Here is a 72089-nt window from a genome sequence, read left to right as displayed (position 1 = left end):
CCCGCAGTAGCGTTTTAAGCTGTTGACGCTCTGAATGTGACAGGTCCGTCGATCCCGCACAAAGCGCCTCGAGCCACCCTTCATCGCTGTCCGAATGTGGTCGCGGTGCAGGGACAGCACTCACGTGATTCGCGACGGGTTCCTCACAGGGCACCGGCGTCGCGTGAGCAAGCACGGTCCCCTGCGGGACCACCACCGTCTGCGAGCCCACATTGAGGACCGCGATGAAGGGGTCTCCGTCCCCTCTTACTATGGTCTGGGCTGGAAGTAAATGAGGTCCACTAACCCCGGCCCTAGATGGCCCCAGCAGAACCCCTTGGGCCCCAATGCCCTTAGCGAAGGGCCGCCGAAGTTTCAAAGGAACCAACATTTGTGCCCCCGGAGGAACGCGCACCGTTCTATCTACAAATGCCGGCACCGTTGCGAACGCCGTCCGACTCGTACCGGGGGATGGCAGAAACGCCATGCGTCGGCCCGACGGGAGCTCAATGCATCCCTGGTCGATTAATATCCTAATCGGCATTTTGGCCAGGAAGTCCGTCCCCAGCAGGCACGGAACCGCCAGCGAGGAGGAAACAAAAATCGGCCCAGACAATTTAATATCCCCGATACAAATTAGGGCTCGAATCTGTCCGATGATGCCAAGTGAGCCCCCGTTAGCAGCAAAGAATGGCACGTTAACAGGCATCAAAGGACGGCTCTGGGCAGGGAGAATATTGTAAATTAACTCCGAAATAATGGTCGCCGATGCTCCCGTATCGACCAGGATGCGCACCTCGACCCCGTCGATGTGCCCCACAACGGCCGACGACCCCGACGACGCGGCTACAACACGATGGGCCAACACGGACCACTGGCTGGGTTCAATCTGAGTACCCAGAGCGGTGCGTGTTGGTGCGATGGTGCGCGATATTGGCCCCCCAATCGGTGCGGTGTATGAGTGTGTGGCGGGTGTGTGCGTGGGCCAAACATGTGAGGTGCCGCGACTCGCCGGGTTATGATGATGGAGCTTGGGAAGAGGGCTGGCGTCCCGTCGAGGTGTCGTCCCCTGCTGCCGAGGAGAGCGGCACCCCGAGGCAACATGGCCCCGGATGCCGCAGTTGTAGCAGCGCGGGAGCGCTGGTGACGACGACGGATGATCGGGATGGCTCGAGCCGCCCCGGTCCGCCCGTACTCCCGCTCCCTGCCGCCGTTGATGGTCGATGGCGCAGATCTCCTCCGCCGGGAGGGTGGCTGCGGCCACGGTACGCCCGCTCGCCGCCTTGCTGGCCTTGCTTTGTTGCGCGAGCAGGTTTGCATGGAGGAGTCGTGCTGCTTGGAGGGAGCACATCTCCGCGTCGTCCTGTGCGACGATGACGATCTCCAAGTCGTCCGCCAGCAGGAGTATCTTCTCTGTAACCATGGCGTCGACACCTTCGTTGTCCATCCGTGGAAAGGCCGCCTTTGCCAGTGCCAGGAGGCTTATGCGGTACGCCAGAGGCGACTCCTTTGCCCCCCGCTGGCGATCGTAGAAGAGTTGGCGACAGTCTGACGGCGGACCGTAAACTGCAGCCAGCACCTGCATCGCCATCTGCAGCGTAGAGCGCCTCTCCTTCGGTGCCGATGTTAAAGTGGCGAGGGCGTCGCTGTCGAGGAGTGCTGGCAGCGCGCGGAGAGCCTCGGCGTCCGTCCACTTCGCCATCTCCTGGTGAGCGAGGAAGCGCCGCTGGAAGCCGCCCCAGTCGCCTTCCTCGCCCACAAATTCTTTGAGTGGAGGCAGTCGCTGATGTAGCGCAGCGGCTGCCGCAGAAGGTCGCCCTTCCTCGTCCCCCTCACCCGGCTCTGCTTCGGCGCGCACGACCGATGGCATCGCCGGTCGCACCCGTGGTGACGTCCCGTCTGTTGGCGATGACGAGGCAGGTACTGTATGCCCGCCGTTGGACGCGATGCTCAGGCCGGCCACGCCCTCAACTGCAGCTGCGGTGATGGCGGGATTTTCAAATTGGTGTTCCGCCGAAATGGCGGGAAGACGCTGTGGTCGTCGGCTTTCGTCGCCCCGTGGCGGTCCAGCAGCCCCCAGCTGAGTGATGTGGTCCAGCATGCTGGCAGCGGCGTGCAGCAGCTCCATCAGCTTGGCGTGCGCCTGCCTCAGCCCCTCTGCCGACACCTCTCCACCCTCCTGTTGCTGCGGCGTAGCCGTATCTGGCCCCGACTGCTCCGTGCTCTCTTCACCCATCCCGGGCTCTCCGACTGCAGCGGTGTCCTCCGCCCCCGGTATCCTGACCCGAGCTGACCGGCGCGTGTCCATGTTCATAGATTTTTACTTCTGACACCAGATGTAATACCGTTGAGGACTCTTGGACGCCGGGGTTGAGGCACACGTATTTATTCCGCAACAGTTGTCACAACCGTGGACATACAACACTGGAGGGGGTATCGGCCCCCTCACCCGGCTAGCTGGGAATACACTGCTAGCTATCTCTGACCTACCTCCTAGTCCTCCACTAACGGGCTAGGGGAGGCTGTCTGGCCCGACACTGGTAAGTCGGGCTACGGTACCCGGAGTCCCAGAACACTAGCTCTGGTTCTCGGGACCACGCCGCTGGCTCGGTCCTGCGCGGCCCTGACAAGGGCGGCGACCCAGGGGAGTCCAGGGCTCTAGCTAGACGATCTTCGGTCTTCACTGGTTTAGCTTTAACATTCTGCCCCGAGCCCTCTGACACATCCCCCTTTATACTCAACCCCCGCTGAGGGGTGGGGCGCACCCGTGGTGACGTCCCGTCTGTTGGCGATGACGAGGCAGGTACTGTATGCCCGCCGTTGGACGCGATGCTCAGGCCGGCCACGCCCTCAACTGCAGCTGCGGTGATGGCGGGATTTTCAAATTGGTGTTCCGCCGAAATGGCGGGAAGACGCTGTGGTCGTCGGCTTTCGTCGCCCCGTGGCGGTCCAGCAGCCCCCAGCTGAGTGATGTGGTCCAGCATGCTGGCAGCGGCGTGCAGCAGCTCCATCAGCTTGGCGTGCGCCTGCCTCAGCCCCTCTGCCGACACCTCTCCACCCTCCTGTTGCTGCGGCGTAGCCGTATCTGGCCCCGACTGCTCCGTGCTCTCTTCACCCATCCCGGGCTCTCCGACTGCAGCGGTGTCCTCCGCCCCCGGTATCCTGACCCGAGCTGACCGGCGCGTGTCCATGTTCATAGATTTTTACTTCTGACACCAGATGTAATACCGTTGAGGACTCTTGGACGCCGGGGTTGAGGCACACGTATTTATTCCGCAACAGTTGTCACAACCGCGGACATACAACACTGGAGGGGGTATCGGCCCCCTCACCCGGCTAGCTGGGAATACACTGCTAGCTATCTCTGACCTACCTCCTAGTCCTCCACTAACGGGCTAGGGGAGGCTGTCTGGCCCGACACTGGTAAGTCGGGCTACGGTACCCGGAGTCCCAGAGCACTAGCTCTGGTTCTCGGGACCACGCCGCTGGCTCGGTCCTGCGCGGCCCTGACAAGGGCGGCGACCCAGGGGAGTCCAGGGCTCTAGCTAGACGATCTTCGGTCTTCACTGGTTTAGCTTTAACATTCTGCCCCGAGCCCTCTGACACATCCCCCTTTATACTCAACCCCCGCTGAGGGGTGGGGCCCCGGGCTGCCTGGTGCGGACGTCGTTGAGAGCACCCCCCCCCGTGCACTCACGTAGCCCCGCCCACTGTGTTTGTTTCCCATAAGCTGCCATGCATAACGGCTCTCTCTCTAACACCCCTACACATGCTCAGGACTGATGGAGACAGCGGGAAGAAGAGTGAGCAGCCTCATGGTGGAAACCATAGATAGCACCATGAAGCTAGCCCTTCCTACGGTGACAGAGTGCAATGAGATACCGGACGACAGGAGTGAGATTCCCACGCCCGAAGTTGCACGTCACCACCCACACCTGAAACCCATAGCAGAGTTCATCCCGCCATTGGATCACGCGGCACAGATTTTACTTCGGCTCGGCAGGGACATGCTGAGAGTCCACAAGGTTCGTAATCAACGCAATGGACCTCACGACGCTCCCTATGCCCAGAGACTCGACCTAGGATGGGTCATCGTAGGTGACGTTTGTCTCAAGGGAATACACAAACCAGACCACATTAACACATTCAGAACGAGTGTGCTCACGAATGGACGCACGTCGCTTTTCAAACCGTGCCCCAACTACTTCACGCTGAAAGAGAAACTTGGCGAGAGAAGTCAAGGCTGTACCGTGCAGACTTACAAAGAAACCACCATGCTGACCACAACTTCGCACGTACATCCACCATCTTCGCTGGATTTTGTTCCTCCACGTTTCTCCAATCCAGTCCTCACTGACAAGAGGAAGCCAAAGACGAAGCTACTGCTCGTCGCTCTGCTGGTGGTCGTGGCGGTGGTCGCTGTGACCGTGGCCTCTCCGTTCCTCGACTCGGAGCTGTCGTCCGAGTGGGAATCCTGGAAGGAGTTCCACGGCAAGGCCCCACAACCGGAACATACCATCCCAAGGCTTGAGCTGTGTGGAGCGGTTCTTGCTACAGAGGTGGCGGAACTGATCTTAGACGAATTGGACGTCAAACTGGATGCGGTCAAGTTCTACACGGACAGTAAGGTCGTACTAGGCTACATAAACAACCAAACCAGAAGGTTCTACAGCTACATCAGCAACCGGGTGGAACACATCAGGAGATCGACGCAGCCGGAGCAATGGAATTACGTTCCAACTGACCAGAATCCAGCAGATTTCGCAACTAGGTCCGTCCCTGCATCTCTGCTGAATCAAACCATCTGGCTGACGGGTCCAGCGTTCCTGTTACGACGTGACGGTGGCCCATGTACTACCAAAGAGACCTTTGGACTCATAGAGCCCGAGTCAGACAAGGAGATTCGTCCTCAAGTGACAACTTTCGTAACAAATGTGCAACCAAGAAGTCCACTGAGTCCACACCATTTTGAACATTTCTCGAAATGGACGACGCTCGTGCGAGCAATAGCACATTTGACGCATATCGCAGACTGCTTCCATCGCCCGATGAAAGGCACCACTGGTAGCTGCAATGGATGGCATCACTGCACAGTGCCACGCACTGAAGACGAGCTTTCCAGAGCAAGGAAATCAATCTTCCGCTGTGTGCAACAGGCAGCGTATGCAAGTGAGATCAAGGCCATCAACAAGGAAGAAGACCTTCCTAGGGTCAGCACCCTCAGGAAGCTAAACTCCAGGATGGACAAAGACGACTTGCTCAGGATCGGTGGTCGGCTAGGGAATGCAAAATTACATGAGAATGAACAAAACCCCCTCATAATCCCAAGCCAGAGCCACATCGCAATCTTACTTGTGCGCCACTACCACAAGAAGGTCAAGCACCAAGGTCGGCACTTCACAGAAGGAGCAATCCGATCTGCAGGGCTGTGGATCGTTGGAGCAAAGAGGTGCATCGCCAGCACAATCCACAAGTGTATCCGGTGTCGTAAGCGTGAAAAACAGGAAGAACAGAAAATGGCAGACCTCCCAGCCGATCGACTCAATGTGGAACCTCCCTTCACCTCTGTAGGGATCGACGTGTTCGGACCATGGACAGTCATCTCCCGCCGCACCAGAGGAGGGCTCGCGAACAGCAAACGTTGGGCAGTGCTGTTCACCTGTATGAGTACACGAGCAGTGCACATCGAAGTCATCGAGTCCATGGACTCTTCGAGCTTTATAAATGCACTCCGGAGATTCTTCGCCATCAGAGGGCCAGCCAAGCAACTCCGTTCTGATTGTGGAACCAATTTCATAGGAGCATGTAAAGAGCTTAAGATCAATACGGAGAATGTCGAAGATGATTCTGTCAGGAAATACCTTAGTGACCAAGGCAGCACATGGGTCTTCAATCCTCCCCACTCTTCACATATGGGTGGAGCCTGGGAACGCATGATCGGGATTGCTCGACGCATTCTCGACTCCATGCTATGTGATGTCGGGTCCACACGGCTCTCTCACGAGGTCTTAACCACTATCATGGCCGAGGTCTCATCCATAATTAATTCAAGACCCCTGATCCCCGTCTCAACCGACCCGGAGTCACCATTCATCTTGACTCCTGCTACACTTCTTACCCAGAAGACAGATGTGCTCACGGCACCTACCGAGGAGGCCAGCACTGCAGACCTCTACAGACGTCAATGGAGACAAGTGCAGAGCTTCGCGAACACGTTCTGGCATCGCTGGAAAAACGAGTACCTTACGACACTCCAAGTGCGCAACAAGTGGCAGTCTAACAGACCAGACATCCAAGAAGGCGACCTCGTCCTACTGAAGGACAACCAAGCCAAACGGAATGAGTGGCAAATGGGCCGCATCCTCAAGTCGATTCCAAGTGCCGATGGAAAAGTTCGAGGTTATGATTGCGAAGCAAGGTGTCGCAAGAACTTTCATCAGGCCCAAAGTCGAGATAGTACTACTTCTCTCTCGCAAAGATATGGACAAATAAGTCGACCCGTTGAAGTTGTTATACCCTTGTTTATGAGATAGGAAATAAATGGTGGTATCTCCTAGATACCAGACGGGGAGTGTCTTGCCTCACGGCAGATATGGAGCGTACGGTCAAAGGAAGTTCCTGTTTTTTTATGCTAATGTTGGTCACATGACCAGGAAGTGACGATGTTAGATTTCCACTGTACCACGCGGACGTCAGCCATTACACAGATAAGTCAAGATGGCGGCACGCATCGCATCTCAGTGAGACCACAGCCGCACTTGTCCATTGTGGGAGCTTAAGAAGCATTATCTGTAAGTTGTTTATATTCCTATAATATTGGCAATGCTGTTGTAATGTTGGAATGGCCGTTATAGTGATGTAAATGCCTTTATGGTGCCGTTAAGTTGTTGTAGTAAATACGAGGCCTAGTTAATAACGAAGCCTGCGACTTTCCTTATTGTGGATGTTACTTGTGATTTAGTAGGTCGAGTCAGACTTGTGCCTATGTTGCGATCCTGAGAGTAAAGATGACAAAGTATCTCATCCACAGTTTAGTGTTAAGTGTAATGCTGTACATTTGGGGTGCAGTGGGATGAATACACGATGTGCCTGTATGCAACGCACCAGCTTGTGCCTTTGTCTAGTTGTTCAGAGGTAATGTGGGGGCCTGGTCCTTCCAGGATCTATTGTTATCTAAGACAATGTTCTGATGCTGTGGTGTTCATTGTGTGGGTGTTTACGGATTATAACAGATGCTGTATCTGTGTTTTCTCACCAGTTTTACCTTGTTGAAATCAATAAATGACGATTGGAGTCGGACGTTCATCCTGGCTCCGAGGGTTTATTGAACGCAAGGTTATCTACTCGACTAGCGGTGCAATGCAGCGCACAGCGAGGCCGAGATACATGTTCTCTCTCTGTGTATCTTTGTGATATCTGTCTGCTTATATGTCTGTCTATAGTTTTCTGGTTAGATTGTTGCTATTTCTTTAATACCTGATGATGATTGCTTGTGTTGCAATCGAAACGTCGTAGTATGCTATTATTTAATTCATTATTTTATCTTTATACGTGACTTTACCGAAAGAACCAAAGAATGGTGTTTGTTATTGACATTCCGTGCTTAGCGCAGCATTCCAATAACATCGCTCCTTTCGAGTTCAGATCAGGGGGTCCATTCCTCCCAAACACGCCTCTCCAGGTATCTCCATTGTTTCCCACGTGAGCATAGAAGTTGCCCAGTAAGACTATATAGTCGGTAGATGGCACTCTTTCGAGCACTGCACCCACTGTCTCCAAGAAGGCCGAATACTCTGAACTGCTGTTTGGTGCATAAGCACAGACAACAGTCAGAGTTGTCCTCTCTGAGACCCGAAGTCTAATTGAGCTGACCCTCTCATCCATTTCGACAAATTCCAACTGAACAGAACTCACCTGGGGACTTGTGAGAATCCCCACACCTGCCCGGGGCCTCTCACCAGGGGTTACTCTAGAATAGGAGAGAGACCACTCCTGATCGAGAATTTTGGTTAAAGTGCCAATGCTGTATGTGGAGGTGAGGCCGACTTTGTCTAGTCGATACCTTTCCACTTCCTCTGTCAGCTCGGGCTCCTTCCCCACCAGTGACGTCACATTACACATCCTAATAGTGTCCATTGCCAAGGTCTAGTCCATTCAAAATCATTCCTCTCCCTGCCATATTGGTATCGCACCCACCCCTCACCCTTTGTCCTGCAGATGGTGGGTCCGCAAGACAGCGCGACGTAGTCATTTCGGGCTGGGCCCGCCCGGGTTACGTGGGTCATTAGGCCACCAGGCGCTCGCTGGCGAACACTGCCCCCAGGCCTGGCTCCAGGGGGGTGTCCCGGTATACCGTTATTTGTCTTGAACCTCCCCCCAGACCTGTTCGCCAAGGGAAACCCTAGCAGGAGTACAAGACTCCAGGCGACATACCTCTGAGGCTCATTGAAACACACAAACCCCACTACCACGATAAGGTTACGATCCTTCGGAGGAGATCTTCCTTCTGTTTTGAGCGGATAAATGTCGTCTTCACTTGTGAGTCAATTAGGTGAAAAGAGCAGGGGGGGATGGTTGGTGTATGCATATAAATTACAATGGATACCTCTTACCAGTTGGCTGAATCATAGGATAATCAACATACCTTATGCATGCACAGTTTGCATGCACACCATGCATGCACAGTATACATGTACAGTTTGCATGCCCATCCAGCGATGGGTGGTTTTTCATCCCGTATACAATAATATGTTAGGTAATAACTATATTTTGTTGTTGCTGCAACGTATATTGGGGTTTGATAACAAGACAGTCTTATATTGACAGTTATTAATTAAAACAAATATATGAAGGTTACAAAACTCACAATTAAGTTATTGTGCCGTCTTGATTGCATGCAGAATGTCAATTATCAAAAATAAAAGCCTTCTTCTGTTCAGTAACAAACACCGGCAGTAGCGCTTCTATATTGTTTACGCCGTGTGTAATTTTTCAGAAAAATCATTTCTTTTCGCATTTCTAACAATGTTTTTTGTTGTTAGTATTCGTGGTTAATTGTTCTACTTAATCATATTTTTTTTTATACAATAACCAGCAGATACGGTTATTCGGGGGACTTGGTCCATGCTTGACGCGGGTACGTTTTGATGAATGCATTCTTTGTTGGAATAATTTTAATTAACATTGATTCGGAGCCCCATCCCCCCCCACATTATGGACGACTGGGCCCCCTATGCATCGCATAACAAAATACAAATATCCCCCGTACAGCTTGTCACAGACTGTCGGAGCAAGTTGCTGTTAGCAAGCACCTATGAAGGCCGACACAAGCAGGTGGGTGGCCAGTACCACACCCGGCCGATATTATCATCCTTGTGACAATGTTTACACACCGCACCAGGTACTCATTTGAGTCCACCTAGGGAAGGCCCAGGACCAGTTCGGATAATTTTCACTGATGTCGGTGGAAGGTGAGTTGCAATCGAACTCGGGTCGCCGGGATCCTCGTGAAGCATAGTAACCACTATACTAGATTTGAAGCTTTCGTGACTGCAAGGATTCATATTCTTAGGTTTTTTCGGTAAAGTCACGTAGGTAAAAAAATAAAATTAATAAAAGTAAAATAAAATAAAAATCACGACGTTTCGGAGGCAACACAAGTTTCCGTCTTCAGGTGGAACCGTCACAGCCCGACAGCTGTATCAAGTAAATGAGAGATTACAGGAGATACCACTCCGTATATATAATGGTTGAGGGGGGGGGGGCCAGGAATGGCCCACTTTTTATTATTATGGTAAGGTGCGGCTTGAGACTATGAATAGACTGCATAACAGAAGACCGAGCCTTTATTATGGAGAGGTTCGGTTTGTGACTACGCCTAGCCTACATAACAAACAAATTTTACCTACGTGACTTTACCGAAAAAAAACCTAAGAATATGACCCACTATACTCCCGCTCCCCAGCGTCGCATAACGCGGCCACACACACCCCACACCCACCCATAGTCGCGCCCCTGATTATTGGCTAATTGATCCGTATGTTATAACATTGTGTTCCTAGGTTTTTTCACGTGGTGTCTTTTTTTCTTCGTCTAACCTTTTTGGCCACGTCTGGTGCGAGCTGAGTCGTGGCCATCTACTACAGCCTGACACGTCTACAGACGTAGTGAATACAGACAATCATCAATTACATTATGTAACACAATTTTTGTCCCTGGGTAGAAAGTTTTATTTCGTAATTACTTATGCCTAAAAAGTATAGAAAATGGCTATTATTCCTCACAAACTTTGCTTTTGTGACCAGAACAGGGATATTTTGAAATGTACATATTTTCAATCAGAAAACTGGCGAATTTTTGTCTTTTCGTTCACATAAAGTCAGAAAAAAAACATGAATAAAAATTAACACGATTTATACTAAAGTAATAAAAAAAATTAGTACAAAAGATTTAGGAGTAGTTTATCGAGATTTACGGTTATACTGTAAATCCCTTTCACGAATCATGTTCTCGTTATACTGTCCTTGGTAGCGGCGTTCAAAGTCCAGTATATCCTGGTGGAAGCGCTCACCTTACAACTCCGCATACGCTCCCATGTTCTCCTTGAATTTATCAAGATGAGCATCAAGGATATGGACTTTTAGGGACATCCTACAGCCCATTGTGCCGTAGTTCTTCACCAGTCTCAACCAGCTCGACGTAGTTGTTGACCTTGTTATTGCCCATGAAGCCACGAACCACTGCAACAAAGCTGCTCCAAGCCGCTTTCTGCTTACTAGTGAGCTTCTTGGGGAATTCGTTGCACTCCAGGATCTTCTTTTTCTGTGGCCCAATGAAGACACCGGCTTTGACCTTTGCCTCAGACAGCTTAGGGAAGAAGTCTTGAAGGTACTTTAAGGCTGCCGACTCCTTATCTACAGCTCTGACAAATTGTTTCATAAGGCCCAATTTGATGTGCAGTGGTAGCATCAGCACCTTCCGGGGGTCAACCAGTGGCTCCCACTTGATGTTATTCCTCCCCACAGAAAACTCGGTTCGCTGTGGCCAGTCCCGTCTGTGGTCGTGCGCCTTGGTGTCCCTGCTTTTAACAAATTTCATAACATTAAATTCCGAGCAACAATTGTCCATCTTACCTTCCAGAGTTTTTTTTGCAGAGCTCGCAGGTGAAATGAAGTGCCCAGGTTTTGACTTGATCCCCGACAGGTATGCCAAAATATGCCTTGTAGGCCTCACACATCTTAGCAGATGCTTCCACAGAGTACTTTTTCGCTCTTGTCTTGATAATTGGCCGCAGACATAGCAAAATGTGTCTGCCGGATGCTTGTAGCCTCTTAATTCCATCTCAGAAAAATGCAGATATGTATCCACTTAGGCAGCTGGAACGAAACTGAACTGGTGGGCTTAAAGCCCCTGTATTTACACTACTATCTATAGTATTTGAAAGTTCTAGAATGCTCTAGAAGTTACTCCAAGTTTGCTGAGCACTGAATATATCTGGAAAGTTCTTGAAAATAGGTAAATTTCAAAATATCATTGTCCTGTTCACAAAAGCACAGTTTGTGGGGAATAATAGCCATTTTCTGTACTTTTGAGGCATAAGCAATTTGGAAAAAACACTACCCAAGGACAAAAAAATGGTTACAGTGTTATCTGTGTAGAGTATTGTATAGTGTATAGTAGTGTATGTATAGTGTATAATATTGTATATTTATATATAAAAGGAAAATTTGTTAATATGTGTGTCTGTTCGAAATGTTTAGCATACTTCCCGACATGCAACAAACTTGAAATTTGGCATGTGGGTAACTTCCAGACTGTCCACAATGCAAAAAGTATAAAACATGACTTTTGTATTTTGGGGGGGGGGCACAATAATGGATATATTTTGCACGGCAAGTGAGTGGTGACGTCACATCTGTGATGTCACCCGTATGCGGCAGCGTTATGCAGGGTGCCTGCTGACGTCACACATCCCCCCCACCATACGCATAGGCCGTGCATTAATCCAAGACAAGAATCCAAGTCTCGGGCGAAGCCGGGTAGTTAAGCTAGTTCTAGTTTTTAGTGTAGTGTATAATAGTGTATAGTGTAGTGTCTAGATCATGAACATGATCGACTGTAATAAGGAACGAAACAGACTTCTCCACAAATCTGGCTATTGCCTGATGAAGCAAGTTGTAATTACTGGCGAAACGTCGTACTCAGATTGTAAATGTTGTGGCTTGGCTCTCCATCACTCCGGTGTGCTGTACTCGTGAGGAATTGGCATGTTCTGTTCACGTGACAACCCTTACTAATTGGCTGTGTCAGGTGGGGGCAGGTTTTAACAACACATTTATATATTTACGCGATCTAACCAAAAAATCCTCGATTATGGATGATATTGGTCGCGAAAGCCTACGTGTTAAACTATTATACATAATGCATGTGTAATATCGTTGAGGACTCTTGGACGCCGGGGTTGAGGCACACGTATTTATTCCGCAATAGTTGTCACAACCGCGGACATACAACACTGGAGGGGGTATCGGCCCCCTCACCCGGCTAGCTGGGAATACACTGCTAGCTATCTCTGACCTACCTCCTAGTCCTCCACTAACGGGCTAGGGGAGGCTGTCTGGCCCGACACTGGTAAGTCGGGCTACGGTACCCGGAGTCCCAGAGCACTAGCTCTGGTTCTCGGGACCACGCCGCTGGCTCGGTCCTGCGCGGCCCTGACAAGGGCGGCGACCCAGGGGAGTCCAGGGCTCTAGCTAGACGATCTTCGGTCTTCACTGGTTTAGCTTTAACATTGTACATAAGGTGGTGACCACCTTCCTCAACTCACTAACACTCTGGAACACGACACAGACTGGACCAGGCAGGCAACGGCCTGCCTGGCCCAGGACGACGACTCGGGACTTGACGACCGATGATGTCTTCACTTTGGAGTACAGTACAACAGCCTCGCTCTGCGTTCACACCACGCTTATATCTGGTTTGGCGTGGCTGGCTCTCTTCAGGCCACGCCTCCCTTCCCAGGACACGCCTCACTTCCCCCACCTCTGGGAAGGTCCGGATCCCTCCAGCACGTGACCCCCCAGGCACCCCCTTGGGGCCCCCAGCCCTCGTACAGGCCGACACAGTAGTGACCATTCTATGTCACTACACATGCACATTGTTCTTGTACATTTGCAATAGCAGTACCTGTTATTGTCTACTCAAAGGTTATCACCATCCACGTATGGTGACCTGTATAGGCATGCAGTTAAACAATATTACTTGCTAATTCGCTTACAAACAGCACTAAACCTTCAGCTATCCGAACGGTTATAATAATTATTTCTCTCAATTTCGATAGATTATATAACTAGTTTTGCACAAAACTTCAACATTATCAAAATCAATTGAGTATCTTTGTTGGTACGCATGTTCTGCCATTGCCGACATTTGTATTTGGGAGTAATTTATATTCCTTTGGTGTTAATTTAGTCTCATGCTGATGATTCGTCTTGTATTATGGATATTTGTCGCGAAAGTCTGTGTTATAGCTATATATAACTGTTTAATAATTACTGTTATTGTTATTCTAATATTAATTAACTGATATACCTTAAGTTATGTGAATTAGCTGCTGATTGTTTAATGATAGTAAATATATTCACAGTTAAGATCTTTATTATTAAAGAGGATTTTTATTATTTAATACTGTTATTCGGGCGTGGGTGCACAATATTAACACTCGATCACAACTACACGGATTGAGCAGTGCGGTGTGCAATGTGGGGTCGATTGGTGTGCATCTGGTCATAATTACAGGTATGATACGTTAATTTCTTTTTGAGTTTTATTTAGTTTATTTAGCCGTTTTTGCGCAGGAAAGTTGAAAGACAAGATGGCATCATTAACACCGTTGTATTTATTTAATTATATATACTAGTGCTCATGTGTCTAGTTTGATCAATTCAAGTTAATTTAATGGATATACAGTAATGGGAAGGTGATTCGAATGTTATAGTGATACAATAATGAGTTCATTTTGTAATAGTTGATTAAATATAGTGATATTAAGTTATGTTAGGAAAAGAAACCAGCACAAAATGGCTGCCCTGCAGCTCTAAATTGAACAGTGCTGATGGAGTTAGCAGAATTATCTACGTTATTTGGTAGAGGTTTTTCTGATTCAGATATAAGAAAGAATAGTTGCTTCATAGATTTCTGGTAATTAAAATGAATTGCCAAATTTACATTTCAGTAGTATAATTGAATTATAAAATGTTTTGTTATACAAATATATTTTATTTGTGCAGTATTATCACAGTAGCTGTGACGAGGATAGAGTATTTAGACGGCATTCTAGATGTTTCTTTAAGATATTTTTGTAAAAAAAAAATATTTAAGATCTTTTTTTAATGTTACATTTATCAGATGTTTGATGTTAAATGTGTATTATAAGCAGGTGTTATCATTATTGAGATTTGGATGGATACTGTTCAGGGATTAAGCAGTGACGTGTTGTGTAACGTGGGGTTGATTGCTGTGCATCTGGTCATAATTACAGATCCACGAATGCTCCTCCTCAGAAGAAATAGAAATAACAAGTTGCCGTCCCATAACCCTCTGGTGTCCCTCGGTGGTGGTCACTCAATCCTCAAGAGGGCAGACCACAACGCAGATTGTCCACTCATCGCCTCCGAACTCATCTATTATTGTTGTCTTTATTCAATGGCCTATCCCCTCGTTACGATCATACTTGGTGCCGTGACTCTTTTCCTGTAAAAGGCATTGTCATTTGGCTGCCAAGAGCTTGCTGTGCGTGTGTGGGCAGCTGAGTGTCATCATTTACTTTTTATATTTTATTTGCGTCAGTACATCAGGAATTATTCAACACGCACATTTGTTTTTGTTCCCATTGTGTGTGTCCAATGGCAGATAAAATGGAACGAAACACACCTGTAACACCTATAGGGTACACAGATGTGCCACAGCCCGGAAACTTGGGCTCAGGTTTTTTAGGGTGGGTCTAAGGATGATGGTAATGGTGAGGGCATAGCAGTGGCATGCCGGTTTTACAACCAACAAGATGCAAATGTCCTAGGAGTAGGTACTAAACAATGATCCGAGGCCCGGAGAGGACCCAACAATTCTTTGGTTCTTTTCGGTTAAGTCACGTCTAAAAATAGAATAATAAATTAAAATAAAATAACATATTACGACGTTTCGATTGCAACACAAGCAATCATCATCAGGCATAAAAGAAATAGCAACAAAAATCTAACTAGAAAAAACTATAGACAGACATACAAGCAGACAGACATCACAACGGCACACAGAGAGAGGAGCAAGCTGACAACGCGGCACGGGCACGCAAGCCTGAAAATTAATTTTCAGGCTTGCGTGTTTTAGATTTTTGTTGCTATTTCTTTTATGCCTGATGATGATTGCTTGTGTTGCAATCGAAACGTCGTAATATGTTATTTTATTTTAATTTATTATTCTATTTTTAGACGTGACTTAACCGAAAAGAACCAAAGAATAATTCCTGCAGTCACGAAAGCTCCTAAATTAAGATAGGACCCAACAAGGTCACACTGTGAGGGTCAGGTTCGGAATGAGCTTGGCGACCTAATTACTCAGTTCGCACACCGAATTGGCCAATCGGTAAGCATACAAGCTGCAGTCACATGCCAAGACTCATAATACAAGTGTGCTGGGTAATCTTAAAAAATCGGTGGGTGACCAGTCATTAACTTTTAATTTATTTGGGATTCGTTTGGTTGTGCAATCTGATGGCAATGAACCTACATTCTTCCGGGGTGATGGACTTTTTAATAAATGTTTTCTCCTACAACATCAGAGTGCAGCGCCACATTAAAAACGCACTACAATGACAATAGTTTAAAGCGATTTGATGCATGTTTTATTTTGGGGGAGGGCAGAGCTTTGTGACGTCATATTTGAGGGGGGGGGTCTGACTTTTTGTGACGTCGTGTGACGAGGGGGGGGGGTCAAAAATAGTCCAAAATTGCGTGACATCATTTTCATTTTGTATTCGATTGCGGCGGGGGGGGGGAATGCGTGCTATGACGTGGGCCAGCCTGCGTTTCCTCCTCATTATCCTCCTCCCGTGTCATGTACAACCCGCTACTGTACGTGCATCGCAGAGTTCCTCGCCGTGACTCGTCCGCACGCGTGGCGCTCACGAACCGGTCTGTACACATCTCGAGGGGGGTGGTGCAAGGAAGGCGACCCAGTTCACGCTGCCTCCACGCGAGCCCCCTGCACTGTCTCTAAAACTCCTCTCGCTCTCCCCTCCCTCTCGCCCCTCTCTCTATCTTATCTAACCACACGCACACAAACAGACGCTTGCACGCGTCTAGCGAGTGTGGCAGGCACTCGTGACGGGTCGGTGCGAAGAAACATTTGGCAACTGGACGAGACGGTCACAACCAGGTATGTGACACGACCATGATGATGATTGGTGGTGGTGATGGTGATGGCCGAGGCTTAATTTTCTCACCGGATATGCACGGTGAACGATGGTAAGCTGTACTCTTTGGTTCTTTCGGTAAAGTCACGTAGGTATAAAATAAAATAAATCACGACGTTTCGGGCGCTACACAAGCGTCCATCATCAGGTGGGAAAGCCCCTGGTGATGGAATGAGGAGGAAACGCATGCTCCCGAAACGTCGTGATTTATTTTATACCCACGTGAGTTTACCGAAAGAACCAAAGAGTATAGATTCCTGCAGTCACGAAAGCTTCAAATCAAGATGGTAAGCTGGCTTGGAGTAAGGAGTATCGGCGTTACGGCACTGTCACTAAGAGCACACGGTACGCTTATCCTTACGAATCCCGTGTCACATTGTTCCTACCTTATTTAGACGTGTAGTTTTTGTGAAATGAACCTTATGGCTGTACCTCGGGGTACCATAGAACCCCGGCTCTCGCATAATATCCGTGATGCAGTCATGTTGATGGTCGGCTATGCGACAATCGACTCATCTCGACGAGCTGTACACGATGCACTTATTAAAAGTATTATTTTTCGATAACCGTTTTTTTTTACGCTAATGTTTGGCGTTTCGACATCGCGGAGTTAAGTACACTCCAGGGAAAAGTAGTGTCCCAGAAATAAAATATTTCATTGCCTCGGCAATTTAGTATTATTTGGTCGCCCTGGGTAACCCCATAAGTAAAACATTAAAATTATTATAAGTTTTAATTTTAATTTTTTTACCTACGTGACTTTACCGAAAAAACCTAAGAATATGAATCCTTGCAGTCACGAAAGCTTCAAATCTAGAATTAACCCCATAAGGTTCATATGTGCCTAACGCCTGCCATTGTCCGCTCCGTGTAACGCTGGCTAGGATACGTGAATTTTCAGCGCAATTAAACAAAAAAATAATTAAAGTCTTATTATTATTATTATTAAAATTGTAACTAATCATTGCTTTATTGCTTTGTAAAGATGCAAAAATCCGACCAACATCAAAAGTGCCAATTCAACAACAAAAAATCATCGAAAGGAAAACTTTATGGCAATAAAACAGGTGTTAAGATGTTTAAACACCAAATAGATCCTTTCTTGAAAGGAATCTAGTACTGCATTAACCGCACTTGTGGCAAAATATGCGATCAAACATGCTCTGATAATAATGCACACATTGCCTTTGAAACTGATTGGCCTACACCAGACGGCCTCCTTTTTTAGGCCTTGTCTCACTGCCTGTGATAGACCAGAGAACAGTGCCACAAGGCAAACAGTACAAAGGCAACGCAAGCATCAGAGTATTTATAGCTTGGGTTGAGTAGTGAAGAGAGATGCTTGGTCATCTTTATGATCCGGGTCACCTTTATTGCAGCGGAGATTATGGTCATGAAGTTGATGGTGGTAATGATAGCAATGATAGTGGCGATGATGATATAATGGATGGCGAGGATGCTGGTGCTGATTTTACGGAAGCGATGACAATGGTCGTGGTAATGATGATTCCGAATCGTGATCGAGATGCTTGCTTCTGTTCGTGATAACGATGGTGCTGGTATTGGTCGTGACGGAAACAGCAATTTACGATGATGCTAATAGTGATCGTCATTATGATGATCACTATTAGCCCTCCGTACCTCTAGTACAGGGGTGGGGAACGTCCGGCCCGCGGGCCGGGTAAGGCCCGCGAAATCATTTGGTCTGGCCCTGCCAAGGCCACCGCAGGCGGGACTAGAAATTCAATAAATCTAGGAGCAAACCTGGAAAAGCAGTTGCGAGTAGCAACATCATCAATACCAGCTAACATCACACGCCTCACCAAAGAGAAGCAGTTACAGCCATCACATTAGGGGTGAGTTAATTAAATGTTTGACCAAATATAACAGGCTAATTTTTAAGTTCAGAATTTTGTATTGCCCGCGAATGATGTTATAAATATCCAGATGGCCCTTGGCAGAAAAAAAGGTTCCCCACCCCTGCTCTAGGATCTCCTGACGCCCTGCTCCCAAACCACCACCAGAACTCTCCCGCAGCTCTACTCAGGACTTCCTCTCGACACCGAGTTCAGGACCCTTGTGGCACTGTTCTTCCTTGTTGGCCCCTCCTCCTCCACCTGGAACGCCGCCGCCGCCACCCCCCTCCACATTCGCAACACTGACCCTTTACCAGAGGTCGCAAATGGGTTTTGATTCCTTACCCGCACCCGTACCCGGCCGCACCAGGGTCGCAAACGGGTACCCGATACCCGGCCGGGTACGGGTAGCCGGGTATCGGGTAGGGTACGGGTATCGGGTACCCGATTGCGACCTCTGCCCTTTACTCGCCTTTAAGCGCCTTATCAAAAAAACATTCATTTGGCTCTTACTGAGCGGGTCTCTCAGCTGGGCTATGCTGCCGTCGGACAAGTGAAAAATGTGCGCCTTACGAATTAGTTATTATTATATGTACGTATGTATGTTGAACTTCTTTCGCACCGTGTGGAGCCCACATTAACCAGGTAAAGTGTTAACTGTTGTGTTAGCCGACTCTCTGTGTTGCATTGCATTACATTTCTACTATGTTTGTTTTCTCAAACTTCCAATTTCTCTCTCCCTCCCGCTCTCATTGACATGTTAATTTATCTGCCCACCCCCCTCTTTCTCTATATAATATCCCGTCACAGAGGCATTGTTTCTCTGTCTCTGTGTGTGTCTTTCTGCGTGTGTGTCTCTCTGCGTGTGTGTCTCTCTGCGTCTGTCTCTCTATGTGTCTCTCCTCTTTGTGTGTCTCTCTCTGTGTGTCTCTCTTTGTGTGTTTGTCTCTCTCTCTCTGTGTCTCTCTCTGTGTATGTGTCTCTCTCCGTGTCTGTGTTTCTCTCTCTCTCTGTATGTGTGTCTCTCTCCGAGCTTGCATTCACACCTGATGACGGTTACTTGTATTGCAATCGAAACGTCGTATTCTATGATTTTTTTTTCTTTCTACGTGACTTTACCGAAAGAACCAAAGAGTAATTCCTACAGTCACGAAAGCTTCAAATCACAGTTTAGTTAATTTATAGTTATATAACTCAGGTGACGATGGAATACTGAGTACCGAACAAACTTACGTCTGGAAATGGCGTAAGTTGGTTAAACATTAGGATATGCACATACATACAAGCCAAACTTTGAACCATATAGTACTAAAAACTATAACAGCATTTTTTTTTATTTTGCCAGGTAAGGTCCACCGAGCTGCGTCGAGCGCTTTACCAGAAGCGACCTGGCCATCACAAATGATAGCTCAACGCTACAGATCATCATCACGTGGAAATTACAGCAGCCAACTACTCCTAAATGTGTGATGTTGATTCTAAATGGGGAGGGGGGGGGGTGAAACCCAGAGTACCTGAAGAAAAATCCACGTAACCACGGGGAGAGAGAGGCGTCCACTCCAAATAAACAGCAGTCGTCAGGATCGGGATCGAATCCACTACCTGTGTACCCCGTGAGGTAGTTAAATCTCCTAGCCCCCGTAACTTCAGGAATGCATGGAACCAATGGTGCACATCATCATGGTGACCAACACAATCACCTCGAGTTGTTGTTATCTAAACAGTTCAAACAATATAAAAAGCAAGTTAAATGAAAGGAAGCAGAATGTAAATAAGAGGAAGAGATGTACGCGATCTAACCCAAAAAAACTCTATTATGGAAGTTAAAGGACAGAGTGAAGGGTGGAAAGTAAAGGATGGAGTAAGAGGGGGGATTCAAGACCATAACAAATTGACAAGCTATGGGTGGATCGTGAAACAGCTATAAGGAAAACCAATTTCTGCAATTGTTTGAGGGCAACAAAGCCACCAGTGTGAGACGTCGATTTGGGTGTTTTTCCCACTTTATGAAATTTGTTGCGTGCCTTTTTTCCAGCACAGGGATTATTTAGAAACTCCAAAAACTAGAAACAATTTGTATTTTTTTTTACCAGGTAAGGCCCACTTAGCTATATAGTATTTCTTTTTCAGAAGCGACCTGGCCACAAATGATAGCTCAACGAAGTGGCTTAACATGTGGAAATGTATAGCAGCCAAAACTCTAAACGTGTGATGTTGATTCTAAATGTGGAGGGAAAAACCGGAGGACCCCGAGAAAAATCTACATGACCCTGGGAAGCAAGACACACAAACCCCAAATGTACAGCAGCCGTCAGGGTCAGGATCAAATCCACGACCTCCTGCGTACCAGGCGAGGGAGTTAACATATCGCCACCATGGCACCCCTAACTGGATGCAGGAGAACGTGGTCTCTCCGTGCCTAACCTCGCACTCGGGTCATTAACCCGTTATCTGACTCATCTCATAACACCAACATTCTCACAGTCCACTCTCACACAAGCATCTATGCAAGACTGACCCTGCACACCTTCGGGACCACTGTGGGCCATTTGGTTAGGACATTCCATTTCTCAATCTGCCTGTTTCTGACCTTGCTCAGTCACTTTGTTAAACATTCATTCATTAAAGAGTGAGGCACTACTCGTAAATTATTTCAATCTTGATTTGAAGCTTTCGTGACTGTAGGAATCCATACTCTTTGGTTCTTTCGGTAAAGTCGCGCAGACTTAGTCTGCCTCAGCAGCAGACCATGCTTTCCCACCTGATGAAACGTCGTGATATATTTTAATGTATACCCACGTGACTTTACCGAAAGAACCAAAGAGTATAATTATTTCATTCTAGAAAATTCCCTGGACCTCACATGTTTCAGTGAGACCTGGCATAGACCTTCCGACCATTTGTCACTAATTGAAGCAACGCCTTCAGGTTTTTCTTTTCATGATAGACCCTGATCTTCTGGTCCCGGTAGAGCCTTGTATTCATCCGCAGTATAACAAATATCCAGTCAACTTTGTTACCTATGTTCCATTCCTTTGAACACGTGGCTCTGCGTTGAAAAAACATTGCAACCTCTACTATCATGCTTGCGTTACCGTCCACCTGGTCCAACAACTACCTTCCTTGCTGACTTCCCTGAGCTCCTGTCAATGAATTCAACCGGATTCTACTATGTGGGGATTTTAGCATGTATATAGACTCCTCATCTACCACCCGAGTTAGAGATTTCTTAGCCATCTCAGACTCATTTGGTGTTTACAACATGTTCAGGGCCCTACGCAGGTGGCCATACCTTATACTCAGTGTGCTCTATTGGGTGCTCCGCTTCAAACCTTTTTGTTGTTGATATAGGCCTTTTCAGATCACTGCAATAATCTTTGAGTTACCCTCACCATCACCATCTGGTTCCCATAAATATCTAATCACATCGCAGCATGAACTCTATCCCCCCTAATTGTATTGCCCAGTCTATTTCCCTTTCTCCTGTCTCTCAGCCTAGTTCGCTGCTGGTGGACAAGGTAGCTTTGGCCTATAAATCCATCCCTCACCAAATATTGGAATCCCTGACCCCTCTTAAAACCAGCCACATCTCACCCATCAAACCCTCACCTTGGTTCTCACCTCATATTCGTGTACTTAAAACTGTGGTTCGCGAATCTAAACTAGCCTGGAGAAAATCAGATTTGACCATAAACCAGCTCTGGTTTATGGTGTCATGCATTTGACACCATAAACCAGCTCTTAAAACCACCTAAGGTACTCGACCAGCCACTCTGATGTTCTCTGTAATTGACTCCAACATTTCTTTCTCGAAAAAATAGCTCCATCCGGTCTCAATTACTTATCTGCCCAGTCATCCCTCTTCTTCTTCTTTAGTGCTGCCTAACGGCGTGTGCGACTTCACGATGATATTGGTCCCGGTCTAGCACGGCGTGTAGAGTTTGTGCTGTTGTTAATTGTAGCCATGTTTTGATGTTACTGAGCCATGCCGTTTTTGGCCGTCCTGGTCGTTTTTTCCCTTCGATTTTTCCTTCAAGGATTTGCTTTAATAGCTGGTATTTGTGGTCGTTTCGGGCAATGTGGCCTAGGTAGTAACACTTCCTGCTAATGATGGTCTTCAGCAGTTGCCTGTCAGTGCCCATATCTTGCAGAACTTGTGTATTGGTGGTTTTGGCTGTCCATGGGATTTTCAGCATTCTTCGATACAGCCACATCTCGAAAGCTTCAAGCCTTTTTGTTGCTGTTGTTGTCAATGTCCACGTCTCTACTCCGTACAGCAAAATTGACCAGATGTAGCATTTCAGTGTGCGCAGTTTCAGTGATGTACTCAAGTTGTGGTCTGCAAGGAGTGTTTTCCATTTAATAAATGCTTGCCTTGCTTGTTCAATTCTGCTCTTGATTTCGACTTCATGGTTCAACTGATCGTCAATGATTACACCAAGGTATTTAAATCGGTGTACTTGTTCCAATTTTTCGCTGCCAAGCTTGATTGTTATTTCGCTTGTAGTTCGGCTTACCTTCATAACCTTTGTTTTCTTTTTATTAATTCGTAAGCCCCATATTTGACTCTCTGTGTCAACCTCGTCCAAGATTTGTTGTAGGTCTTGTTCCGAATCGGCCAGCAGTGCAGTGTCGTCAGCATACCTGATGTTGTTGATGTATTGTCCATTGACTTTAATACCAATGTTTTTATCTGCTAGTGTTCGATCAAAAATCTGCTCCGAGTAGATGTTGAAAAGACTGGGTGAAAGTGGGCAGCCTTGTCGTACACCTTTTTGTATTGGTGTTGGATCTGTCAATTCGTTGTCATATCGGAGTTGGGCTGTTTGCTTCCAATAAAGAGCAATGATGAAGTTGATGTCGTTTTTAGCTAGTCCCAGTTGTTTTAATAGAGCAGCTAGTCGGTCGTGGTCGACTGAGTCAAAGGCTTTCTCGTAATCTATGAAGCAGATGTACACTTTTTTCTGATGTTCGTAGCATCGCTGTAGTAGTATCTGTAGACAGAAGATTGCTTCTCTACCTTCTGACTTCCCTTCTCCATCTTTTAATGACACAGTATTAGCTGGGTTCTCTGAAATTTCAGTCTCTGAACTGATTTAATTAATTAACAAACCTTATCCCACGTTTTCTCCTCTTGGTCCTTTTCTGACTCCTGTCCTTAGGTAGAATTTTTATTTTATTTTCCTATTCTTTAAAAATCTTCTTAACAGGTCACTAAAAACTGGAATTGTCCCTTCTGCATTTAAGATGGCTTCAGTAACACTGCTTCTCAAGAAAGCTGGTCTCGATTCAACCGTCCTTAGCAACTTCTGCACAATCTCAAATCTTCCTTTTCTATCTAAGATTATTGAATAGACTGTCACATCACAGTTTCATCTACACCTGCTTTCAAATAACTCGATCCATTTCAGTCTAGATTATACATCTGGTTATAGCACTGAAACAGCCTCAGTAAGGATAATTAATGATCTCCTAATTGCTGCTAATAAATATTATCCAAGCGCTCTCCTTGTCCTTGGCCTAAATGCAGCCTTAGACACAATTTATCACAATATCTTATTCAACCAATTGGAGGTCTTGATAGGGATCTCAGGCACCACGTTGAAATGGTTCAACTATTATCTCTAATACTGCAAGCAATTTGTCAGAATGGGCACTTATAAATCCATAATTAACTTAGTTCCTTACTGTGTCCCTCAGAGATCAGTATTAGGCTCCATCCTGTTCTGTCTATTTGGCCCCACTTGGAGCTTCATTACAACACCAAGGGCTCAGCTATATCACTGTTATGCAGATGACTCTCGGATCTACCTACAGTTGGGATTGCATGTTATATCTGCAGTTTCATTATTAGTACAGTCAATGTCTCATGTCAAAGCATGGATGTCTCAAATCTTCCTTAAAATGAATGATAAAACACAGTTTATTTTAATCAGTACCTCCAACAAGTATCCAAATCGATCTCTCTTAACTTATTTATTGATGGTTGGAATGTCTATCATATACACGAGGTCAATAATTTTGGTATGTTCAAAATGCGGCCGCCAGGTTGCTAACTGGTACACCTTTATTAGTTACAGCTCACACTTGTGCCCCTGTGCATTCACTGGCTCCCTGTCCATACCTGTATTGATTTTAAGATTATCTTGCTGGTATTCGAGGCTTTAAATGGACTTGCTCCTCCTTCGATCCATGACCTTCAGTCATATAGTCCATCAAGATCATTAAGATCCTTTGATTGTGCATTGCTCACAAGTCCGACGTTCTAGGCTTCACACTTGGGGATGACGGTGCCTTTGCAATTGCGGCACCTAAACTATTCAACTCCTTGCCCCTTCGAGGTCCGGACTTTCAAAACATTTCAAATCTCGACTCGAAACATATCGGTTCAAATGGCTTCCTCTCTTTAGTTATTTTTTAACGTCCTCTCCTTCTTTCCTTGGTCGATGTTAACTCTATTTTCCACCTTTCCATGCATAGCGCCCTGAGAACGATTGTTTCAGGGTGCTTTATACATTTTAATTATTATTATGAATATATTTCAGACTTTCAATGCCGGCTTGGGGCCATTCGTAGAAAAGAGGCGTTGCCCGATGTTTCTCTGAGCAGAGACTTTGCTGCTATACATTTCCACACAATGATGATAAGCCACTTTGTTGAGCTACTATTTTGATTGCCAGGTTGATTCTGAAAAATAAGTTAATATCTCAGTGGTAGGATGGGACGGTTTAGTTTTATTTGTTTGTTTTTTGGTGATTTGTTTGCCTGTCTTGTACTCTGCACTCCTATCGTGTTTTGTGTAGTGTTTGTTATTGTAACGTTCTGACCCTGTGCCCCTACTGGACGACTGTGCAAAAATAGCTTTATAGCTCATCGGATTCCTTAAGGAATAAATATTCTCGATTTCAGTTGTTTTTGGGAGTATTTCATATTTATTTGGTGTTCTTTAAGTATCGTGCTGATCATTAATACATTAACTCCCCTCTTATCTTGGCACCTGATTGCCTCACCAGTGACAACATCACATTTATCCCCACCTGTATTTAAGAACGAAACAGCAGGAGGATTTCTCCACAAATCTGGCTGTTGCCTGATGAGGCAGGTTGTTGTTGTAATCACACCGGCGAAAAGTAACAGTACTCGAATGGTAAATGTGTGTTGTGGGTTTACTCTCCAATACACAATAACCGGTTTAGTGCTGAACTAGCAACGAATTGACCACTTTTTTTACGTGACAACACCCTGACTGATTGGCCGTATCGGGTCGTGGCAGGTTTAATGACATGCATTTATATGCATGCGATCTAGCCAAAAAAACACGACCATCGACTACATATGGATAAACGGTGGAGGCTCACGATCCTTTCTCCACTCCCCCCCTTTCTCACCTCGCAGTCCTGAGTGGTCATCAAGCAATGGGCATCCCACGCCTCACCGCGTGCCGCCTCCAGCAGCAGCAGCACCATCGTGGCTACGAGGCCACAGTCCTCACCTCTGCCAGCTCCAGCCACGAGGGCGGTCAGTGGATTCCCCTCGTGCCGTGGCTCCTGCTTGCCGCCACCCTGCTGTGGCTGCCCACGGTGCAGGGCTATAGCCTACGGAAGTGCATAGAGAAGCCCCCCGGCACTGTGGAATGTGTGAACGGTGGCATAAAAGATGTTCTGGAGGCTGTATTGGACATCCACAATACACCGCAGGTGCTGAACCTGTCCAAAAACTCCATATCGGAGCTCCGACCAGGCCTCTTCCAGAACATGAGCAGCGCTCTCTTGTTCCTGCGGCTGGACCGCAACCGCATCGCCACCATCCGGGCAGGCAGTTTCCAGGACCTCTCCATTCGAACGCTGAACCTGTCCATAAATCGTATCGGGGCCCTGGACCGGGATGCCTTCAGCGGCCTCTCCGAGCTCAGGTATCTGCTGCTCGACCACAATTTCCTGAAACGCCTCTCGCCTGAGCTGTTTGCGCCCCTCAGGAGCATCCTCAACATTAGCCTAATGCACAACGCGCTGCGCAACTTCCCATCGATTGTGCAGGCTGTCGCCAACCTGTCAAGCCTCCACTCCCTCGACCTCAGCAGAAATTCTATCCAAACGCTCAACATGAGCAGTGGCGAAGGCCCCGTGCTGCCACGGAACCTCAGCTGGCTTCACCTGGCCAACAACTCCATCAGCGCGGTGTTGGTGCCAGCCGATTTCTTCACCACCATAACCTTCCTCGACCTCTCCCGCAATTGGCTGAAGGATGTCAGGGGGCTGCAGAGCCTCAATATCAGCGGTGTGTCCTACCTGCTGCTGGGGGACAACCGCCTCGATGTCCGCGAGCTGCAGCACCTCGACAATGCCCAGCCACAGACCCTAGAACTGCAGAAGTCGGGCTTCAGCAGGCATGGCAGCCTCGAGATGCTATGCAGCTCCCAGCTCATGGAAAGGGTTCAATCCCTGTTCCTCATGAGGAATGGCATCACCAACCTGACTGCGGACGCACTCAGGAACTGCACCGCTCTCCGCCACCTGGACCTGTCACGCAACCACATCCGCTCCATGCAGGGCTACTCCCTGGTGGGACCCAACCATGGCCTGCGCTCCCTGATGCTGGACTACAACCACCTGAACGTGCTGGAGCCGTGCGACACGTGCATGCGGCTGCCCCATCTGGAGGCGCTCTCCCTCGCCTGGAACAAGATCACGCTGGTGCAAAACTCGGCATTTGTGCACGTGCCCAGCTTGCGCTCGCTCATCCTCAAGGGCAACCTGATCTTCAGCATCAGCCAAAATCCCTTCTGTGGCTTGAGAGAGCTGACCGAACTGCGCCTGGACAACAACCTCATCCACGAGTTCCATGCGTCATCACCCTTCGCGGCCCTCGAGAACCTGCAGACGCTTAACCTGAGGCGCAACCGCATCAATAGCCTGCACCGGCAGGTGTTTGGCAATCTGACCCAGCTGAAGATCCTGGACCTGGGTAGCAACATGATCTCGTCCCTGAAGGAGCACACCTTCGTGGGACTGGTGGGCCTGCGGAACCTCTACCTAGATGAAAATTCCATAGGCTGGGTGATGCCGTCTATGTTTGCGGGGCTGGAGTCGCTCCGCATTTTGGACCTGGTGAAGAACATGATCTCGTACAGCACCAGGCTGCTGGACAACCCGCCTTTTGTCAACCTCAGCAACCTCATCACGCTCAAGCTGAGTGCCCAACAGCCGTACGGCATCCAGAGGATTCCGGAGAACCTGTTTGCGGGCCTCCGCCTCCTGGAGAACCTCCACCTGGCCGGGAACCAGATCTCAGACCATGCATCGCACCCGTTCGACGACCTGGTGAGCCTGCGCCTGCTAGAGATGCAGCACATGGGGAGCGGTCTGCAGACCATGAATCGCAGCGTCTTCCACAGGCTCACCAACCTCTCCATCCTGGACCTGCGCAATGTGGGCCTGAGTGCCGTGGATGATGCCCAGTTCCTGACACTGGGTCACCTCAAGACACTCTACCTGGTAGACAATGCCATCGAGAGCATCACCGAGGAGGCCCTCATGCCCTTGGGTGACCTGAACTACCTGGATATGAGCGGCAACCCTGTGGTGTGCACCTGCGACAACTCGTGGTTCCAGAACTGGTCATTAAATAGCCAAGTGCAGGTGGTGGGCCTCTACTCGCTCAGCTGCTCGTCGGGCGAGTCGCAGGGCTCCGCCGCACCCTTTGCAGACTTTGACATGGCCGTGTGCCGCGAGAAGGAGGAGAAGATCCTGTTCTTCACGGTGACGCCGAGCGTGGCGCTCTTCGTGGCGCTCACACTGGTGCACGTGAAGGCGCGCTGGCACATCCGCTACGGCTTCCATGTCTTCCTCGCCTGGTTCCGTGAGCAGCGGCGCCGTGCCGCCGATGGGTTGGCACATGACTATGACGCCTTCATCTCGTACAACTCGCGCGACGAGGCCTGGGTCATGTCAGAGCTCGTGCCACGCCTGGAGCAGGATGGGGGCCCCCTGCCGCCCTACAGGCTGTGCCTGCATCACCGCGACTTCGTGCCGGGCCGCTACATCGTGGACAACATTGTCGATGCCATCTACAAGAGCCGCAGGACCGTGTGCGTGGTGAGCCGTGGCTTCCTGCGCAGTGAGTGGTGCTCTATGGAGATCCAGATGGCATCGTACCGCCTCTTCAGCGAGCACCGCGACGTTCTCGTCACGCTCATCATCGAAGACATCGCCGACCGCGAGCTGTCCGCCCACCATCGCATGCGCCGCCTACTCTACACTAAGACCCATGTGGTGTGGCCCCGGGACGAGGCAGCGAGGCCACTCTTCTGGGCCAAGCTGCGAACAGCGCTTGGGGAGCCCTCCGCCGCCGCCTGCAGGAGGGAGGCAGAGCCCGAGGGCCTACATCCTCGGGCCCGCGTGGCCAGGCCACAGACCTTAACGTAGCGGCCTATTAACGTCTTACTATTTTACTCTTTTTTTATTTTACCAGGTGTAAGGCCCCACTGAGCTATGTGGCTCTTTTATCAGAAGCGACCAGGCTATCACATATGATCACTCAACATAGTTGCTGATATCGTCGTGTGGAAATGTATAGAAGTAGCCAAATACCTTAAACGTGTGGTGTGTCAGGGTCAGGATTGAACCCACGAACTCCTGCATACCAGGCAAGGTACTCAACATCTCCTAGCCATCGCGGCGCCAAAACAAAATAATATGGTGGCTGAAATCAGATTAAAAGTTAAATGCTGTGCTACACATTCACCTCGCAGATCGCAGCTACCCAGTTACAGGTCACCGTGTGCCATCATTACGGATGCCAAATTCAACCTCCACGTGCCAACTAAGCTTGGTAGACTAATGTGAAGCAGCACCCCTCATCCCTTCCCTCCAATGTGCAATTTACATCGGATATGGGGCTCGGTCCTGTAAATGGAAGGTATGAGGGCTTTTGGTTTCACATCGAGGTTGTGAGTTAGTTTTATTTGAGAGCATGGGCGAGTGCTGTGGCTGTGGGGTTTTGCATTGAGGCTGTTGTCAGTGATCGATCTCACTTGACAGAGGTCAACTAACAATGCCGCTGCGGTGGTACTCTTGACGGACGTGTAATTAGGGAACACACTTTTTTTATGATGCGGATGCGAATCGGATATATATTGCAATCGAGCAAACAGAACTACATCGCACGAAGAGGAAAAAGTGGTTTGTAACGGTGGCTGCCTCGGCATAGCACCATCATCATCACCACACAACAAGGCAAGGGAATGCTGCTGGATGATGCTTATAAACGCTACCCACCACGCACCTCTCAGGCTGTGTCCGGCCCTGCATTATGCATCATCTTGCGCGTTATCATGGCCTGTGCTTTACCCCCTGTACTATATATTATTATATCGCGATTTCTCCATAACATGGTGTTCTTCTACTACCGCCACATTATAGGAGAACCAGACTGTACTGTGATTGAAAAGGCAAATGAGGACAGACAGCTGTTGGTAGTCCAGTATCAGTAGTGACAATTCCACGTTATTATGTTCACGGGAAAGGAATATTTCTGTACTTTGTTTGACATTCACAATAGCGAACATGATGCTCCAAGTACTATCTGCACTCATAAGTGGCAAGTAACAAATTGCCAGGCAATGACCATCTCCAATAAGAGAGAGAGCCTAACCACCTCCCCAATAGCATTCTATAAACTAAACTTTTTATTTTTTATTTTACCAGGTAAGACCCACTGAGCTATGGCCACAATTATCACCAAATAAATATCCACATCATGTGGAGATTTATAGCATCCAAAAACTCTAAAACGCATGATGATGATTCAAAATTGTAAGGTAAAAGCGAAAGACCTGGAGAAAAATCCACACAACCACGGGGAGAGAGACGCGCAAACGCCAAATATACAGCAGGTGTCAAGTTCGTGATTGAACCCACGAGCTCCTATATACCAGGTGAGGTAGTTAACATTTGCTAGCCACCACGGCGCCTTGTATTACCATCACCAAGTATCCCACTAACAACATTGTGGTGAAGTCACGTGACTTTACCGAAAGAACCAAGAATATGAATCCCTGCAGTCATGAAAGCTTTAAATAAAAATGTAATATTGTGGTGGTCACCATTGACAAAAAAATCAACTGGACCAGCCATACAAACACCATGGTCACAAGAGCAGATTGTAGGCTCGACATCTTGCGGAAAGTGGCACAACTCCCCTTTGATTACCAAAAGCCTCCGCACCATCGACAAGCTAAATAGTGTAGAGTGGCAATGGAGTACTCAATACTTGCCTAGGTAAGTGCAGATTCCACGACACTGAAGAAGCTTTGTCGAGAGTAGTCGACTCACGAAAAAAAATTACTTGGCACCTCGTCAAACTAAGGGAGTAAATCAACTTCCTTCATCGTCTGCGATGTTGCACAGTCGAGAACGGCTCGCCAAGGCAGCTCCGTAAGCACCTTCCAAAACTTACGACCTTCACCACTCAGAAAGACCAAGGGTAGCAGCAGGAGCAGCTCGTGTGGAAATGCCACCACCTCTACGATTCCCCTCCCAAGTAATTTCTTAGAAAATTTTCAACTTTTTTTAAACAGCTTTTTGTCTTTAGTTTGTCTTCCCCCCACCTCCGATTAGCACAGTTGCCTCCGTCTGGTGGTGCGAAAGAAGTTCAACAGACATACATACGTACAAGTTGCACGTCGTCCGGACCTGGACATATGGTGCCACGGAGGTGAGATGTTTAACTACCTCTCCTGGTATGCAGGAGGTCATGGGTTCTATCCCGACCCTGACGCCTATATATTTTGAGTTTGTGGTGTCTTTCTCCCCATGGTCGCGTGGATTTTTCTCCGGGTCCTCCGGCTTTCCACATTCAGAAACAACAGCACCACGTGTTCAGAATATTTGGCTGCTATAAATTGCCACATGACAAGCCACTTCGCTGAGCTATTATTTGTGATAGCCAGGTCGCTTCTGACAAAAGAGCTACATAGTTCAGTGGGTCTTACCTGGTACAATAAAAATAATAGTTAACACTTCAATAGTTTAGTTTATGTATCACCACAGCTCCATTGTCGCATAGGACAGTCCTCGAACTTCCTTGCTAAACAGCGTTGTGGTAGCAGGCACACCACAAAACAAATTTTGAGGCAATGCGCATACCCGTTTTAGGTGACGCACGTTTTGTACACACCCGTCACCGTAAACTAAACCGGTTATGAAAAGCAAGGACATATAGAAAGATGTCGAGCAGATCTGCTGACCACAAGAAAATGTTGAGGAGGGGAGGGAACCCAACACTGCACTCCCCTTCTAAGGGCAACCACTGAATGACATTAAAGCGATTTATTTACTTCCTCTTTTACCAGGTAAGGCCTATTGAGCTGTGTAGGTATTTTTCAGATGATAGCTCCACGAAGTGACTCATCATCACGTGGAAATTTATAGCAGCTAAATACTCTAAACGGATGTTTCTAAATCTGGAGGGAAAAAAACGTAGTCAATTAGTTTACTAGTTCACCATTAATCGGTTGTGTTGGAGATTAAAACCCATAACACACATTTACAATCTTCATTTGAAGCTTTCGTGACTGCAGGAATCCATACTCTTTGAGTATTTCGGTAAAGTCACGTAGGTAGAAAAAAAACATCACCTTGCCATGCATAGCATGTGTTACCAAAAAGATTTCCAAAATTTTGGACAAACACAAGATCCAGATTCGATTCAACACAGTACCCAAAATCTGTGATTTGATCCCATCTGTGAAGGATGGGATTCCTGACATGCAATACCCTGGTATCTACAAACTAAGTTGTGTCTGCGGCAGCAGTTACATTGGGGAAACGAAACGACATGTCTCGGACCGTGTTCGCGAACACAAGGCAGATTTGAAACACGGCAGAACCAACACCTCTGCCGTGGCAGACCACTGTTTTAACGCGGTGGGCTCACATGATAGTTTTTTTCCGAGACCAAGGTACTCTGCAAACCTTCGGGCTACCATCAAAGATTTGTCCATGAAGCCATACAGATATATAAACACGGACACAATTTCAACCGAGAAGATGGGTACAAACTGAGCAATCATTTGAAGGACGTTATTAACCAGTTTAGGTCATAACTGGCTGTGATGTCCCCTTCCTGCCCGCCTATGTTAGCAGCTTCTCTCGGCTCTCTGAGTCACATTCACTAACACAGCTTTTCTATCTCCCTGCCACCGTTTATCTATGCCCACCCCCTCTCTCTCTTCCTGCGCCCCCCCTCTCTCTCCCCCTGGCACTCGCGCAGCTCCCTTCCCTATCTCTGCCCCACCCCCTCTCTCTCCTCCTGCCGCCGATCCCTCTGTAAATTGCATCCCCACCCGCTCTCTCGTTATGGCAGCCCCTCAATCCCCCTCTAGGATTATCTGACGCTTGCTAGTCTTCTGTTTGCTAGCCTCACACTTATGTAACCCCTTGCTTGTAGCATCTTTCTCACCATTCTTCGCCTGATGACGGATGCTTGTATTGCGTCCGAAACGTCGTGATCTATTTTTTTTCTACCTACGTGACTTTACCGAAAGACCCAAAGAGTTCACATTTACAATTCAACTACCATAATATTTCACTGATGTGGGTTTACGCTCCAGCACAACAGCTAATTTAGTGCTGAGCTAGTAACGAATTGGCTACGTTTGTTTATGTGATAAACCCCCTTACTCAATGGCTGTGTCGGGCAGTGGCCGGTTTAACGAGACATATTTACACCACTTAACCCCCAAAAATAAACTTTTTTACTGCATAACCTGGTTAAACACTTTGAAAGGCTTATGCATGAGCTCTGTGTGCCTGTCTGTCCGTCGATATATTTTGACTATGTTAAGGTAAACTTGAGTAAATCTGTTTCGTTGTTATCAGGGACTAACCTCTGGCCAAATTGATTCAAAAGGTATTTCTCAAAACGTGAAGACAAACCAGAGCAAAAGGTACTACTTACAAATGGGAAAATTTATTTTGCCCTGAACAGACAAACATGTCTGGTTTCACTTACAGCTACACAGTGACCATCGCAGACAACAAATACATCGGTTTGTAAAGCATTATATAATCCACTAGCAGGAAGTGCCCGGCATTTCCCTAGCGAAAAATGCAGACACACATCGACTCGCACACACATCGACTTATACACACAAGCACACGGACGTAGACAGACACACATGGTGGCAGACACGGACAGGGACTCACATGCACACCTTGACCTAGAGGCAATTTAGAATATATAAATATAGATGAAGGTAAATGGTAGTAGTCAGCACACAAACATTTTAATTGTAATATTTGCGAGGTGATTCGTTAAAATTAATGGTTCTATCAACGTTAGTTGACACAAAAAAATAGTAGACATGTCCAAGGGTAGTGTAAAATATTAGGTGTGAGTACACAAAAATAAGTTTGAATATTTGCAAGGTGCTTTTTTAAATGGCAGCTTTCTATGTACGTGAGTTTAGCGAAAGAAGCAATGAATGGAAAGAATAGTGTTCTGCACAATAACATTATGAATTTAATAAAAGGAAGATGAGTATGTGTAGTGGAGACGGTGAGGTAGAGGCAACACGGTATATTTATTTTTAACTAACAGCAACTCCCTTAACACCCACTAGCTAGGGAGGTATGGCCTCCGGGCTAGTGTGACCTAAACACTGCCCTGTTCACTCCCAGCCCTCCGGCTCGCCATGTCCTAGGGGAGGCTATCTGACCCGACCCAGCTAAGGTACGGGTCCTGGCCACTGGTCCCAGCTCGGCCCGGCCCTGAGAAGGACGTCGGGCTCGAGGTCCCAGGGTCCTGACTGGGGAGGCTATCCTGACCCGACCCAGCCAAGGTACGGGTCCGACCACTGGTCGAAGCTCGACCCGGCCCTTACAAGGGCAGCGGGCTCGAGGTCCCAGGGTCCTAGTCTAACTGGTCTTCAGTCTTCGTAACTCTGCCCTCAACCTGTGGAGAGGCCTGGCTTTTATACACCTCCCCAGTGTGTCAGCTTCTGGCCACGCCCCCTTAGGAGTTCCAGAAGGGTGGGGGTCCCAGGGATCCCAGAACACCCCGCAGCCCCCTCCCTCCTGGGCTGGGGATTGTAACGATCTCCCCGCCGGTATGAGGTACCGCCCCTGATGGGCACTGTCCGCCATTGCAGGTCAGCGCTACAAATGTGCGTACGCGATCTGACGCTACATATGTAAAGAAGAGGTTTCTGTCCACGTGGTTTTGCAACTGAAATACATCTCTTAATAATGGCGAAGGTAAGTAAGCAATATTATATGCGCCCAAACTAAAACAAACATTGTAATATTATAAAGTAATCAAGGTGAATATGAAATTAGCAGGTTTATATGTACATGAGTTTAGCGAAAGAAGCTAGGAGGAGAAATTATAATTTTCTGCACGTAAACTTTTGTAATGTAATGTTTGGAAGGTGATAATTTAAATCATAAGTTGCAATGTACTTGAGTTTAGCAAAAGACGCAAGGAATAGAAATGTCATTTGTCTGCACACAAACAGTATTAATGTTATATTTGCAAGGTGGTGATACAAAACGTATATTTCCATGAAGGCGAGTTGACAAATTAAAAAAAAACGACCAAGTGATTTTCTAAATATTAGTTGTGAGCAGTCAAACAAAAAATGTCTGCACACAAACGTAGGTAATGTAATATTCGGAAGGTTATTAAAAAAAAACGGGGTTGCTATCAAGGTAAGGTTAGGGAAAGAAGAAAAGGATATTGTGGCTAACATTGGCATGGTGAGGTCTAGTCCCATGCAGAGCCCTCGGCCTCGCCTAGATTTCCCAGCCGGCCGAGGTGTGAATTTGGCAGGCTGGGGGCTGGGCCGCTCCCCCGTCCGTGCTACAATAATACAATTTAAGCACTATAATAATAATATCTAGGGGCTCTATAGTAGTTTGATGACGCATTGGGTTAGACATAACGTGTTGTGTGCTTTTGCTGCATGTGTAACGTGAATGAAAATCTGTGCCGATCGTGTGTGTGTTGCTACCTGCGGCGATGGCGCGTGTGGATTGCTAGGGGCTAACCTAGTGGATGTTGTGCGCAAGTGCAGCCTGCTGCGTTAGCACTCCCCGAGCGGCGAAGGGAAGTAAATAAATAATTTGACAACTAAATATTTAAATAAAAATAAATCGCAAAAAAACACTGTTCTTTAAAGGTAACGGACAGGAAAACGGAATAGCGCTTGTCCACCGTGGGGCTTACGGCGTGGTCGCTGGCAAAGGTTTTTTTTACGTAAACCCCACCGTTTGAGAGCAAAATCCCTTGCAAGTGCATGTGCGCAGACAGACAGACGGACAGACAGACAAAAATGCCTTTTATCGGTAAGATATGCATAATTGTTTTTATACTTTATTTGCAATAAAGTCGAGAAATTATCAAAGCCCCTTCCAGCAATGCCATCGGTGCTAAATTGCCTTATGCAATGTATGTTACGTTGAAGTTTTTTCACACCATACATTGCCAACCATGCTCGTCGAAATACAGTGGTACCTCGGTAAACGTCGTTAATTCGTTCCAGAAGGTAGGACTTATACCGAAAATGACGTAAACTAAACTAATTTTTCCCATAAGAAATAAAGGGAAAGGAAAAAATCCGTTCCAGAGTATAAAAAATTATATTTTATATGTCATATTATACATTAATGGGGTTGTATAAAATAATTTAGACACTACTTATTACTAAAATGCATACATAAATTAAAATAAATGCATAAATAAATTAAAATAAAAAAAAATTACGTCACTTTACCTTGCTGAGAGAAGTTAAAATGACAAAAAAACACGTGGAAATTCACAGAGAGTTATAGCAAGAGTTGTGCACTGAACGAGATCTACAGACAGACTGAGGAGCGGCGCTTTCTTTCAGTCGTGAACGGGGCATACGCAGGTACGCGGTGACTCATCCTGGCCCATACAAGTTCTAGCAAGCGCGTCATATCCCATGCAAGACATCGTATCCCAAGACATTTTTTTCTCGTCAAAACACGACGTATACCAAATTCGACGTATTCCAAAGTGGTCGTATACCGAGGTATGACTGTATATGTTGAACTTCTTTTGCACCATACATAGCGAACCGTGCTAATCGGAGGTATGTATGTAGACTTTTTTTCGCACCGAACGTAGCCAACCTAATCGCCTGTAGCCCACGTGGCTCGTAAATACAGTTGCGAAATGTTTATATAATTTTTTTCATATCTACATTTGGCCGCGTGATCGAGGTCCAAGGTGCTGCTCGCTCTTATCCGTGGCTTGTTTGCCAACCCCACAGGGGCTCTATAGCCGTTCTATTCACCCAAGTGAACCTGCTGATAGCGGCGAGGTGCCTGTAATCTCGCATCACCAAAGGCAACGACCCCCCGTGTAGTCTTAACAGACTGTTGGGGAAAGTTATGTTAGCAAGCACCAATGAAGGCCAAAACTGTGGCACAAGACGGGGCAGTTTGGACAGCACCACGCCTTTTGTCCCCCGAGTGGTGATGATTTTTTACACACCACACCAGGTACTTATTTGAGGCCTAGTCGACCTAGTGCAGGCCCATGTCCGGTTCAGATAAAGACTATCACTGGTGTTGGTCGCCGGGTTCGTAGTGCAGCGCACTAACCGCTACTACCCGACCACTCCCCACACACACACAGACAGATGTGCACACACACACATGGAAAGAGCCACAGATAACTACACACACATGTACTTTCACCCAAGTGCACACGTACACAGATTATATCCATACTAGCGGTAAGTACCCGGCGTTGCCCGGGGGAAAAAGACAGACACACACATCGACCTACACACACAGACATTGACCCACACACACAAAGACATCGACTTACACTTGGATATACACGGACGCGCATACACACACTAAATATACAACAGTTATGTGTCTGCAGGTATAGCCAGAACGTTCAGGAGGTGTATAACCTAAGCAGCATCACCACCACTATCACCAAAAAAACTAATATCCCCCGTATAGTCTAAACAGACTCATCTTCTTGGTTCTTTCGGTAAAGTCACGTAGAAGGGAAGTAATAAAATAATAAAAATAAAACATAATAAAATGAAATAATTCTCACGACGTTTCGGCTACAACGCAAGCAGCCGTCTTCAGGTGAAGAATGAGAATGAGACACTACCAAGCTAGGAGCTTATATATAAACTGGGTTGGAGGTGGAAGAGCGCCTTAACAAAAAGAATGTGCATATGAAGAGGAATTTAGCATATTCATGGGAAATGCGTAGGAGGTGGGCGGGGGGGGGTTTCAAAGTCATATTATGCCCATGCATTATGCAGGATCAGCAGCACCAAGGGGGGGTGCAGGGAGTAGCATTAACAAAGGAAAGGAATGTTAATGATATGTAGCTGCAGTTACTAAACAACCACGTAGAAAACTAAAGTATAAACTACATAAAAAACTAAAGTATAAACTGCATAGCACCATCAGTATACTTACTATACTCTACAATAAACTGAGTTACTAACAGCAAGTAATACATTACAATTCTACGTCGTAAAAATTATATAATATGCTTCCATCTAAACTTTATTCTCTTACATCACACGAGCATATACCGTACTATATACTGCCATAGATAAACCCAACATTAAATTATATACTGTATTACTATAAACCACCCTATACCTTATACATTTCAAATTAACACTATGTATTATTCTACCCACCCTAATGTGTATCGAAATGGTTTATTACGTCCTTCCAATGATTGCTAAGCCAGAATCCATCTTCTCGGTTAAAATTGTCTCTGTGTTTGTATATGTGGATCGCCTCATGAACGAATCTTTCATGATAGCCAGATGGCTTGCAGAGAACCTCTGTCTTGGAGAAGTCAAATCTAAACAGACTGTTGAGGCAAGTACTGTTAGCGAGCACCATTGAAGGCCGGCGCTGTGGCACACAAGGGAGTGATTTGGCCATTACCACGCCAGACCGCCTTTGTCTCCCCGGTGGCAATGATTTATTTTTCACACTGCACCAGGTACTCATTTGAGGCCGAGTCGACCTAGGGGAGGCCCAAGGACAGGTTTATACAGTCTCTACCACCGGTGTGTTTTTGTCCGTGAGCTCGCCGGGTTGTTGGTCGTAGATCAAGTGCCAAGACACCTCTACCTCAGTTTAACACGTCGTAGTAGGCTTTCGTGACCAATAATATCCGTAATAAAGTTTGTATTTTTATATGTGGGGTTAGATCACTTAAATATACCTCTACCTTAATAGACATTGGACTGGCGGTGGGGGGTGATTTGTCGCATTTATAGTGGGAGGCTTAACATAGAACAAAGTCTCTCTATCACCAACAACCTGCATTTGACCAGCATGGTGAAGTATGGTAAAACAATTCCTGGCGACTGACGCGGCGTGAGGGAGGTATTCATCAAATAATAATTAAAGGTTAACGCGGTCGCTTAGAATACGATTCGCACTGGATCGCATATAGTCGGCTACAGAGAGCACACTTTAAATACTGTACAAAAGACAAGGCAAACACACAAGACGACATCCTGCGAAAGCTCACAAATTAAAAGTGGGGGGAGGCGGACACATTAATCCGCTCTGTGGCTGAGTGTGCACGCTCTAACTGGGGATGCTCAACCCACAGTAAACATGTCGACAACACAATTTTAAATGATACGTGCAGAATCGTAACGGGGTGTGCCTAAGTGCCACCCCATGTTCCCTGCCTATATTGCACTGTGGCATATAGCTCCTTAACATGAGGAGTAGAGGAGACCGGATAGTCCTAGAGTGGGATGTCCGCCATCCGTTACGTGACCATCGGCGAGCACCACCACCCTTCTCTCATCGAGTAAACAGCGCCTTGTGCTCCACTGTAACCACCCTGACACCACGTCACCGGAAGGATGCCAGAACAACTTCCCCCGTGGAAAAAAAGAATGGGGGGAAAAAATCAAGTGTCTGGTTCCAATTCCAAATGGCTCGCACATGGTGGAGGCTAAACAGACTGAAGACGGTGGGTTCTGGGTTTCGGCAGAGATGCAACTCTTCCCATGGAAATCGTGGGGCTTCTTACAAACCACACGGATCATCTCCTAAAATTTCCCCTGCAACAAACACAATGTACTGCGTCATCAAGATTTGGCAAAAAAATAAAAATGGCAACATCCAGAAGCCGGTGGTCTGTGCAAGAATATTGGGGGGAAAGACCCATGGTAGAGGTTGAACAGGAGACACCGACGATTAAGAAGAGTGAATGGGTTGCTTTTGCACCACCCTAGTGGCCAAAGCTACGAACTGGTGGTACCCCCTTAATAACTACCACGATGAGATGTTCCCGAAAAGAACAGTGTGCCAAAGAACAACAACACATTTAAAACACGGTTAGATTTTTTTTATGAAAAGATTTCATTTTACGTTCCGCATTTTATTTTTTATTTAATCAAGAGCACAGTAACGTAATATTTGCAAAAGAAGTTCGTAGCTACTGAGAGGAGCTGTTGTTTTCGTGGCTGTATTTTTTGCGAAAAGACAGGAGCGACCCCCTACAGCGTTAAATGTTCGAGACCGTGTGAGCGTAAGGGGCGTCCATAAATGACGTCACGCACCTAGGGGGGGGGGGTCAGACATTTGTGACGATGTGTGACGAGGGGGGGGGTTTGAGAAATGTGACGTCACATCAAAATGTGCAACTTTAAATAAATATAGAATTGTTATATGTACTGTACGTAATATTTAACACTGAAATCAAGCATAGCTATATTCCTTTGGTATTTCAGTAAAGTCACGTAGATAGGTTCAAAGAAGATAACAAAAATAACAAGAACTACAACGTTTCGATCACAACACAAGCGATCGTCATCAGGAGGAAAGAGGAGGAAAGCTGCTCAATGCAGACTCTTTTGTTATCTTATTTGAACCTATCTACGTGACTTTACCAAAAGACCCGAATAATATTAATTCCTGCAGTCACGAAAGCTTTAAGTCAAGATTCAAGCGTAGCTACTTTTTTTTGTCACACGCACGCGGTCCCGATCGCTGGACTAGTTACAGGTTTTTGGAGCGGGTTTTGCCGGATTGGGCTGGGACCGCCGGATAATGTTGGAAATCGGATAATCGAATGCCGGCAAATCGATGATCAACTGTATTGGGAAACTCCACCTGACCGTTTTCCGCAACACCCCCCCCCCCCCTCCCATGAGCTGATAATGATGTCGTTACGCCGTCGCTTAGAATGATACAACGGTTGAACACGCAACTGGTTCGAGTTTCAACTCCATGTTGTTTTAAACCATACAGATGTGATCTCCAGAGAGCCAGGATGATGGGTCTCATTGTCCAGTCTCGCCCATTTTGGGCTCTCCACCCGTTCAAAGCTTAATATCAGGTGAGCGGCTCCGCGCATCGGCGCTCTAGATCGAATGCTGCGTCTGATTGGGAATAACCCCGGGATCATCGAGGTGTGATGGTGATGATGATCATTTTTTTTCAATAAATAATCGGCGTTACACCCTTTCTCGCAGTAGCACAGGAGTGGTGTTCAGCTGTTCAAACGCCAAATGGACACCTATTATTGCAAGGCATTGAGTCTGTGTAGCCCTGCTCTCCCCCTCGCAAGGATTAATGACGGGAGGGGAGAGACGGGGCAGACCGGCCACATCTACATCAAGCACACTTCATGCCGTGGCAAAATATGGCAACAAACGTTCTAACCACCGAGTGACACTGATATTTGCATTGTTTTTGTACCGTTTACATTTTGGCGTTTTCTTGTCTCAGACTGGTAGTGAGACAAGGCCATAACAGAAAGTGTATCTATCTGGTGTAGGCCAATCTGTTTCAAAGGCAATGCATACGTAATTAGCAGAGCATGTTTCATTGCATGTTATGCAAAGACTATTGTCATCATACATTGCCATCATCATCGCTATCACACCGCCATCAACTTCACCATAATCTACGCTGCAACAAACACGACAAGGATCATATCTATTGAACCTTTTTTTTACTGCCGAGCTATAAGTGCCCTGATATTTGCATTTCCTTTGCGCTGTTCGCCCTTTGGCGTTATTCTCTGGTCTGACACCGGTAGGGTGAGAATGCCATAAAGAACGCCGTCTCTGGTGGAGGCCAAACGGGTTCAAAGAGAATGCGTGCATTATCAGAGCAAGTTTGGTTGCACGTTTTGCAACAAGTCCTGTGCGTGGTTAATGCAGACTTGATTTCTTGCAAAAGGTGTGTTGTTTGAACATCTTAACACCTGTTTTAATGCCAGAAAGTGTATAGCCTATTATTATTCCAAATAGGATGTTTTGTTGTTGGACAGCCTGCCTCGAAAGCGTGCACTCGTAAGAATGTGTTTGTAGAATTCCATATTGTCGTAAACTGACATTGTGGTTTTGGTGTATATGTATAATAATAGGCACATTAACTCTGGATGTTCGATTAGTTGCATTTACCAGTGTTGTAAAGAAGATGCGTGTTGTTGATACGGTAAAAGTGCAATACAACCTGACCGTCGTGCGCATTTTAAGTCAATGGCATGCGTGTACAGTACGTAGAGATTGCATCGCTTACCGACGATGCTCACCTGACGTGGTGGACACTCAGGTGGCACGGATAGAGTCGGGGGTGGGGGGGGACATTTGAACCTTATGGCGGGACCCCGGGTTCCAGAATAAACGGAAATCTAAATCGTAATTAATACAAGATTTTGACGACTCCATCCCACCGCGCACATAAACACCGCGACCCACCTGGTGCGGATCATTCACCGAGCACCCGTCGTTGCCAAAATTTGCCGTCGTCGAGAGGAATAGATTGCCGTATCGTTCCCCTTCAACAGACATAAAATGACGTTGCAACGCAGTTTATGTGAGAACTGGGGCTTATGGGGACCCCGAGGGTCCCGCCATAAGGTTCATTTAAGGGATTGGAGGGAGACATACAAAATGGAAAAGGGGCGTGGTAACGGAGGTCGGTTGGGGGGGGGGGATCCGTTAAGAGAAAGTGAGAATGTGATTGGCTGTAGAGGAAACGTGGGTCAAGGAACCTTCAAGAAAGGGGGCTTGGGGGATATATATGTGGTGGTGGGTTGGGAGGGAAGAACGAGAGAGCTCAACAGGCTTGGAGTGAAGTGAGAAGACGCGTGCGTGCGTGCGTCTCGTGCCTCAGGAAATAAAGACTGGCTTTGTTGAAGACTGTTGTGTCGGGTGTGTGTGCCACCAGCCATGGTGCAAGTTGAACATCGTCCGCGCCGCACGTTTCCACCCGTTCTAATCGAAGCCCTCGCGGAGAAGGACAAAAGTGTTGGGGTTTCTGGTTGAGCCGTGTAGGGGTAGGAGGAACACGCATTGATCAACAGGACACAAAGAGACGATGATAGTAAAACACTGACAGACAAGCACTCGGGGACACACGTCGACGTGAAACAAATAGGCAGGCGGACACACATACATCGAAGTTAATATAATAACAAAGATTCCCCTTATAACCTGTCCAGGCTGTTGGGGCGAGTGCCGTTAGCAAGCACCTATGAAGGCCGGTACAGCACACGAGGGGGTGGGTGGCCAACACCACGCCACGACACCTTTGTCTCTCCAGTGGTGATGTTTACGACCGCTCCCCCACATACCAATTAAACACACAGAAGCACACGCACACACAGAGACAGGCACACACAAACATTAAGACATATGAATACAGACACGTACAGGAACACAAATACACAGAAACATAAGGTCAGAAACACACATAAACACAATGACAGAAACACAAAGACAGAAATACTCACAGAAACATGCACACATAAATATAAAGACACAGAAACACGGAACACACGCACAGGAACACAAATACACAGAAATATGAAGACAGAAACACAGAGAAACACAAAGGCACAGAAACACACGCACATAGAGAACCATAAATACACAGAAACATAGAGAAGCACAGACAAAAACACACATAGAGAAACACAAACACAAAGACAGAGAAACACACAGAAACACAAAGACACAGAAACACGCAGAGAAACACAGACACAGAAACACAAAGACACATAAACACACACACGCACTAACCACAACAACTCCCCTCTTCGTACATTGGCTCTCAGTGATTCGTGACGAGGCCTGGGGGAGGGTAGAGGAGGAGGTGGCGGGGGGTGGAGAAGGGGGCATGGGGGGTGGAGGAGGGGGCATGGGGGGGGGTGGAGGAGGCGGGGTGGAGGAGGGGAGGGAGGAGGGGAGGGAGGAGGGGGAGTGGAGGAGGGGGGGGACATCACGTGGCCATCGAGGAAGGTGCAGGCGGGGCTGGGGGGGTAGAACATCACACGAAGGGATTGTGTAAATTCCACATTTGAAAGACGACAGCGAGCCCATACGGGGCGGCGTCTGACCTGCGATGCAGACGCACGCGCATAGTGAAGATCAACAGACATCCATTGCTGAATGTAGGATACATTTTATTTTTGTTATCTTCGGTTCTGTCGATCTGCAGTGACGGTACAGAGAACAACAAGGTTGAGGAGGAACATAGACGCGCTACCTCAAAACAAAATTAAATACTTTAACACACTTTACAAATATAACTTGTGTTTCCAGGTATAAGGCCCCACTGTGGGCTATATAGCTTTTTTACACGCTTTTATTTGACTCTGTTGTTCTTGTCGTATCCTCAAATCTTGTAACTCAATTTTAACCCACTTCCCAATGTGGTATCGACTGCAAACTTGGTATACTTATGTCATACTGATGACAATACTATATTATATCATACAATATATATTATTAAACATTATTTTTTATATGTTATGTTTCGCCTTGGCTCTAATTGTCCACGCTCAAATCACGCTGGCTATTAATCACCACGGTCCGTCGGTCCCTTACGTTGTGGCAAGTTTCGGGGCCACTTCCTGGAGTCGTGGAGTCCTGCCATTACTAGTACGGTACATTTCATTAAAGCGTGTTTTAATAAAAGTATTTTAAAATATTACTTATTTTAGAAGCCAATAGGTCATCACAAACGATAGCCCAACGAAGTGTGGCTGATATCATCGTGTGGAAAGCACAGCAGCCCAAAGATTCGCAACGCGTGGTTGATGTCGATTCTAAGTGTGGAGGGGGAAAAACCGGACGACCTGGAGAAAAAAAAATCCACGCGACCACGGAGAAAGAGAGACGCAAACTCCAAATATACAGCATGGATCGTACCCACGACCTCCTGTATACAAGGCGAGGCACCCCAACCAAGCCACCTACAGCATTATTACTATTTCGTGTAGTGTATAATGTAGTGTAAAGTTACGTGATATATCGTGTAGTGTATAGTGCATTATATCGTGTAGTGTATTGTGGTGTACTATATCATGTAGTCTATAGTGGTGTACTATAGTGTGTAGTGTATACTATATAGTGTGGTGGATAGTGGTGTACTACATCGTGTAGTGTATACTATCTCGTGAAGTGTAGTGTATAGTGTAGTGTATAGTGGTGTACTATATCTTGTAGTGTATAGTGTAGTGTAGAGTGGTGTACTATATCATATAGTGTATATTGTAGTGTAGAGTGGTGTACTATATCATGTAGTGTATATAGCATTCCGAATGCGCCGCGCGATGCCGGCGTGCACAAGGCTGATCACCCCCCCCGCCACACTAATCTCAAATAGCCACTGCGCACAATGAACTTCTGATTGTGATGTTCAGCAGGTGTCTGTCACCACACATTGACAGGAGGGTGTTGAATTTTGTGCGGCTGTTGACAGTGAATGTGAGCCCCACCGAGCTACGTAGCTCTTTTGTCAGAAGCGACCTGGCCATCACAAGTGATAGCTCAATGGATTGGGTCTTTTCATCATCACGTGGAAATGTAGAGCAGCCAAATACTCGAAGCTCAAGTTTTAAACTGCGGTGCTCAAACACCAAATAGATACGTGTTGGAAGGCATCAAGTTCTGCATTAACCACACGTACTTGTGTCAAAACATGCAAGTGTAGTGACATATGGATTCACTATGGTGTTTAGCGCCAGCTACTGTCAAAAGAGTGGAACTGTACGTCTTGAGTCTCTTTCCTGCACCAGTGGATATGGCATGGAAGCGGGCCCTAGGGGGCATAGTTCTGGTGAGGGTCGGAGAGAGAGAAATTGAGGACGTGATACTCTGCGTGAACCCGAGAGGGCACGTGACCGGGGCATGGTAGCAAGGGGCCCCAAAAGGGTGCTCGAGGGACACGTGATATAGGCCAGAGCCTTCTAGTAGGATCTAGAAGGGGGCATGGCTGAGGGCTGAGCCAGGCCACACTCAGGAGCATAAAAGGGCAGTCCCGAGAGGGTTATGGGCTTTCTGTTGAAATGGAACCTGTTGGTGCTACGTCTCTTCGATCCTCGGTCCTTGGTCTTTGGTCTTTACGCTCGGCATCGTGGGTCAGGCAGTGTGTTACTGACTGACCCGGTTATGTAATTAGCCAGTTGTGATCTAGTTAACCGCGTAGTTATCACCTAGATGTAGAACCAGTGTACGTTATGTAGTGACCCTGTTGGGGTGTTGTAATAAACCTGTTGCCTCCAAGTTCGAGTGTGCGCCTCAGTCGAACCCACTACACAAGCAAGTATCCTCTTATAATGTAGGCATTGTTTTTTAAACTGATTGGCCTACACCAGAGACAGCCTTCTTCATGATCTTGTCTTACCACCGATGTTATACCAGATAATGTCAAAAGGCGAACAGTACAAAGGAAATGCAAACATCAGAACACTTGTAGCTCGGGTTGAACCTTTATATATATGGGATACCTTTTTTTCTAGTAGCAAAATTATGAAAAAATTAGAATAGGCTTTCGGTAAAGTCACGAAGGTGAAAATAAAATAATAATACAAATAAAAATGAAAATAACTAAGTTACTGGGAGTAGCTACAACAGACAGGACCCTAGCTGGAGTCCTCGTCCACATGTTGGTGACTTCTTCTTGGACGTAGAACGTAGATCGTAGATCTTCAGATGACGATAGCAACGCTGAACTCCGGTCCATGTGCGGGACCCCGGTTTATATGCTGCTCAGTCGTGGCTGGCCCCGCCCTTGGCCACGACCACCTTCGAGAAACCTCTCGTCGTTTCTCGACCCTTCCCGTAGGATCTCACCCTGACACGTGACCACCCCCTAGCCCCCACCTGGGGCCCCTGTGTAGATCTTTCTGGTCACTTGCCTTCCAGGGTCAACCAGAGTACCATGGCCAAGGGTAACCTTATCCCATGGCTGACACTCTCACACTTCCTCCTGTAGGAGTCAGCACAGCACGCCACACGTGGTGCCACTGCGCTATTCCAGCGCTGACCGAGCCCCCCCCCCCCCAGGGCTGGTACTACACCCACCTATGGGGTGTCCGCGATGACAATGCATCGCACGCCGTGCCTCGCTAGAGCCGGCATTACACAGCGACATACACGATGTCGCTACATACGTGATGTCCACGATGTGAGTGCATCTCAGACCGTGCCGCTCTAGGGCTGGCACCATACAGTGACATCCGCGATATCACGACACTTTCATTGTCTTTGTACTATTCGCCTTTTGGCATTCTTTGGTCTGCTAACACTGGTGGTGAGACAAGGCCATAAAGAAGGCTGTCTCTGGAGTAGGCCAATACGTTTCAGAGACAATGCGTCAGTGGCGGCTTGTCAATAGAGGGCGCTGGGGCGCCGCCCCCATCAAGATTCAAGAAATATACATATACAAAAATTATATAAAAATACATAAATAAAATATTTTTTTCATACGATGTGCCGGCTGGTAGTAAGAAAAGCATCAGCATTTAATAAAAACTGGCTTTAATCGGTCAACTATTTTCGATGTTTTTCAATGTGTTTCATGCGGGACGCCGGACAAATGGATGTCTATGTGAGACTTTAAATTTTCGGACAGCATGTGACCTGAAGCTGGTCTCTAATTGGTTTCTTAAAGATTCTCCTCAGGGCGCAAGTCGTTGCGTCCCTGGCCAATCAGAATTGGATACATGTTATTTTATCCAATCTGATTGGTTCTCGTCACCTGTCATTCAACTTTACGCTCTGGGCCACTACTGCGAGTGCGCAGGCGACACCACTTCGACACTTGCTAGGCTGATCAAATTTTTTGTGTAAACAATGGCAGCAGTTCATCCAAATTCTGTAATTTATTTACAAAAAAACCCTTTCACAAGGCTTTCGCTGGAAGAAATAAAAAAAGATAAAGGATCTCGGACCGGACCAACCCGATTTACAAATCCAGCAGCAGGCCAGTGACAGAGGACGAAGCTACACACGAAGCTTCACCCGCGCTTGTTATGAGAAACGGAGGTGGCTGGCTGGATGTGATGTTAGCAATTCTCTTTTTTGTTTTCCCTGTCTTTTATTTCAAAGTGTCGGCACTGAAGTTTTGTGGACAACGACGGGGGTAAGAGACCTCAAACATCTCTCTGACAAATGCAAACGTCATGAAAGTAGCCGCAGCCATATTGATAATAGCATGAAACTAACGTTTTTGGGCAGAGTTAGCATTGCTGAACAACTAGATGAAGGCTACAGGATTGGTATTAGAAGGCACAACGAAGAGGTGACAAAAAATCGACACATACTGTCCAGGATAATAGACTGTGTGAAATTTTGTGGAGCATTTGAGTTGGCGTTACGTGGCCATGATGAGAGTGAGAGCTCAGATAACCCCGGTATATTTCGCGGGTTGGTGGATTTTGTTGCCTCTCTTGATGGAGCATTGAAAGAGCACCTTGACAGTGCTACTGTATTTAAGGGAACGTCGAAAACTATACAGAACGAGCTACTGGACTGTATGTTGTCTGTTACAAGAGAAGAAATAATCAAAGAAGTCCAGACAAGTAGTTTTTTATCAATCCAGGCAGATGAAACAACAGATATTGCCACACAGTCCCAACTTGTGCTTGTGCTGCGCTACATCGACGACAAAAATAACGTGCAGGAAAGATTTTTTGAGTTCATCCCTCTGCAGTCAGCTACAGCTGAGTCCATTGCTACTGCACTAAAAGAGCGTCTTGCTTCTATCCTTCCTAAGGATCAGAAAAGTAAGCTCATCTGCCAGGCACATGATGGGGCCAGCGTGATGAGGGGTGCTACTGCAGGTGTTCAGAGAAAAATACAAGATGTGTACCCAAATGCCCACTACATTCACTGCTACGCACATCAGCTCAACCTGATAATGCAACAGGCCACGTCTCACATATCCAAGACGAGAATATTTTTTTCTAACATTGATGGATTTGCCAGCTTTTTTTCTAAGTCACCCAAGCGGACATGTTTTCTGGATAAAGTGGTTGCCCATAGACTGCCAAGATCCAGCAACATCAGATGGAACTTTCATAGCCATGCCATTAATACTGTTTTTGAGCACAGAGAGGATCTCATTCACTGTTTTGAGAGCATACAAGACTCAGGTGACTTCGAGCCCAATACTGTCAGAGAAGCAGGAGCCCTGGCCATGCTACTGGAGGATGAGGATTTTAAGTTCTTTCTGGAACTTTATCACCACATCATGCCACATGTAGACTTCCTCTATGCCAAGCTCCAGAAAAAGAACATTGATTCAGTCCATATCAAAGTGAGCATCCAACAGTTCCAACAAGAAATACAAAAGATCAGGTAACTTTATTCCTGTAATATGATCATTATTTGCTTTCTCTTTCATTTTTAACTCTCTTTATCCTTTGCCAAAATTATAATAAATTATCTTTGTCCTTTGCAGAAACTCTCTCCACTCCATTGGTGAGCAAAGCAGTGGTTCTCGTCCAGCAAAGAGGCGCCGGGCGCTCAGTTCGGAAGACCGTGAAAGGATTGCAGCAGAGGTGAGTTTGTTATAGAAATCAGTCAAAATCCCATTTTACATTATTGTTGTGCTGCAGAGATGTCCTGCCTACATATCATATTCTACAGACTCAAGAAAACATTTTTAGTTTGGTATAAATCCTAACAAAAATCTTAATTTTAATATACAATAGCATCCCAAAAATAATAAATTGGCAACATAAAAATAAATGATCAAATGAAATTTGAAGCCACCAAAAACTACAGTCTTGTATGGGACAAAAACTCAAATGGCTCTATTTTTCTTTTGAAAGTAATTGCAACTGTGACAATTAGTGGTCTACTCCAGGCTACTACCTTACATTTATATATCTATTTGTTTAATTATCTCTATAGGTCTGTGACACAATCCTGGGACACACTAGGGAGCGTTTCTCCTTCACAGACCACCTTGTCTGTGCCACCTTGTTGCAGGGGGACAGGTTTGATGAGTACAAGGATACCTTTCCTGAAGATGCATTGAGCAGCACCATGAAAGCGTACCCGATGCTCAGTGGAAGCAAGCTGAAGACGGAGCTCAGTCTCATCTACAGCAAGGAAGAGTTCAGAGCCTGCCGCGGTGCTGTGGACCTATTCCAGCTGTTTATGGAGAATAATCTCGAAGAAGTCTTTTCCGAAACTGTGACTCTCCTAAAAGTTATCATTACCACACCCATGACCACGGCTGAAGCTGAGAGGTGCTTCTCAACCTTGAAACGAATAAAAACTTTTCTCAGAAACACCATGACCCAGGAGAGGCTGAATGCACTGGCATTGCTGTCCATGGAAAAGAGACTTGTTACGGAGATGACTGACTTTAATCAGAGAGTAGTTGAGAAATTTGGTGGCCAGAAAGAAAGAAGAGCAAAATGTATGTTCAAGTAGGAAACATGCTTTTTGGTACTTTGGTCTGAAATGTATATAAAAGAGAAACATTTATGTTCAAGTAGGAAACATGCTTTTTGGTACTTCTTTTGGTCTGAAATGTAAATAAAGATCATCAAAATTTATATTCAAGTAGTCAAAATGGTTTTTGGTACTGCTTTATATTTATTTGCCCCCCTCAATAAAATAAAAAAAATGCGCCCCCCCAAAAATAAATATCACCAGCCGCCACTGCAATGCGTACATTATTTATTTGCATGTTTTGCCAAAATTTGTGTGGTTAATGCTGACTTGATTCCTTGCCAAAAGGTATCATCTATTTGGTGTTTGAACATTTTAACACAAGTTCTGTTTTATTATTGCCATACATGGTAAAACCTATTAAATGTATTTATCTGGGAATCGTCTTTTAATACATAGTGTATATGTGTCGATGCACGTGTGTTATGTATGTGAGTATACATATTGGGGGAGTGGTAGTGTGAGCGGTTAGCGCACTGCGCTATGAACCCGTGCCACCCGAGTTTGATTCCCACTCACGGCCACTAACACCAGTGACAATTACCTGAATCGGCTCTGGGCCTCCCCTAGGTCGACTTAAATGAGTAACCCGGTGTGATGTGTAAAAACATCGCCACTGATACAAAGGCGGACGGGTGTAGTGATGGCTTCCCACCCCCTTCGTGTGACGGTCCGGCCTTCAGAGGTGCTGCTACTCACTAACAGCACTTACCCCAACAGTCTGTTACAGGTTATTGGGGGGGTCTTTGTCTTGGGGAGCAGAGTTTGATTCCCACTCACTGCCACCAACAACCGTGAAGATTATCTGAATTGGTTGTGGGCCACCCACCGCACCCGTGTGCCAACAGTCTGTTACAGGCTATACAGGGGATCTTTATCTTTGTATCTTTTGGGGTGTTTTTTTATTCATAATCTTTGGGTCGTTCGGTAAAGTTACGTAGATAGTAAAAAAAACTACAAGCAACCCTCATCAGGTGGAAAGTGGGGGAAGCCACTAAAGGGAAGCTGTTTTAAAGGTTTAAAATGGGCGTAGCCCAAGCGTCCTGGTATCATAACGAAGTGGTTGGGGCACAAGTGCCCTTGGTTATCTATATATATAAAATCGCAAATCTGTCTGTCTGTCTGTGTGTGTGTCTGTCTGTCTGTGTGTCGCCGGACCATACGCAGTTTCATTGGACGAAATGTGAGGGATTTGCGAGACACGATTGGTCCGTTTGGTTTTCCTAGCGCTGCGATTGGCCCGTTCATCGAGGGCGTGGCGGAGTAGCGCAGTTGGTAGCGCCCTCGCTTCCCATGCCAAAGGTCGCGGGATCGATCCCCGCGTCCTTCACAGGCGAATATATTTTTTAATCCTTTATATTAAGTTCGCTGCCACGCATATAAAGAATTTATAGTGAAAAACTTTGTTTTACGGGTTATACTTATTATTTATTACTACAGAGCGGCCGAGGAGATCGTGGCTGGGGGGGGGGGGGGGCAGGGGTAGCAGCCCAACCCCAGCCTGCCAAGGTGACACCTTGGCCGGCTGGGTAATCTAGGCGAGGCCGGAGGCTCTGCACGGGACTAGGCCTCACCACGCCACTCTGACAGGTGAGTACTTTGTGCTATACAGTCCATAAATACTGCTATAGAGTCAGCATGTACTGCTGTAATCATAGCAGGTACCACCACAGTATGCACTGCTGCAGTGAAAGCAGGTACCACCACAGTCAGTACGCACTGCAGTTACATTATTAAGAGTAGTTTGGAAATATTTTTAAAACCCGGGCAACGCCGGGTACTTCCTGCTAGTGTTAATGTGAAATCAGAGAGTCAAGAGGAGGACAGACGCATGGGCCATGGAGAAATTAACAACTTGTGGTACGCTCATTGCAGGGGCGACACCGCAAGAACTGGAATTGTTTGTCCCATCTTTAGTAAAATAAGACTAACATTGGAAGGTGACAAGATGTATCTGCATTATCGCTAACCGAATGAACTTTTATTTTTTTTATCTAGTTTCCGGTTTTGTCACACGTATAGAAGAGTCTCTAGAAATAATTAAAATGTGTACCTTTTTTTCACTGAGAAACCAAGGCAAGTGGCATGTTGGCTTTAGAACAATGGGGTAGCACACAAGACTCGCAATAAATGTATTCTTCTGGCACGGCCACTTTAAACCAGCGATCACTCAACTTGCAAATTATGCCTCTTGTCCACCCCGTGGTGCGAAGTGTATTTTACCGCTCATCATAGTCGCCATTGGCATATCACGTGTGGTGGGGTAAAGTGTATGGCCCACCTCTTGCCAACACACTTGGTGAGCAGCATCGCCATCATCAAGATAACATAGTAGTCTATAGTAGTGTAGTGTATAGTGTAGCACATAGCGGTGTAGAAAAGTGTAGTGTATAGTGACTTTACCGAAAGAACCAAGAATATGAATCCCTGCAGTCACGAAAACTTTAAATCGAAATTTAGTGTATAGTAGTTTATAGTCATCCTGTTCATCATCAACATAGGCTATCCATCGCAATAAAGGATGATTGTCTTCCATAGAAAAGTTGGATTATAAATAATTTAGTATAAATACATGTAAATTTTGATTCATGTTATTTTTTCTGACTTCATGTGAACGAAAAGACGCAAGTTCGCCCCTTTTCTCATTCGAAAATAGGTAAATTTCGAAATATCATTGTCCTGGTCACAAAAGCAAAGTTTGTGGGGAATAAAAGCCATTTTCTTTTATTTTTAGGCATAAGCAATTACAAAATAACACTTACTATCCAGGAACAAAAATTGTGTTTCGTAGTGTTATCTGTGGGTCTGAAGATGGCTGAAGATACCAGTCTGGGATCGATAGATTCAGGCAATTATGTCCAGAAAGAGTGGTGGGTGGAACTGCATTATTATTTTTTTCTATCTACGTGGCTTCACCGAAAGACCCAAAGAATATGCATTAGTAAGTCGGGCTGCTGTTGCGTTTCAACATGTTTGGATCCTTGAAATAGACTTTGTCTCCACGCTGAGGTGATCCTGGGCAAGAGTCTCTCATGAGTTGCTGTCGATGGTGCACTTCTTCATGTTGGCCTAGAGGACATCCTTCCTGGAGTTTGCCATACGGACGATATGGCCGGCCCAGGGAAGCTGATGTCGAATAATCATGGCTTCCATGGTCGTGGTGTTTGTTTGTCAGAGGACACATGGTATTGCATCTGTCTTCCCACCTAATTTTCAGAATCTTCCGCAGGCAGCGTTGATTGTACTTGTCTAGCGCTTTGAGATATCTCCTGTATGATTTGACGTCTCAGCTTTGTACAGTGAGGTAGATATTATGATTACTTAATAAACCATGATCTTGGTTTTGGACCTGATGCCACGTTCCTCAAACACCAATTTTCTTAGCCGACCAAAAGCTACACTTGCACATTTCAGGCGATTTTGGATTTCTTTGTCGATGTCAGCTTTCTGAGAAATAAGGCTTCTGGGGTATGGGAAATGCTCAGTATTCTCCAGAGTCTCACCGTGGATGTATGTTGTCGGTATTGAGGACTGCTGATTGAGAATTGGCTGATGGAGGACCTTAGTCTTTAAAATATTAAGCGTCAGTCCAATTTTCTCATATGCCTTCATAAAAATGTTGACGATTGCCTGAATAACTGCTTCTGAATGGACACACACTACAGCATCATCAGCATACTGGAGCTCAATAACTGCTGTCGATCGGGATGGTTATAGTTTTCGATCTAAGTCGATTGACGTTGAACAACTTACCATCCATTTGGTAGTTTAGCTTGCCAATAGTTAAGTGTCAAATTGTGGTAAGGATAACTGAAAAGAGGTTTGGACCAATGACACAGACTTGTTTGACTCCAGTCTTAACTTCAAAGTGGTTTACCATGGATGCATTACTAAGAATCATTGCTCGCATACCATAATGCAGCATGCGAAGAATGGTGACAAATTTCGATGGACATCCGTACTTTTGAAGGATCCTCCAGAGTGCTTCTGAGTTGTAAGAATCAAAGGCTTGCATGAGGTCGCAGAAGGCTAGCAGTTGGCAGGCAGTGAAGGTCATGTCAGTTGTGGCTTTTGATGGTCTGAACCCACATTGGGATTCTGGGAAGGAGAGTTCTTGCAATGATCTTTCCTGCAATGGACAGCAAGGCGATCCCCCTGTAATTTCCAGAATCTATTGTATCTCCTTTATTATGAATGGTCGCAATAATGGCATCCCTGGGGTCGTTTGGGATTTCCTCGTGTTTCCAAATCTGCAAGATGGGTGCTTGGAGCCGTGACATGAGCTCCTATCCCCCCTTGTTTGAATATTTCAGCAGGGATTCCATTTGCTCCAGATGCTTTATTGTTCTTCATCGGCTTGATGGCTTTCCTCACTTCATCAAGGGTTGGGGGGCATTGCAAACTCATTTCTGATCGGGTGTTGTGGGATGGGGTGGAAAACACTGTCATCGACGAACGAATCACGATTAGGAAGATCTTCAAAATGCTCCTTCCAACGAGTGTTGACAGCGAACCTTGCCTTGATCACATCTCCATTCCTAGTCCTTAGAGGGGTTGGTCCCTAAGTGCTCAAACCATAGGCACTTCTGGTGGTAATGCGAAAGCCGCGCATGTTATGGATATCGGCAAGATGTTGGATCTGTTTTTCCTTACCTTCCCACCATCTCTTTTATATCACGGGTCCTCTTGACTGTTGCCTTTGCTTGATGGTGATTCCACGTATTTTGCTTGGAATTGGTATCTTTTTTCCAACCACAAAAAGCCTTGCGTCTGCGATTTATCAACTCTTGGAACTCCTGATCATTCTCATCAAACCAGTCTTGATGTTTATTGGTAGAGCCTTCAAGTGTCTCTTTACATGTGTTAATGATCGTGGACTTAATGATATCCCAAATGCTGCGAACATTCTCCCACTGTTGGTGATTCAAGTTTGACAGTTTCTCATTGAGGCATTGGAGGAAGAGATTTGCTTAATCGAGTCCTGAAGACCTTCGACGTTGATCTTCCGTAGGCATCCCTTGCGCTGAAGCCGTTGCTTGGGAGACAGTTTTATGGACATAGTTGAGCAGTTAGACAAGACACTCTACAAATCACACTCATCATTGACTGCAACAATGTCCACATCGGATTGGGAACATGTAGACAATATGACTGCCTCTTTAGCTGCCACTATGTCGACCAAATGTAAGGACAACTTGGTTTCCGAATTCAACCTCCTCTCCAACAAGAGACCGGACCCACACACCGAAAAGCTAGACGTTAACAAAGTCGTAATTAATCGCAGTAACAGTTTTATTTCTGATGGTCTTAAATCCGTTTTAGCTAAAGAACTAAACTTTGCAGTCACACCTAGACACATACCAGTTAATGATATGATTGCCCAAGTAGATGTGGCTCTAAAGGGCCTGGGTCACATCGCTGCAGACGTAGCAAGATCTGAAATCGCTGCAACCCTCAAATACGCAAAGATGCCAGCTAGCAACATCAGCAAAGATGAGCGTTTTGAATGAGCTCAATTAAAAAAGAGGGATGACATTGTCGTCCTCTCAGCCGACAAAGGCAATGCCACTGTCATCATGGACAAAATAGAAGACAACAACAAAATTCAAGAACTACTCAACGATGGCAGCTATACAAAAATAAAAAAGAGACCCCACCAACAGCCTCGTCATTAAAACCAACAAAATCATGTCTGATTCAACCGCATTAATTGATCAAACCAAACAGTTCTCGTTGAAACCTTCTGCGGCCAGGCCACCAAGATTATATGGCTTGCCAAAGATACATAAAGAAGTTACACCCCTTCGTCCCATTGTCTTTACTATCAACTCCCCCACCTACAAACTGGCTCGTTTTTTGTCTGAAATCCTGCGCCCTTTCACTGGAAAAACCACCTCTGCGGTACTAAACTCTACTCACCTGGTATCGACAATCAAGGGTATTTCCCTGTCCCCAGACGACCTGCTTGTCAGTTTTGATGTGGTTTCCTTATTCACCAAAGTTCCTGTACCTGACACCATCGCAATCATTGAAGACTTGGTTCATCAAGGACTGAATACTGAGGTACCCCCTCTGGTGAGACACTGCTTAACCAATACATACTTCACCTGGAATGGAACTTTCTACAAACAAACTGAGGGCACCCCAATGGGCTCCCCCCTATCTCTGGTTGTAGCCAACGTTTTCATGGAGAAATTTGAGACTGACGCCATCCAGACTGCCACTCTACGCCCGACCTTATGGAAGAGGTACGTGGATGACACTTTTGTCATCTGTCCACATGGCCGGCCTGCTTTAGACCAATTCCTCGAAGACATCAATTCCATACACCCAGCCATCAGATTCACCATGGAAGTCTAAAAAGATGGCAAGCTACCCTATTTGGATGTCCTAATTAAAAGGAGACCTGATGGTTCAATGAGCCACTCTGTCTACAGGAAAGCTACCCATACGGATGCTTACCTAAAACCGGATTCCCACCACCATCCATCCCAGAAGAATTCCCTCATCAAGACTCTACACCATAGAGCCCAATGCATATCCGACCAGGAACACAGTGCCAGTGAACTCAAGCACGTACGCCAAGCTCTCAAGGCTAATGGTTACTCCGACTACACAATCCGCAAAGCCATCACTCCAACCATCAAGAAGAATCCTCTTGAGGAGCCATTCAAAACCATCACCTTACCCTACATTGCGGGGGTCACAAAAAAGATCTCCAAAATTCTGAATAAACACAAGATCCAGGTCCGATTCAACACAGTACATAAAATCCGTGATCTGATCCCGTCTGTAAAAGATGTGGTTCCAGACATACAGTACCCTGGCGTCTACAAACTAAGTTGCCTCTGTGGTAGCAGCTATATTGGAGAAACCAAACGACATGTCTCGGACCGCATCCGTGAACATAAAGCAGACCTGAAACACGGTAGGACGAACACCTCAGCCGTGGCAGATCACTGTTATAATTCAGTGGGCTCACATGACATTGACTACTCCAAGACAGAGGTTCTCTGCAAGGCATCTGGCTACCATGAGAGATTCGTTCATGAAGCGATCCACATATACAAACACAGAGACAATTTCAACCGAGAAGATGTATTCTGGCTCAGCAATCATTGGAAGGACGTGATAAACCATTTCGGGTCTTAACTGATTGTGTTCACGTTTACGGTGACTTTCAGACCACAGTCCACTCGCTGGCATTGACTATATATCCTTTGTATTCTCAGGGAATTGGAGTCTTTGCTCCGCTGCAAGTCTCCTGTCACCACTCTTCCATTGACATATTTCGTTGCTTCCTCTTAGTACCTTTCACGCGACGGTCAATGGTATAGTGTATAGCAGATTGTATAATAATAATACATAGTATAAAAGTGTAATGTTTAATATAATGTATAAGGTAACATATAGTATCGTATTTGTATAGTGAATTTACAGCAGTGTGGGATACAGTAGGGTGTGTAGAATAATACATAGTGTAATATTACAATGTATAGTTTAAGGTCCTCTGGTCTAACACTGTTGGTGGTATTTTTTTTATTTTAAGCTTTCGTGACTGCAGGGATTCATATTCTTGGTTCTTTCGGTAAAGTCACGTAGAAGGGAAACAATAAAATAATACAAACATAAAACAATAAAACAAATTCTCACGACACTTCGACTGCAACACAAGCAATCATCATCAGATGTTCAAATTTTCTTGCTGTGGATTTCAAAATTTGAAAAATGTTCTTGCTGTGGATTTCGCGAGCTGCAGCCTGGCACTGACCGAGAGTGAAATCGGGTGCTATTGGGTTGCCAGGGTGGCCGCTTGGGTGGCCCAAGAACATCTTCCCCCTGTCTACGGACGGGTGCAATGTGAAGCAGAGTTACATAGGGGAGAGGAAGGCCCCTGGAGGAGGAGCAGGGGAACTGAGGCCAGATTGCGTGGGGGAGGTGAACGACCCCCCCCCCCCCTCTTCTCTCTCCCCCCCCCCCCCCAAAGCTTCGGTGTGTGTCTCAGGAAAGTGGTAGGGACTGTAGGTGTGAGTGGATGTGTGTGGGTGATCGGGGATTGATTGTTACTTGGGTGATGTTCGTTGTGGTAGCCTGCTTCACGGCGTAACTCCTCTGTCTGGTGTGGTTGGTGTCAGCTCGGAGGAATAACAAGCTGACACCCCTAACAGCCAGGGCTCTGAGTGGTCGAACATCAGGGAAACGCGAAGCACCCCAACCATCAGCCCTCCTGATTAGGCAACGTGACAGTGATGATGAGTCCATGTTCCGTGCATTTAGTCAAGAGGAGGATGCCGTTGGAATTGGCTTTTCCCACTCCTTCCCTGCCAATGGTTCTAGAGGTTTAAGTCCCTTCCAACTCTGGCATTAATAAGTTTGTCTCCCACAGGAACGGTAGAAAGGACCTGGTCAAGGTTGGCGTCAAATTCTTCTTTGGTTTCATCATCAAGTTTCGGAACATATGCACTGATGACAGTGGCATATTGGCTCCCTACCAGTTTGCGACATAGAGTCATGAGGCGCTCACTGATTCCGACAGGTAACTCGGCAACGTTATTGATTAGTTAATTATTGATGGTGTAACCAACTCCGTGCAGCCATCGGTGTTCTTCCTGTCTGCCTTTCCAGAAGACGGTATAGCCACCTCCTTGTTCTGAGAGCTGCCCCTCCCGTGCTAGCCGAGTCTCACTGAGGGCAACTACATCAATGTTGTGTCGTCTGAGTTCCCGGGCCACGATTGCAGTGCGGCAGTCTGGGCATTCACTTTTGGCGTTGTCCATAAGGGTCCTGAAATTCCAGGTCCCAAATGTAATTGTCTGATTTTTATTTTTGTTTCCACCACAGTAATAATGATCCCTCTGGATGAGGTTATCCAGGTGGGAAGGGGTGAGCCAGACTATGTTAAGGGCACCTTTTCTAGCCCCTTCTCCACGTCGGACTGCTCAGTCGCAGTTACAGCTGCCGAAACACACTCATGTCCACGGCGAGTGTTAGACAACCTTCTTGTAGCTGCCGCCTTCATGCCAGTTTGTGGCTAGAAGCTTCCAAACTTCACAATCCTGCCCTCGTCGTCACTAGCTGGTCGCTAAAGGACTTGTGTTGAATGTGCTGGAAGATGTTGTTCCTTTCATGAAAAACGCATGTGTGTGACTTATTTTATTGTGGAGAATCTATTGCCCAGCAGCTTCCACACAGTTCTTGACCGAACAGGGCCATGAATCAAATGGCAAGGTGACCAAGACGATTGGAGATATCGTTCTGCTGCAGCCTTCATCCTCCTTCACAACCATTGTGATCTTAACATCTTCCTCCATCTGCTCTGCCATTGAGGGCTTGTTAACCCATGGCTGGGGGCAGGTAGGCTTATTATAATGGCGGCCTATACTAGCCATGTTACAGCATCGTCAAAGGGGGGTACATGTGAAGTATTGGAAAATGACGGCAGGAAACTCCTTGACGGGAACACACTTCTTTTATTAAATCTTGACTTGTAACAATACAACGCGTGGCCTCTCTTCTTCACACCGCACTTCTCTTGACTCAGGATTCTGTGCTGCCGGCTCTCTGTGCCTCGTGTAGACTCCGCGCCTCGGCTACACTCCTCTCTCGCCTCGTGTAGACTCTGCGCCTCTGCTACACTCTCCTCTCTCGCCTCGTGTAGACTTTGCCTCTCTCGCGCTGGCTACACCGTATGCATACTCGGCTCGTGCAGACCGTTCTCTCTCGCTGGCTACACCGTATGCATACTCGGCTCGTGCAGACCGTTCTCTCTCGCTGGCTACACACTACACATTACTCAGCTCGTGTAGACCGTTCTATCTCGCTGGCTACACACTATACATTACTCAGCTCGTGTAGACCGTTCTATCTCGCTGGCTACACACTATACATTACTCAGCTCGTGTAGACCGTTCTATCTCGCTGGCTACACACTATACATTACTCAGCTCGTGTAGACCGTTCTATCTCGCTGGCTACACACTATACCTTACTCAGCTCGTGTAGACCTTTCTCTCTCGCTGGCTACACACTATACCTTACTCTCTTCTACTCTCCATTACTCTCCTCTCCGGGCTCTATCTCTACACCTTCGTCTTCATTCTTAGATGGTTCCACTTCTGCCCCTTGCTCCTCTGTGCATCACCTTATATACCCCTTCTTCCCGGGAGACGGAGCGGATGCGGACCTCAACGTCGGCACCGCTCCTCCGTTACCCAATCCCCACGCGCTATCCCCACGATCCGGTTCCGCTCAGCGCGTGTTTCCACTCTCCGACCAATCACACCGCGCTGCTACCCGATCACTCCCTCTGGGCGCGTCACCGGCACACAGCCAATCAGCAGCACTACCCCCACCCGCGCACTGACGCCTGCTCCTCCCCGTCAGCGCGCGTCACCACACACACACCCGTACATACGCGCTGGCACACGACATATACACCCAGCGCGTATCACCACTACATCACCCCCTCCCACATAGCTCGCAGCCGGCCCGGCTGCTAACAACAACCAACCACGACGATAAAACGACAACCAACAAAAAAAAAACCCCATAACCCCCCGAGTGTGCCCCGTAACATAACACAACAACAGCAACAACAAGAATAACTATGTACAGATTGACAATGAACGCGAAAAGTCAACAATAACACGATACGAGCAAATTCGAAACGAACGCGCCCCACGTCCCTGCGACTACACGCAGTGACGAGGCGCTCCAACTGCCCCGACTCCTCACGAGGCAGGTCATGCAAAGTAGCACGACCTGGCGCGAGTCCGTCTGGCTGGTCCATCGTATGGGGCGGGACACTGACGACCGTCCGGCGGTTCCGGCCGCTCCAGACGGCGCGGAACGGGCCTGAAAGGGCCGGCCCCGCCGCGGAGATCCGGCCGCCGGTGATCGGCAGCTGTCAGTTCCGAGACACCTGGGAGCAGATCAGGCGACAATACGTGTGGATCAGGCAGAGACATTTCCCCCTCTGGGTCGCCGGTCACGTCACACGCCCGGCCATCACGACACAAGGGGAGGCCATATGGAGGCGAGAACGGTTTCAGTCGGGAGGGGTGAACGTACCACCGGCGCTTTCCCCACTTTATCTGAACGCACTGGGGCCGTGCAACGCGCACGACCTCCACGGGTCCCCTCCACGGTCTCAACAATTTAGGCGACGTAGCCAAGGGTGCCTGAGGGCAATGCAGCCAGGCCCTGTCACCTGGTTTCCATTCGTGCATGGACACCTTCCGTGCCCGCAACCGTTCATTAGCAATTTGGCGAGCCCGCGAATTAAGCCGTGCGGCCTCCCTCGCCTCTGTCAGCTTATGAATATTAAACTTAATATGTTCTGCCAAATTAGAATTAGTTCGTGGAGCGGACAGGCCAAGTTGCGTTTCTATTGGCGGGTCAGCTTCCCGACCGTACATCAAATAGAATGGGGAAAACCCCGTAGCTGCATGGGGGGCCATTCTATACGCGGCAAGGACTCCCGGGACCTGCAGGTCCCAATCTACATGTGCCTCGCACACCTGCTGGCACAGCATGGAAGTCAAGGTTTTGTGGAGTCTCTCCACCATCCCGTCAGTCTGCGGGTGGTACGGGGAGGTACGCACCTTCTTGGTACCCAACAGATCGCACACCTCTTGCAACAATTTACTCGAAAAATTTTTACCTTGGTCGGTCAGCAGGCGTTCGGGAGCCCCCTTGTCCAGGACATAGCCCTGGACGAAGGCATCCGTCACAGCCGCTGCCGACTGGTTAGCGAGAGGCCACGCCATAGGCCATCGGGTAAAGTATTCGACCCCCACTAACAAATATTTATTCCCTCTCGGCGTGACTGGGAAGGGCCCCAAAATATCGAGTGCAACGAGCTCGTTGGTACGCGAGACCTGAATAGATTGCAGCGGTGGATTAGCTGCCACGGCCGGTGGTTTACGCCTGGCGCACTCAACGCACCCCTTCAGAATATGCACCACATCACTTCCCATTCCCGGCCAGTAATAGTCACGCTGAAGCAGGGCAAGCGTCTTGTTAACTCCCAAGTGCAAGAGGCGTTCGTGTGCCGCCAAGACAACCCTCCCCCTCACAGCGGAAGGCACCACGAGTGCGTTCCGCCGGGACAAACTGTCCCATTTCAATAACACGCCCCGCTCAAGTACATAGGAGCCGGTACGCTCCTGGTCCCCCTCGGGACCCCCAACCTTGCGGCGTAATGCTAGCAGCGAGCTGTCCGCCATCTGGAGGCGGCCCCATTCGCTGAGCGACAGCGAGAGCAGCGAGTCCCGACCCTGAGAGGCAGTGGAATCATCCCCACTCGGTGCGCCCGCTGTCGCAGCCAGTACCCCCATCTCCCCCGCAAGCGTCGGTTTACAGCGCGCCGATCCCGACAAACACGCGCATTCATCACAAGGCAACAACCGCGACAAGCAATCAGCATTCGTGTGTCGCAACCCCTTACGGTACGTAGTCGTAAACTGATAGTCCTGGAGGACTTCCAACCAACGCGACAACTGGCCCGAGGGCTGGGCGACCCTCAATGAATACTGTAGCGCCGCGTGGTCCGTTCGGACTGTAAAGTGACGACCATACAGATATGGCCTAAACTGCTGCACAAAAAAAACAATGGCAAGCAGCTCGCGACGGGTGACACAGTAGCGCTGCTCCGCCGGAGACAACACCCTACTACCGTAGGCGACAACTCTTTCGACACCCCCAACGACTTGGGATAGCACCCCCCCAATGCCCGTGTTGCTAGCATCCGTGTCCAGCAAAAAGGGACTGGCAAAATCGGGATAACACAAGGGTGGGGCACCCACCAAGGCGTCCCGGAGGGAGCGAAACGCGGCCTCCTCCTCCGGTCCCCATTTGAACTTCACTCCCTTCGCCGTTAGAGCGTGCAAGGGTTTTGCAATAGTGGCGAAGTGCTCAACGAACCGCCGATAATAAGAAGCAAACCCGATGAAACTACGCACGTCGGAAACGGACGTAGGTGTCGGCCACGAACCGACACAATCCGTCTTCGCGGGATCGGTGGAGATCCCCGAAGAATCGACAATGTGACCCAAGTATCTAACGGACCTACGAAGGAGGTGACATTTGGCCGGTTTAAATTTCAACTTAGCCGATCGCATTCGCAAGAACACCCCTCTCAATCGCCGGAGGTGTTCCTCAAACGTTTTACTGAAAACAATGACATCGTCCATATAAATCAAGCATGTATCCCACTGCAAGCCCGACAAAACCAGCTCCATAAGTCGCTGAAACGTCGCTGGAGAGGAGTGAAGTCCCATGGGTAACCGGTTAAACTGGAACAGCCCCCCTGGAGTCCGAAATGCTGTCTTAGGTTTCGACTCTTCGTCGAGCGGCAACTGCCAAAACCCCGATAACAAATCAAGAGTCGAAAAATATCGCGCACCAGACAATGCATCGAGGGACTCATCCATCCTGGGGAGCGGATACGCGTCAGCCACAGAGATCTTATTCAGGCGACGGAAATCAACGCAGAATCGCAGGGACCCGTCCTGCTTCTTAACCAGCACAATAGGCGCTCCCCACGGGCTAGAGGAGGGTGAAATAATATCGGCTTCTAGCATATCGTTAACAGCCGACTGAACATGTTCCTTCTCCACGGGACTCAGTCGGAAGGGATTTAGCCTGACCGGCGCCGCATCGCCCGTTTCAATGTGATGGTGCAACAAATCCGTGCACCCAATGTCATACTTATGTTTACTGAATACATCAGAGAATTCAATGAGCAACTCGCGCAGCGCACCCAACTGCGCCGCCGACAAATCGTCCGAGGCGGCACATAACGAATGGACCCACTCAAGGTCTTCCCTTGGCTCAACGTTCCGCGCGGGGCTCGAGCCCACCTGCGCAACCAACCCATCATCCCCAGGAACCTGCGCCGCGTGAGCCAGCACGGTGCCCTGCGGGATGACAGCTGGTCGCGACCCCGCGTTCAAAACCATCACAAACGGATCCCTGTCAGCCCGCACCAAAGTGTGAGCCACCGATAAATCAAGACCCCCGACAGCCTTGTTAGAAGGACCCAAAAGCATACTCTGTCCCGAAGCCTCCCTCACCCATGGTTTTCGCAACCGGAGGGGAATCAACATCTGTGAACCCGGGGGCACTTGCACTGTCTGCGTCGCCACCGCTTGTATCGTAGCGCACGCCGTCCGAATGTCAGTAGGGCCCGTCAAAAATGAAATCCGGCGACCCGATGGCAGTTCAATGCATCGTTGATCGATAAGAATTTTAATGGGCATTTTAGCCAAAAAGTCAGTGCCCAAAAGACACGGAACTGCCAAAGAAGACGAAACGAAAACGGGTCCCGATAATTTGATATCTCCAATGCAAATGGACGCCCTAACCTGACCGATAATGCCCAACGATCCCCCATTAGCGGCGTAAAATGGCACATCCACTGGAAGCAGCGGACGACATTGGACTGGAAGAATATTATAAATGAGGTCCGATATAATAGTTGCCGATGCCCCCGTGTCCACTAACACCCTAATCTCAACCCCATCAATAGATCCCGTAACAACGGACGAACCCGCCGAAGCAGCCACAATTCTATGCCCCAATTCCGCCCATTCAATGTCTCCCTGGTCCCGGCCGAACCCCCCTCGCCGAACCGAATCCCCGAACCTTAACCGGCCCTCCTCCGCCGCAACGCGGCGTCCCATGTGTGCCGAATAAACAGGCCGAGCGTGTGAGGTGCCGCGACTTGCCGGGGATTGTAGAGATGACTTGGGCTCTCGGTCGTCGTCCAGCCGAGCTCCCATGGCGCGCTGCCGCGGAGCGCGGCACCCGGACGCCACGTGGCCCCGGAGGCCGCAGTTATAGCACGTGACGAGGGTCGGAGTAGATCTTGGTTGCTCCGACTTTCGGCCCGATCGCAGAGGCGACCGGGCCCCCGGCCTCCAGTCCCCTGGTCGTCCCGTGGCGAACGCCTCCTCTCGTGGGCTGACGACTTGGGGTTCGGCGACCACCAACCCCGGGGCTGCGACGACAGCAGCGTTGCAACCAACGCCTTGCTTCCGTTGTAGGGCCTCGTGCGCTTGAATACTCGTGGCGACTCTCAAAGAAGAAATATCAATGTCGTCAGCTGTGTTGATAGGGACCCCCAGGTCCTGCGCCAACTTGAGCAGCTGCTCCAAAACCATCGCGTCTTGGCCCTCCTCGTCCATCCGAGGGAACGCAGCATCAGCAAGAGCCAGCAACGCCGTGCGATAGGCCAGCGCGGTCTCCGTGGCCGCTTTCCGTCTTGCGTAGAACTGATGGCGGCATGTAGAGGGAGGCCCGTAGACCCTGGCCAACAAACCCAGCGCATCCTTCAGCGTGGAGCGGTCCGACTTCCGTGCAGCCCTGAAGGCCGCGAGCGCATCGTCGTCCAGCATGGCGGGCAATGCCCGCAGCGCCGTAGCATCGGACCACGCTGACATCTCTTGATGCGCCAAAAACCTTCGCTGAAATTGGCCCCAGTCTCCGCCTTCCGCCTTGAAGGCTGACAACGTGGGCAGGCGCTGCTGAAAAATGAAGTCATCCGCCTCGTGGTTCCTCTCCGCCTGTCCGTCGGTGTCTAAGATGGCGGCTCCAGCAGCAGACGTAAGATGGCGGACCCCCTCGCGCGCTGATGACGTCGATGCGCGCGCTTGGGAACCCACCACCACGTGGCGCTCGCCGTTCCCGCCAAAAGTAGGCCCAGGCGCAATGGCGGGAATCCCCCATTCGTTTTGGCGGGAATCTGCGGGGCGACCTTGTAAAATGTCCCCCACCGTCCCCGCTCCTCCCGACGAGCTGATCTCCGCCAAGATGGACGCGGCGGCGAGCAGCAGCTCCGCCAGTCGGGAGTGCGCCTCACGAAGCCCGGCGTCTGTCCCCGGTCGCTCGGCCGGCGCCGTCGACGGACCCTGCAGCGTGGGCAAGTCCTCTTCCTCACCCCCCGCCACCAGCGGCTCCGAGTCGTCCAGGTCTTCCTCGCGGTCAATCCCGTGGGTCCTACGGGTCTTCCTCGTCTCCATACTTGGAAGCCCGTTTCACTTCTGACGCCAGATGAAGTATTGGAAAATGACGGCAGGAAACTCCTTGACGGGAACACACTTCTTTTATTAAATCTTGACTTGTAACAATACAACGCGTGGCCTCTCTTCTTCACACCGCACTTCTCTTGACTCAGGATTCTGTGCTGCCGGCTCTCTGTGCCTCGTGTAGACTCCGCGCCTCGGCTACACTCCTCTCTCGCCTCGTGTAGACTCTGCGCCTCTGCTACACTCTCCTCTCTCGCCTCGTGTAGACTTTGCCTCTCTCGCGCTGGCTACACCGTATGCATACTCGGCTCGTGCAGACCGTTCTCTCTCGCTGGCTACACCGTATGCATACTCGGCTCGTGCAGACCGTTCTCTCTCGCTGGCTACACACTACACATTACTCAGCTCGTGTAGACCGTTCTATCTCGCTGGCTACACACTATACATTACTCAGCTCGTGTAGACCGTTCTATCTCGCTGGCTACACACTATACATTACTCAGCTCGTGTAGACCGTTCTATCTCGCTGGCTACACACTATACATTACTCAGCTCGTGTAGACCGTTCTATCTCGCTGGCTACACACTATACCTTACTCAGCTCGTGTAGACCTTTCTCTCTCGCTGGCTACACACTATACCTTACTCTCTTCTACTCTCCATTACTCTCCTCTCCGGGCTCTATCTCTACACCTTCGTCTTCATTCTTAGATGGTTCCACTTCTGCCCCTTGCTCCTCTGTGCATCACCTTATATACCCCTTCTTCCCGGGAGACGGAGCGGATGCGGACCTCAACGTCGGCACCGCTCCTCCGTTACCCAATCCCCACGCGCTATCCCCACGATCCGGTTCCGCTCAGCGCGTGTTTCCACTCTCCGACCAATCACACCGCGCTGCTACCCGATCACTCCCTCTGGGCGCGTCACCGGCACACAGCCAATCAGCAGCACTACCCCCACCCGCGCACTGACGCCTGCTCCTCCCCGTCAGCGCGCGTCACCACACACACACCCGTACATACGCGCTGGCACACGACATATACACCCAGCGCGTATCACCACTACATCACCCCCTCCCACATAGCTCGCAGCCGGCCCGGCTGCTAACAACAACCAACCACGACGATAAAACGACAACCAACAAAAAAAAAACCCCATAACCCCCCGAGTGTGCCCCGTAACATAACACAACAACAGCAACAACAAGAATAACTATGTACAGATTGACAATGAACGCGAAAAGTCAACAATAACACGATACGAGCAAATTCGAAACGAACGCGCCCCACGTCCCTGCGACTACACGCAGTGACGAGGCGCTCCAACTGCCCCGACTCCTCACGAGGCAGGTCATGCAAAGTAGCACGACCTGGCGCGAGTCCGTCTGGCTGGTCCATCGTATGGGGCGGGACACTGACGACCGTCCGGCGGTTCCGGCCGCTCCAGACGGCGCGGAACGGGCCTGAAAGGGCCGGCCCCGCCGCGGAGATCCGGCCGCCGGTGATCGGCAGCTGTCAGTTCCGAGACACCTGGGAGCAGATCAGGCGACAATACGTGTGGATCAGGCAGAGACATTTCCCCCTCTGGGTCGCCGGTCACGTCACACGCCCGGCCATCACGACACAAGGGGAGGCCATATGGAGGCGAGAACGGTTTCAGTCGGGAGGGGTGAACGTACCACCGGCGCTTTCCCCACTTTATCTGAACGCACTGGGGCCGTGCAACGCGCACGACCTCCACGGGTCCCCTCCACGGTCTCAACAATTTAGGCGACGTAGCCAAGGGTGCCTGAGGGCAATGCAGCCAGGCCCTGTCACCTGGTTTCCATTCGTGCATGGACACCTTCCGTGCCCGCAACCGTTCATTAGCAATTTGGCGAGCCCGCGAATTAAGCCGTGCGGCCTCCCTCGCCTCTGTCAGCTTATGAATATTAAACTTAATATGTTCTGCCAAATTAGAATTAGTTCGTGGAGCGGACAGGCCAAGTTGCGTTTCTATTGGCGGGTCAGCTTCCCGACCGTACATCAAATAGAATGGGGAAAACCCCGTAGCTGCATGGGGGGCCATTCTATACGCGGCAAGGACTCCCGGGACCTGCAGGTCCCAATCTACATGTGCCTCGCACACCTGCTGGCACAGCATGGAAGTCAAGGTTTTGTGGAGTCTCTCCACCATCCCGTCAGTCTGCGGGTGGTACGGGGAGGTACGCACCTTCTTGGTACCCAACAGATCGCACACCTCTTGCAACAATTTACTCGAAAAATTTTTACCTTGGTCGGTCAGCAGGCGTTCGGGAGCCCCCTTGTCCAGGACATAGCCCTGGACGAAGGCATCCGTCACAGCCGCTGCCGACTGGTTAGCGAGAGGCCACGCCATAGGCCATCGGGTAAAGTATTCGACCCCCACTAACAAATATTTATTCCCTCTCGGCGTGACTGGGAAGGGCCCCAAAATATCGAGTGCAACGAGCTCGTTGGTACGCGAGACCTGAATAGATTGCAGCGGTGGATTAGCTGCCACGGCCGGTGGTTTACGCCTGGCGCACTCAACGCACCCCTTCAGAATATGCACCACATCACTTCCCATTCCCGGCCAGTAATAGTCACGCTGAAGCAGGGCAAGCGTCTTGTTAACTCCCAAGTGCAAGAGGCGTTCGTGTGCCGCCAAGACAACCCTCCCCCTCACAGCGGAAGGCACCACGAGTGCGTTCCGCCGGGACAAACTGTCCCATTTCAATAACACGCCCCGCTCAAGTACATAGGAGCCGGTACGCTCCTGGTCCCCCTCGGGACCCCCAACCTTGCGGCGTAATGCTAGCAGCGAGCTGTCCGCCATCTGGAGGCGGCCCCATTCGCTGAGCGACAGCGAGAGCAGCGAGTCCCGACCCTGAGAGGCAGTGGAATCATCCCCACTCGGTGCGCCCGCTGTCGCAGCCAGTACCCCCATCTCCCCCGCAAGCGTCGGTTTACAGCGCGCCGATCCCGACAAACACGCGCATTCATCACAAGGCAACAACCGCGACAAGCAATCAGCATTCGTGTGTCGCAACCCCTTACGGTACGTAGTCGTAAACTGATAGTCCTGGAGGACTTCCAACCAACGCGACAACTGGCCCGAGGGCTGGGCGACCCTCAATGAATACTGTAGCGCCGCGTGGTCCGTTCGGACTGTAAAGTGACGACCATACAGATATGGCCTAAACTGCTGCACAAAAAAAACAATGGCAAGCAGCTCGCGACGGGTGACACAGTAGCGCTGCTCCGCCGGAGACAACACCCTACTACCGTAGGCGACAACTCTTTCGACACCCCCAACGACTTGGGATAGCACCCCCCCAATGCCCGTGTTGCTAGCATCCGTGTCCAGCAAAAAGGGACTGGCAAAATCGGGATAACACAAGGGTGGGGCACCCACCAAGGCGTCCCGGAGGGAGCGAAACGCGGCCTCCTCCTCCGGTCCCCATTTGAACTTCACTCCCTTCGCCGTTAGAGCGTGCAAGGGTTTTGCAATAGTGGCGAAGTGCTCAACGAACCGCCGATAATAAGAAGCAAACCCGATGAAACTACGCACGTCGGAAACGGACGTAGGTGTCGGCCACGAACCGACACAATCCGTCTTCGCGGGATCGGTGGAGATCCCCGAAGAATCGACAATGTGACCCAAGTATCTAACGGACCTACGAAGGAGGTGACATTTGGCCGGTTTAAATTTCAACTTAGCCGATCGCATTCGCAAGAACACCCCTCTCAATCGCCGGAGGTGTTCCTCAAACGTTTTACTGAAAACAATGACATCGTCCATATAAATCAAGCATGTATCCCACTGCAAGCCCGACAAAACCAGCTCCATAAGTCGCTGAAACGTCGCTGGAGAGGAGTGAAGTCCCATGGGTAACCGGTTAAACTGGAACAGCCCCCCTGGAGTCCGAAATGCTGTCTTAGGTTTCGACTCTTCGTCGAGCGGCAACTGCCAAAACCCCGATAACAAATCAAGAGTCGAAAAATATCGCGCACCAGACAATGCATCGAGGGACTCATCCATCCTGGGGAGCGGATACGCGTCAGCCACAGAGATCTTATTCAGGCGACGGAAATCAACGCAGAATCGCAGGGACCCGTCCTGCTTCTTAACCAGCACAATAGGCGCTCCCCACGGGCTAGAGGAGGGTGAAATAATATCGGCTTCTAGCATATCGTTAACAGCCGACTGAACATGTTCCTTCTCCACGGGACTCAGTCGGAAGGGATTTAGCCTGACCGGCGCCGCATCGCCCGTTTCAATGTGATGGTGCAACAAATCCGTGCACCCAATGTCATACTTATGTTTACTGAATACATCAGAGAATTCAATGAGCAACTCGCGCAGCGCACCCAACTGCGCCGCCGACAAATCGTCCGAGGCGGCACATAACGAATGGACCCACTCAAGGTCTTCCCTTGGCTCAACGTTCCGCGCGGGGCTCGAGCCCACCTGCGCAACCAACCCATCATCCCCAGGAACCTGCGCCGCGTGAGCCAGCACGGTGCCCTGCGGGATGACAGCTGGTCGCGACCCCGCGTTCAAAACCATCACAAACGGATCCCTGTCAGCCCGCACCAAAGTGTGAGCCACCGATAAATCAAGACCCCCGACAGCCTTGTTAGAAGGACCCAAAAGCATACTCTGTCCCGAAGCCTCCCTCACCCATGGTTTTCGCAACCGGAGGGGAATCAACATCTGTGAACCCGGGGGCACTTGCACTGTCTGCGTCGCCACCGCTTGTATCGTAGCGCACGCCGTCCGAATGTCAGTAGGGCCCGTCAAAAATGAAATCCGGCGACCCGATGGCAGTTCAATGCATCGTTGATCGATAAGAATTTTAATGGGCATTTTAGCCAAAAGTCAGTGCCCAAAAGACACGGAACTGCCAAAGAAGACGAAACGAAAACGGGTCCCGATAATTTGATATCTCCAATGCAAATGGACGCCCTAACCTGACCGATAATGCCCAACGATCCCCCATTAGCGGCGTAAAATGGCACATCCACTGGAAGCAGCGGACGACATTGGACTGGAAGAATATTATAAATGAGGTCCGATATAATAGTTGCCGATGCCCCCGTGTCCACTAACACCCTAATCTCAACCCCATCAATAGATCCCGTAACAACGGACGAACCCGCCGAAGCAGCCACAATTCTATGCCCCAATTCCGCCCATTCAATGTCTCCCTGGTCCCGGCCGAACCCCCCTCGCCGAACCGAATCCCCGAACCTTAACCGGCCCTCCTCCGCCGCAACGCGGCGTCCCATGTGTGCCGAATAAACAGGCCGAGCGTGTGAGGTGCCGCGACTTGCCGGGGATTGTAGAGATGACTTGGGCTCTCGGTCGTCGTCCAGCCGAGCTCCCATGGCGCGCTGCCGCGGAGCGCGGCACCCGGACGCCACGTGGCCCCGGAGGCCGCAGTTATAGCACGTGACGAGGGTCGGAGTAGATCTTGGTTGCTCCGACTTTCGGCCCGATCGCAGAGGCGACCGGGCCCCCGGCCTCCAGTCCCCTGGTCGTCCCGTGGCGAACGCCTCCTCTCGTGGGCTGACGACTTGGGGTTCGGCGACCACCAACCCCGGGGCTGCGACGACAGCAGCGTTGCAACCAACGCCTTGCTTCCGTTGTAGGGCCTCGTGCGCTTGAATACTCGTGGCGACTCTCAAAGAAGAAATATCAATGTCGTCAGCTGTGTTGATAGGGACCCCCAGGTCCTGCGCCAACTTGAGCAGCTGCTCCAAAACCATCGCGTCTTGGCCCTCCTCGTCCATCCGAGGGAACGCAGCATCAGCAAGAGCCAGCAACGCCGTGCGATAGGCCAGCGCGGTCTCCGTGGCCGCTTTCCGTCTTGCGTAGAACTGATGGCGGCATGTAGAGGGAGGCCCGTAGACCCTGGCCAACAAACCCAGCGCATCCTTCAGCGTGGAGCGGTCCGACTTCCGTGCAGCCCTGAAGGCCGCGAGCGCATCGTCGTCCAGCAT

At 48.4% G+C, this 72089-nt stretch overlaps 1 protein-coding gene across 6 annotated transcripts; it reads left to right on the top strand.

Moving 5' to 3' along the window:
• The first annotated feature begins 16070 nt into the window (after positions 1 to 16070).
• LOC144737645 (uncharacterized) lies at positions 16071 to 50266 on the top strand. 6 transcript variants are annotated; one of them, XR_013589048.1, is made up of 4 exons: positions 16177 to 16410; positions 25699 to 31017; positions 49053 to 49152; positions 49586 to 50266. XR_013589048.1 is itself a non-coding variant. In XM_078620411.1 (3 exons), the coding sequence occupies exon 3, from the start codon at positions 25719 to 25721 to the stop codon at positions 28725 to 28727; it is 3009 nt and encodes a 1002-aa protein (XP_078476537.1). In that variant the 5' UTR covers positions 16071 to 16166; positions 16320 to 16410; positions 25699 to 25718; the 3' UTR covers positions 28728 to 42500. The 6 variants fall into 6 exon arrangements, 2 of the variants coding, with proteins under 2 accessions (XP_078476537.1, XP_078476536.1); XR_013589045.1 differs by having other exon boundaries at positions 25699 to 40689; XR_013589046.1 differs by having other exon boundaries at positions 25699 to 40689; positions 49508 to 50266.
• Positions 50267 to 72089: the final 21823 nt, after the last annotated feature.

Source organism: Lampetra planeri, chromosome 72 (genome assembly GCF_965212315.1).
Source record: "Lampetra planeri chromosome 72, kcLamPlan1.2.h2, whole genome shotgun sequence".
Taxonomy (NCBI): Eukaryota; Metazoa; Chordata; class Hyperoartia; order Petromyzontiformes; family Petromyzontidae; genus Lampetra; species Lampetra planeri.
Note: the sequence above shows the minus strand (reverse complement) of the source record. Positions and strands in the feature narration are given on the sequence as shown.

Coding starts and splice junctions, on each gene's coding strand:
- LOC144737645 (XM_078620411.1), top strand. CDS start 25,719: ATGGGCATCCCACGCCTCACCGCGTGCCGCCTCCAGCAGCAGCAGCAC.